Raw genomic sequence first — 72,089 nt, forward strand, 5'->3', positions numbered from 1 at the left:
AAATAAGTCGCCACTTATTATAGAAACTACAATATATTTAAAGTGAATTTAAAACTTTAGGTCTAAAATTTATACTATATAAAAACTATCAAGTAGCTATTATATATATAACATGTAAAAACTACTCAATATCTGTTACAAACGTATTTATGAAGACTTTAGATTAAGATTTAGGGTCACAAAAGCTACATAATAGCTTTTACAATTATTTAAAGTGATTTTAACGAAGTTTAAATAATCTTGGCCAAGTTGATAAATAATATTATTTATATAATAATATTCAGAGATCCTAAACCCTAAATCTAAAATCCTAAACTCATACTAAAAATATTATAGCAATTATTGAGTAACTACTATATATCTACTGAATAATTTTTACATGGTATAAATGTTAGATTTGAAATCCTAAACTCATTCTAAATATGCTGTAATAACTACTCGGTAGCTTCTGTAATAGTTGTAGATAGATTATTTGAGATAAGATCATGGGAAGATCACCCATTTGATTTTTTTTTTTTAAAAAAAAAATCGTACGTTTGATGATTGGCAAAATTTGAGACGGTCTTTTAATTTTTGCCAATTTATAATTACAATGGGGATTAAGAATAAGAAAAGAATAAATAAATAAATAACTATCATGTCAAAAATAAATAATTCATAATTAAATCATTCTAATGGGTGTTAACTGTTGGAAATTTTAGATTATACCCGACTCGATGCACTGTAACCTTCTCCATGTAACGCAGTTTGGCCTATTCGTAAAAACAACACTATTCGTAAATCCCTATCTCCAATCTCCACCCTACTACTAAAGGAACCGATGACAGCAGCAACAAGAAAATGACGGAGGATGCAATTCTAGGTTTCCTCCAGTCCAACGACGAGATTGTCGACTCTCATGAATTTATCTAAGGATTGAGCTATAATTTTAATAAATTAACAAATAAATTCTCTTTAATGAATATTTGATTTAAGAATAATGAACTAATAAACCGCCCAATATAAGTGCTTTCAGATTTACTCTACTAGTGGGAAAATTATGTGGGATCAGATAGATCACCCCAAGATTAATCGATATAAAATAGATATTTAGTGCCAACTAAAAAAAGTACGCCAATAAATTAAGAGAAACATCATATCATATGCACATTTCTTATTTCTAAAAATTAAATGGGCTCTCCTCAGATCCAAAAATTCTCTTGAATCTATCAATATTATAGAAACTACAATATATTTAAAGTGAATTTAAAATGTTAGGTCTAAAATTTATACTATATAAAAACTACCAAGTAGCTATTATAACATGTAAAAACTACTCAATATTTGTTACAAACGTATTTATGATGACTTTAGATTAAGATTTAGGGTCACAAAAGCTACATAATAGCTTTTACAATTGTTTAAAGTGATTTTAATGAAGTTTAAATAATCTTTGCCAAGTTGATAAATAGCATTTTTTATATAATAATATTAAGAGATCCTAAACCCAAAATCTCAAATCCTAAACTCATACTAAAAATATTATAGCAACTACTGAGTAACTACTACATATCTACTGAATAATTTTTACATGGTATAAATATTAAATTTTAAATCCTACACTCACTCTAAATATGTTGTAATAACTACTCGGTAGCTTCTGTAATAGTGCCAGATAGATATTTTAAGATAAGATCATCAGAAGATCACCCATTTGATTTTTTTTTTAAAACAAAATTACACGTTTGATGATTTGTAAAATTTGAGATGGTCTTTTAATTTTTGCTAATTTATAATTACAATGGGGATTAAGAATAAGAAAAAGAATAAATAGATAAATAACTATCATGTCAAAAGTAAACAATTCATAATTAAATCATTCTAATGGGTGTTAACTGTTGCAAATTTTAGATTATGCCTGACATGCACTGTAGCCTTCTCCATGTAACACAGTTTGGCATATTCGTAAAAACAACCCTATTCGTAAACTACTATCTCCAGTCTCCACCCTACTACTAAAGGAAGCGGCGACAGCAGCGGCAAGAAAATGGCAGAGGATGCGATTCTAGGTTTCCTCCAATCTAACGACGAGATCGTCGACTCTCATGAATTTATCTAAGGATTGAGCTATAATTTTGATAAATTAACAAATAAATTTTCTTTAATGGATATTTGATATAAAAATACTGAACTAATGAACTGCCTAATACAAGTACTTTCAGATTTACTCTACTAGTGGGAAACTTATGTGGGATCAGACCGATCACCCCAAGATTAATCAGTATAAAATAAATATTTAGTGCCAACTAAGAAAAGAATGCCAACAAATTAAGAGAAACATCCTATCATATGAACATTTCTTATTTCAAACAATTAAATGGGCTCTCCTCACATCTAAAAATTCTCTTGGATTTAGCAATATCATAGAAACTACAATATATTTAAGGTGAATTTAAAATTTTAGGTCTAAAATTATACGTTATAAAAACTACCAAGTAACTGTTATAACATGTAAAAACTATTCAATAATTGTTATAAACGTATTTATGATGACTTTAAATTAAGATTTAGGGTCATAGAAGCTACATAATAGCTTTTATAATTTTTAAAGTGATTTTAACAAAGTTTAAATAATCTTGGCCAAGTTGATAAATAGTATTTTTTATATAATAATATTCAGATATCTTAAACCCTAAATCTGAAATCCTGAACTCATACTAAAAATATTATAGCTACTGAGTAGCTACTACATATCTACTGAATAAATTTTACATGATATAAATGTTAAATTTTAAATCCTAAACTCACTCTAAATATGTTATAATAATTACTTGGTAGCTTCTGTAATAATGTCAGATAGATATTTTGAGATAATTGTTGGTTGCTACTCGGAAAACCTAATGGTTCAACTGTACAAAAATTTTGTACAAAGGTCTAAACCTTTTCCTAGCTACCATGTGTTCTTTTAAATTAAACTTGGATCGCCTGCGGAACTTAACACGTTTGATCCAAAATTTAATCTATTTGTTCTTTTAGGTTTAGACTCGGATCTCCTGCGAAACTTAACACGTTCGATCCAAATCACCTAGGTTATTAATTTCATTAAATATTAGTTTCCAAAATTGGCTCCCAATACTGACGTGGCGAGGCACCTGACCTTCTTGGATATGGGAACAACCACCACCGACTAGACAAAGCCTTTTAAGGAAAGTTAATATTTAATTTCCTTAAATAACTTTAGGTCAACCGAAAAGAACAATCAAATCACAAGGAAAAGAAAAAACAAAAGAACACAACATCGAAAACAAATTCGAAATACTAGAATCGTATGCCTATTGTATTTGGTATTATTTCCAAAAATAACTAGTATGATGCGGAAAGGAAAAATACTAGTTATACCTTTTAGAAAGACCTCTTGATCTTCTACCGTATTCCTCTTCTAACCTCGGATGTTGTGTGGGCAACGATCTTCCAAGATGAGGACCACCTAACACCTTCTTCTTCTTCCTTCAAGTTTCGGCCAAGCACCAAAATCCAAGGATGAAGAACTTTTTCCACCAACTAAGCTCCAAGGGATGCAACCTTTCTCTCCTTCTTCTTCTTCTTCTCCAAGTAGTATCCGGCCACCACAAGAGCTCCAAGCAAAATAAGGTTTCGGCCACCACAAAGAGGAAGAGAGGGAGAGAGGATGACCGACCACAACACCAAGGAAAAGAGGGAGAGAATAATAGAGGTTGTGTCTCATGAAAGCACCCCCAACCCCCTCTTTTATATTCCTTAGCTTTGGTAAATAAGAAAATTTAATTACAATAAAATTTCCTTAACTTTCCTTGATAACAATTAATTAAGAAAAATTAAATAAAATTTCCTAATCAATTGTATATGGCCAGCCACCTCATGGAGAGCAAATAAGATAATTTTCAATCAACAATTAAAAATTCCTTATTTGTCTTCAAAAATTTTAAAAAATAAAATTTCTCTTTACAATCCCTTCATGGTAAATAAAAAGAAATTTCTATAATTTTAATTTTTCTACATGTGAATAATTTATAAAGAAGAAAAAATAAAATATCTTTCCAATCTACAAATAAGGAAAGAGATCTAATATCTTTCTTTAATCTTTTGTAGATCCTTTTAAAAGAGATATTTTAATTTTAAATCTCTCCAATAAATTATATCTTTCACATAAGAAAAATTTTAAATTAAAATTCTTTTTAATTTAATGGGGGTCGGCCACCTAAGCTTGGGTTCAAGCTAGGGCCGGCCACCCATGAAACAAGGCTTGGTCGGCCCTAGCTTGAACCACAAGCTAGCTTGGCCGGCCCCTACATCATGGGTACGAAGGTGGGTATAGGTGGGTATAGTACTCTATAAATAAGAGGCTACGATAGGGACCGAGAGGAGGAATTGGTTTTGGTCTCCCGATAAAATTAAGCATCCCGTGTTCGCCCCGAACACACAACTTAATTTTATTAATAATAATTCATTCCACTAGAGAACTATTATTGAACTACCGCACTAATCCCAAATTACATTTTTGGGCTCCTTCTTATTATGAGTGTGTTAGTCTCCCTGTGTTTAAGATGTCGAATGCTCACTAATTAAGTGAGTTACTGACAACTCATTTAATTAATATCTTAATCCAAGAATAGTACCACTCAACCTTATCGTCATGTCGGACTATGTCCACCTGCAGGGTTTAACATGACAATCTTTATGAGCTCATCTTGGGGACATTATCAACCTAGATTACTAGGACACAGTTTCCTTCTATAATCAACAACACACACTATAAGTGATATCATTTCCCAACTTATCGGACTTATTGATTCATCAAACTAAATCTCACCCATTGATAAATTAAAGAAATAAATATCAAATATATGTGCTTGTTATTATATTAGGATTAAGAGCACACACTTCCATAATAACTGAGGTCTTTGTTCCTTCATAAAGTTAGTATAAAAGGAACGACCTCAAATGGTCCTACTCAATACACTCTAAGTGTACTAGTGTAATTATATAGTTAAGATAAACTAATACCTAATTACACTACGACCTTCCAATGATTTGTTCCTTTCCATCTTGGTCGTGAGCTACTGTTTATAATTTATAAGGAACCGATAACATGATCTTCTGTGTGTGTCACCACACACCATGTTATCTACAATATAAATTAATTGAGCAACTACATTTATCGTAAATGTAGACATTTAACCAATGTGATTCTTATTTTTAGATAAATGTTTATACCAAAAGCTAGACTTTTAGTATACATCCTAACAATAATATCATGGGAAGATCATCCATTTGATTTTTTTTTTAAAAAAAAAATCCGTATGGTCTTTTAATTTTTGCCAATTTATAATTACAATGGGGATTAAGAATAAGAAAAGAATAAATAAATAACTATCATGTCAAAAGTAAATAATTCATAATTAAATCATTCTAATGAGGTTAAGTGCAAATTTTAGATTTTGCTTGACTCGATGCGTCGTAACCTTCTCCATGTAATGTAGTTTGGCCTATTCGTGAAAATAATCCTATTCGTAAACCTCTATCTCCAGTCTTTACCCTACTACTAAAGGAGGCGGCAACAACAACGGTAAGAAAATGGCGGAGGATGCGATTCTAGGTTTCCTCCAGTCTAACGACGAGATCACCGACTCTCATGAATTTATCTAAGGATTGAGCTATAATTTTGATAAATTAACAGATAAATTTTCTTTAATGGATATTTGATCTAAGAATACCGAACTAATGAACCACCCAATACAAGTGCTTTCAAATTTACTCTACTAGTGGGAAACCTTATGTGGGATTAGACCGATCACCAAAAGATTAATCGGTATAAAATAAATATTTAGTGCCAACTAAGAAAAAAAGGCCAACAAATTGAGAGAAACATCCTATCATATGAACATTTGTTATTTCAAAAAATTAAATGAGCTCTCCTCACATCCAAAAATTCTCTTGAATCTAGCAATATTATAGAAACTAAATATATTTAAAGTGAGTTTAAAATTTTAGGTCTAAAATTTATACTATATAAAAATTACCAAGTAACTGTTATAACATGTAAAAACTACTCAATATTTGTTACAAACGTATTTATGATGATTTTAAATTAAGATTTAGATCATAGAAGCTACATAATAACTTTTGCAATTATTTAAAATGATTTTAACGAAGTTTAAATAATTTTGACTAAGTTGATAAATAGTATATTTTATATAATAATATTAAGAGATATTAAATCCTAAATCCCAAGTCCTACTCATACTAAAAATATTATAGCAATTATTGAATAGCTACTATATATCTACTGAATAAATATTACATGATATAAATGTTAAATTTTAAATCCTAAACTCATTTTAAATATATTGTAATAATAACTCTATAGTGCCAGATAGATATTTTGAGATAGGATCGAAGATTACTCATTTGATTTTTTTTTTAAAAAAAACTCTTACGTTTATGATTTGTAAAATTTGTGATGGTCTTTTAATTTTTATCAATTTATAATTACAATGAGGATTAAGAATAAAAAAATAAATAATTTTCATGTTAAAAATAAATAATTCATAATTAAATAATTCTAATGGGTGTTAACTGTTGGAAATTTTAGATTTTGCCAAGATTTTATCCGACTCGATACACGTAACTTTCTCCATATAATGCAGTTTGGCCTATTCGTGAACCTAAGGAGGGGCGACACCCTAAGAGGCGGCGACACCCTAAGGAGGCGGCACTCTAAGGAGGCGGCGACAGCAGTAGCAGTAAAATGGTGGCGGAGGATGCGATTCTAGGTTTTCTCCAGTCGCAAGACGAGATCGCCGACTCTCATGAATTTGCAGCCGGCTTAGGGATCGACCATACTGAGCTTGAGAACGTCATCAAGCGGCTCAATGGCTTCGAGATCATCGATGCACAGGTATTCTAACGTCTGATCCCTTCTGTTAATGTCACCCACCAAATTAGCCCTTTGTAAGTTTTTGTGGGAGCGATTTCTTACTGTGCTCTCCTGTAGGATTTTAAGAAGGACAATTATCTCCTTACCGAAGAGGGCAAGCTGTATGCCGTGGAAGGGTCGCCAGAAGTTAACTTCTTCCTAGCAGTGCCTCCAGAGGGTATCTCCCTTGCAAATCTCAAGGTGAGTGTTGCTTATTTGTTGAAAATTTAGTTGTCGAGACCGAACTATATGTAGTGATTGTGGAAGTTGCAATCTTTGAAGTTGTATTGCTTGCATTGGTCATCGTCATTTCCTATTTAATTTATTTGGCTGTTGGTTCAGATAACGTTGGACCCAAAAGTATTCAGTATAGGGTCATCCTGGTCTAAAAAGAACAACTGGATTGAAATTGCCAAGGGATCTGTAACAAGGAAGGTATGGTAGATTTTGCCCTCTTATCCTTTAGTTCCCTTTCTGTTTGTTATTTTCAAGATATTTCCAAATGGTGGTCAGGACTTTCTCTGCATTATATGCCTGTGGCATCCTAGTTAGCTAGTTTAGTCCCACACAATGAATTGTGGATTAATAAAAAATCTTTATAAAGATGGATAAGCTACTACCAACTTAGGCGTAAGCATTTCGGGGCAATGATAAGTTAATTAGTCTCTTATCTAGTGCGTCATGACAATTGGTATCAAAGTGGACCTAATCCTAGGCACAATGAGATTTTAGAGAGGGTTGCCTCATGCCTGCATGATATGCTTGTGACATCCTAGTTATTCCAAGTAATGAGATGTGGGCTAAGAAAGAAGTTCTTTAAGGCTATGTGATCTACTATTAAGTATTAACTCGCTTAAGCATTTTGGATTAGTGACTGAGCTAACAAGTTAATGAGTCAATATCTCTTTTCATCTAAGTTGATAATGACAATTGATTCAAGAGCAGAATTAATTTTAGGTATAGTAAGTTATTGAAAAGTGTTGCATGATGGTGTCCACCATCGGACATCACATGCCGACTACTAGAAAAAATTTAGGCTGTAAGTTGGACTTTGGGCCTTGATATGTACGTCAAGATATAATCGATGCCATCTTAATTATGACACTCTAGTTTACTTCGGGTTATAAAGAAGCTTTAAAAGAACGAATGATCTATTATTAGCTTGGGTTAAGCATTTTGAGTAAGTGATTTTTTTTAAAAAAAAGTTAATGAGCTAGTTGTTTCATTTAAGTGAGGTGTGATAGTGCTAGTCTTTTCATGTTTGCTTTTTCTAAGTATTGGTTTCTTCATCTATGCTAATATTTAGAGCAATTAGTGTAGCTCCAACTGATAATAAAGCGAGAGAAATAGGATATAAGATGGTATTAAGATATTCAAAGAAAACCTGTTGATTCTACAGTGAAGAAATAAATTTATTAGATCCAAGGGTGTGAGTGGCAGAGGGAGATAAAAAGAAAAAATAGTAAATGTAATAAAAAAAATACTTGATTTGAATATTACTAGTGATATTTCTTTACATAGAACTCAGTGGAAGGAATATAATTTATGTATAGACACCCCAAATAGTTGGAATAATCATGGCTTGATGATGACGATGATTAATCTTTCTTTCTATGACACTTCTAGGCATTTAAAATGAAACATGTTATAGTTGTAAACAAGTTCTTTTGGTAAACTGAATGGATGTTATGGTATTATACTACTTAAATGGTTATCCAAACTGGTCAAAATTTTGAGTAAATTGGATGCTAGTAACTAGGCACCAAACCCTTCATTTGCTTTTTATTATCTTTTTTGGCATTAGTTAAATTTTTGACAACCAGCATAGATCATTGAAAAGTAGCACATGTTTTAGCATGTACCTGCTACTTTTAGCTGTATTTTTGGTTCAATTATTTGCAGGACCATGTACATGCAATTTGCAATTGCTTGTTTTAGCTGGACATTCTTATCAGGGACCTTATTGTCTGTCACACAGAATTATTTTCAAACTAAACCATAATCAAAATGTTTTATCTTGCTTTGAAAACCCTTTTATAGTACACCTTGTTATAGTTTATTCTGTTGTTTAATGCCTTTTATAGGTTGATGCAGTTGAGGACAAAGTTAAGGATTTGCTAAAAGGAATTGAAGATGGAAAGGTTCGTATAACATACTTATGTGTTTTATTTTAACTGTCTTTAGTTAATTTAATAATTTTTATTCAAAAAACAGCAGAATTCCCTTCATTCTGTCGCAGTTATGCCTCAATGATGCATTTTTCTCCTTGAATTTTCATATCTAATATTTGTGTAAGGATGCTCCATTTATCTTAGTAATTTTTTCTACTGGGGTTCTTTGCTTTTGTCAGAAAATAATTTTCAGATTGCTTATAATGGTGAATAGTTTTGCATACGAGTAATGCTGATAATTTACTTGCTTCGTAGAATTTTATTTGGATCCATTATTTTAAATGTCAGACAAAAGCAGTGCTTGATGTCAAGATGTATACAATTAGTGACAGTGTTATATAAATATGTTATAAAAGTGTACTAGGAATTAAATGCAAACTTCTACTTTTATTGCATGTTCTGGTTATTTTGTTCAAAAAGTGTTTTGATCCAAGACAACTCGATGCATATTAACTGAAACATTAACTTCCTCAAAAATAGTTAGAAGCCTCTACGACAAGGGTATATGTTTTTAATTATGAAGAATTACTTAATAGATACATGATGTGATTTTTTAAGAGCCCAATTAGAAGAGGGATATTTGGAAAGAGAGGGGATGATGTGCTCCCTGGAGTTCCTTTTACATTATATTTTTGGTTCTCAATCTAGATGTACTAGATATTTGGCACACCCTTCTCAATCTGTTATGCAAACAATTCTTTATTCAGCTTTATTTATGCTTATACTCCTATGTTTGGATGAATTTTGTGTCTTGTTTTTGCTAATTAGTGAGGACTGAGTCATGACTATCATATTTTATTGCATTGTCAAGTTTACTCTCCCCCAAAACGAATTTGGCAATTAAAATTGGGATTGTTTGATTAGGTGATAAACTGGCAATGCAAGTTGCATATCAATCAATAGCTAGAGTATTAAAGTCTTTTATGGTTTATGTGTATATTTTGTAGTGTTAGTGATACTCGTACTATTTTGATATATCATTAAGCACTTTTGGGTCTCTAGTGCATATTGTTATATGGTTGGTAATGTTCACTACATACAATTATGACCTTTCAATTTACATTTGTTATATATATGGAAATAAAATTTGGCATAGCTCTGATTGTTGTAAAGGTTATATTCAAACCTTTTAATTTTGTTCTTTGTTCATTAAGGAAAAGAAAATAATTTGGGATGTTAATGCATTTCTATGACCAGTTGCACATTCTTTTGTATTGTCGAATCATCAGATCAAATTTTATTAATATTAGACTAGTGTTCGAATCTCATGTCCTAATTGGAGCTAAAACTGTGCTTACAGTTCGTTGATGGGAATGATGTCGCAGAACTGTTGAAAAGAAAGCTTATCGTCAAACAGTAAGAAATATTTCCTTGTCGATTGCTTTTACTTTCTATTCCTCTAGAAAAGGTTGAGGCTTCAAGTGTGAGGAGAAAATTATTTACCTAGGTCCTTGTTAGTTGGTGAGTTCAATACCAGTATCCTCTAATTTTTGTAGTTTCATTTTTTGTGATTTTGGTACTTCTTTTAAAAGGTACTTAATTGAGACTACTTTATAATGAAGCCCCCTATACTTCTATACTGGTTCTATACTTCTATTTTCCTCATGCTAACCTTTTCTAATGCTCCTTGGAAAGAAGAGCTAGGAAGCAATGCCTATTATATCTTGTTAAAGATTTTACTTTGAGTGTCTTCTTAGCACTGAATATGACTTTGGTAGATTGGGCATATCAGGAAGTACACTGAAATAATCTCAATTTGATATTTTATTGTCTTTCAGAATCCTATTAAGCAGATGGAGAATCCTATGCATGTCAACTATGTACTTGTTTGTATACTCTATGTGGTCGCCTTTATCTTTGTGCTTCCACATAGTTATATTTTTAGTAGATCTAATTCTGCCATTATGTGTAATTGTATAGTTTTCCACTTGATTTTTGTTCTTCTTACAGGACTTGGAAGGGTTACAAATTAAGAAAAGGTCCCAAGTATGTTTCAAAAAGGAAAAAAGCAGCGACTGATTTGACTCGAGAACATCTACAAAAGTACCTTCCTCGTGCTCTTGATTTTAAATTTTCTTTTTTTCTCAGCTTTGATTATATTTTAGTTCAGAAGCAATTTTGAAGTTTATATTTCATTGCATGTGATAAATCCTTCTCAGTGTTTTGATGCTTGTTAAAATGTTAGTATGTTTCCAATATGAAATGCTTGAACACATTTTATTCTATCCATGACTGTATTATTCATATTAGAGTTGAACTTTTTGTTATTTGTTCAATAATTTTTGAGGTATCTCCCTTGTTATTTTGTGGTAAATATTCCACATTTGGTAGTTCAGAACCAGATCTATGGTATTTCGTCTATAGGCATTACTAGTTAGTTTCTGTCGTATTATTTCCATTTTATTCGGACATGATAGTCCTTTACACTCCAGTTTGTTTTCTTTGCTCGACTACAGGCAAGTTTTCTCTATTACTCTTTGTTTAAACTATTCCGTGGCGGTTTTTGATGATTGCATTCTCCTCTTCATCTAGTTAGGGCTTTGGCTTCAACTGCTCAATCTTGATTTTGCTAGGTTTTCTTCTGTCTTAAAACTTTCTAAGGCTCCACACCAATTTTGTTTAGATCTCTTTTACATCTTTGATCTTTTTGAGTGCAAGAAATATTTCATATTTTGTTGTTTCTTATTTTTCTTCTCTTCTGTTGAAGGGGTGACTGGAAAGATCTAGAGTTTAAAGAGTACAATCTTAATGCTCAAGGGCAACCAATTCAAATTGGCTACTTGCAACCTTTGTTAGAGGCATGGTTCAAATCATCACTACATACTTTATTAAGATAGCTAATATTTGATTGTTATGAGGGTAAAATGAAAACCTATTCTATCTTTCAAATATTTGTTTATTTATTTATGCATATGTTATGTACTTCCATAAAGGCAAGAGGCCATGGTTAATTTTGTGAATCTTTCATAATGGTGATCCTTGTAAAATGGTTGTGCAAGATTTAAGATAGTTTTTAGTTAACAGCAAAATTATCAAATGCACAAGTCCGTATGTGCAAGATTTACTGTATTGAATAAAAAATTTCAATTTTTCCTAAACTTTTTGAATTTCTCATGCACAGGTCCGTGAGGAAATTCAAAATATCTTCTTACAAATGGGGTAAACAAAATTTTGGATTTCACCTTCTCTTCATATGCTATTCTTATGGATTCATAATTTGAAGTATTCTTCATGCAGTTTTGAGGAGATGCCAACAAATAACTTCGTTGAGAGTAGGTAACTACATGTTTAACTTATCAACACTACTTAATCCTTTTCTCTGGTGGCATCATTGGAAACAGAATTAGTTATTTCTTATTAAAGTTTGAGAAGATAAATCTGCAAAAATAGTAGTTGAATTTGATGCCTGGATTAGGCTGAGTTACTTGTTTAACAAAACATACTTGATAATTAAGAAATTGCATGAATAATAATGTATTGTTTGACTCTTGTAGTGGTATTTCACTAGATAATGCACTACATATGAAAATGAACACCAAAAAATATGTTTGAATTCATGTATTCAGTATTGAAATCAATCAATTTCGATGAAGCATGCGCTTATATTGGGTTGTGCCTAGTGAGAAAGTTAATTATGTCTATGAAGCATTTATTCTTTGAACAAATCCAACTCTTTTACATAGTGTTTTTAAGAGTTCTAAATATTTTTTACTTAAAACTTTTTGGTCATTTTCATTTTTATTGTGTGTAAAAAGTTCAAATTCCTTACAGATAAATGTTTATAATACTCTAGAATCAATCATTTCTTAATGGAATTTGTGTCCCTCTTTTTTTTTCACTTTTTTCTTGCAGCTTTTGGAATTTTGATGCTTTATTCCAGCCACAACAGCATCCTGCTCGTGATTCACATGATACTTTCTTTCTTAAAGGTTGAATGTTGATGTGAAATCCATCTCTTATTGTCATCTATCCCCTTCAAATTTGCTGATAGATACATGATTAATTATTTTCTACAGCTCCTGCCACCACAAGGGATTTACCTGAGGATTATGTTGAGAGGGTGAAACGAGTTCATGAAGTTGGTGGTTATGGATCCAAAGGGTATTCTATTTTTTTCTTCTATGCATATCCTCTTAATTGCTTACAAGGTCTTTCCTTTTCCAGCTATGGATATGATTGGAAAAGAGATGAAGCGGACAAGAATTTGCTTCGGACACACACAACTGCAGTTTCCACAAGAATGCTATACATGCTTGCTCAGAAGGTGTTTTTTTCTTCCTGTTTTTAATTCTTTTAAACTCATTACTTGTGTTGCTGAAATTCCTATTTGAGATTCCTTATTCATTCTCTGCATTACAAACCAAGTTTAATTTGCATCGCAAAGTATTCGGTAACTTTTCCTAGAACTCAAGGCATTCTATACTCCAATTAATGTTATCGTATATATTAAGCTAAATTTGTAGCAATTGTGTAGTATCCCATGTTCAAATTATATCATATGATGTTTATGAATCATTCATTCTTGTTGCTATTGTCTTTGTAATATCATAGTCGATTTATGTAGCATAATGAAGATATATTTGTAAGAATTCTGAGAGAAATACTTAGTGCGACAAAGGAAAAATATTCTAGATGCATTTTATGAAGTTAGAGTTGGAGAAAGTATTGTTTTATGTGAATATGTATTGGATGATGATGATATTTCACTTGTAGTGCCTGATTATGACTTGATGAAATAGTTACACTTCAGCTGATCCTAGGTTAAAAGTCTTGCACATGCAAATATAATGGTATACTTAGTAAGAATATGTAGTGGTTACCTTGTTTGGCAAACTCCTCTTTTGTTGCCAAAAAAAAACTGATACTCTGGTAATGCACAAAAGTTGTCATCTATTGCTTTGATAGTGGAACTAGAGTTGAGATATTAAATTGGTTAGTTGTCAATTTAAAGGTATGTTTCTAATCAACTGCATAAGTTCTAGTTACTTTTCAGATTATACGTGTGTTACAACAACTATAAGTTGTTTCTTGATCAATCCTCACATCCCTAGTTTTCTAAATAATGATGATGTAATCATATTTCTAGTTGCCATTGACAATTACTTCTAACTATGAAATTCATGCTAAACTTACAACTCACTCCCAGGATGAACATATAGTGTTGTACCTGCTGAATTTGTTCAAATTCTTGAAGTTGAACTACATAATTCATATTCATTTTTATTTTTTGCCTGTGTTGAGATTTCTTTTTGTATGCAGTTAGATACTCAGTTTGATGTCTCTTTATTATCTGAGTTTATGTGAGTTTGAGATGATTGCTATCCCATATTAGTTTATGTGAGTTTGAGATGGTTGCTATCCCATATTGCTTGATTATTTATTATTTGCTTCAAAATATTTATATGTAGTTAACAGTTATTTTTTTGTGGATTTTTAAGTTCTTGTTTATTAATTTGATTCATTTTGTGATCCATAGTAACTAGTCTCTTCCTTATTCAGAAACCTTTCACGCCAAAGAGATACTACTCTATTGATCGTGTATTTCGCAATGAAGCAGTTGATAGAACTCATCTTGCAGAGTTCCATCAGATAGAAGGTATTGATTTGCAGTTCTGAGACCATCATATCTTGGCTGGACAATTGTAATTTCATACAAAGTGCATTTTTAATCATCATTGTTTGTAAGTCATTAAACATTTCAATTTTTTTTGGTTATTAGGACTCATCTGTGACCATGGACTCACACTTGGTGATCTCATTGGGGTATTGGAGGACTTCTTTGCACGCCTTGGTAAGAAAACAATGCAAGGAACTCTTTCATTAGTATTAGTGCCTTAGTGGTCTTTTTGCTATTGTCTTGTGTTTCTATCTTTGCATGTGTAACTAATTAAACTAATTGTTTGATGGAAGTAGGGTTGACTTGTTGATAATATCATACTGGCAACACATCATTTCTTTATCCATAAATCCAATGTTTTTGAGCATATGAATAGTTGCTCCTGGAGTGGCGTGGATAAATAGGGGGCTGGTCATAAACCATGATTCAAGAGGATCCAGATTTTTTTTAGCATTTCCAGATTCTAGTTTCTTCAGCATTCATATGCTATTCATTCATTTGCTAGCTATAATATTTTTTTCAAACACCTTTTTTAACTGTAAAGCATCTTTGCACGAGTTTAACTGAAACATAAATTATTGGGCATTGTTTATCTTTCTTTGAAAGTGGAGTTATTATCGTTATTCTTTTTTAGGCATGACAAAGCTCCGTTTCAAACCAGCGTACAATCCGTACACTGAACCAAGCATGGAAATCTTTAGGTACCAAATTCTGTTCACGATTTGTTACTCAGAAAGTCCCAATCTTGTCTGATCTGGTTCTCTCTCTCACACACAGCTATCATGATGGTTTGAATAAGTGGGTTGAGATTGGGAACTCTGGCATGTTCAGACCAGAAATGCTACTTCCGATGGGGCTTCCTGAGGATGTCAATGTTATCGCATGGGGACTCTCCCTTGAAAGGTATGTTTTTTTTGCTCTTTATTCATTATAATGCACATGTCCAATTGGGTTAGAAAGCAATTCATTTAGCTTATTTAGGCTATTTCAGAATCATGTTTCCTACATTTGTAGTCAACAATCTGTTTTATTTGCCTCTCTGTAGAGGCGGATTCTGTTGTTGACTTTATGCTGACCTTTTCACTTCTCTAGCCTGTTCCTTTGCCCTATAAAGAAATCTATGCTCTACACACAGCTAATAAGCAAATGCAATTTCTTGCTGGTCCCATCACTTGGATCTATGGCACAACCTTTTTTTTTCTCTTCTGGAATAAATGTACTTTTTACTTATACTTACCATTATTCTGTGTAACCCAGGCCGACGATGATCTTGTATGGAATCGACAACATCAGAGATCTCTTTGGACCGAAGGTATAGAAACACCGTAAAAGCATGATTGGATTATAATACATCAGTAGCTAGAGAATTGTGGTTTAAGACATAATTATCGTTGGTTTCAGGTTGATTTCAATGTTATAAAGAACGGGCCTATATGCAGATTGGGGCTGCAGTAAATCACCACAGCATCCAATACAATCCTTTTTCCATTTAGTATCAGTGGACTGGTGTTTTGTTTCCTTTTCATTTTTGTTTGGTCTGATACAAAAGATGCTTTTCAAAGACATTGTTATGCTACATGTTTGCTAATAAAGACTACATAGTGCAATATAGGGTGAAAGAGATGATATTTGGGTTCATAAATTAGTTACAATGGCCCAAAGATTGAAATCATTGCACTTTTTTGCATTCAATTTAATTCGTATTCCTTGGGTTGTGGATTAATTTTGAATTGATGGTGTTTCTTATAATATACAATTTATTTAATTTAGTATAATTGTGTCTCCAAATACGTGAAATGGTCTTCCATGTAGGTCATGCTTGTCCAGCCCCATGCAACTTAAATTCATGGATCAATCCAGCTGGCCTAGGAGTTGGTATTTAAGTGGTCGACTAGTATCAATGGGTAAGTGGTTGAGTTGTAGCTGTGACAAATATTTCTTCCATTTAAGGGGTCATTCAGTATTTCATTTATTTCTTTATCTCATCGTGGAACCGGTGACGAGTAGCATTTGGCACGAGCACTATTACATTTTGCATCAATGAATTAATTCAATATAAAAGAGATAAAAGAGATAAATCATAGATGATTATTAATCTTCTTGGGAATAATGATTAATATATAAAAAAAGTATTTATCTTGGTTATGTTTGAAGAGTCAAATTTTAGATTTCATGATAATATTTTATGTACTAATTACTACATCATCCTTTCGGACAATTGACAAATTGTTCATGTGATAAAAAGACGAAATCGCTCGCCCCCAGCGCCCCCGTCACACCCGATCCAAGGTCATCGCGAGAGAGGTAAATCACAGCATCCTGAGTGAACATGTGACAAACTGCCAAATTGTTCATGCTTGATATGATAATGGGTGCCAGCCAACTAATTATGCTCTACTGGCTAAACAAAACAACAAAGGTCGTCCATTTGATATAATTTGCCCGTCAAATCAATTCATTAATGTTATTTTCTTTTATAAAAAACATTTAAATTGAAGTTGTCACTTCCCCGTATTTGCATTCATCATGGAAGGGAACAAAACAAAGAATTCCATGGCTAATTTCCCGTTAGCACTCAACACCAATCATCATTCTACTACTATTTCGCCAACAAATAATTAAGAGCATTGCTAGTGGTTGTCTAGTTCCTTTCGAGTCTCAGTACGTTAGTTGAAGAGAGAGTGTTTGGACAATGTTTGATCGTAGAATATGGAAGGTAATTTAAAATTTTAATTTATATTTGCCATCGCACAGAATATCAGCTTGGTTTTTAAATGCATCTGATCCATTTAATTGAGCATGCATGCGTACGGTATAGTATGGATATTAAATTTTCTAATGAGAACGTGCAATATTTTTAGGTTTCTTTGCGAACGCGATCTAATGGATAGATACGCGGGTAGGTATTAGGTAGATTTTCTTTTCCTTTTTTAAATACTCCTTAAACATGGTAAAAGGTTATTTGCTCGTTCCCGTAAATTATGGATATCTTAATCACCGTACGCGATCTTTAAAATTAAACTTGCGTGTATATAGAAGAAGATAAATATAGATACATAATTAACACGCGAACTTTAAATACTCAAATGATAGATACGATACGAGTCATGATATTAAAGGCAAAAACAGAGGTTTGATATCGTGCAATGTTAAATGCACATGTTAAAAACAGAGAAACACTACAAATACTGCTCTGCTTCCTCTGAAGCCTCTACTCATGGATTCTCCTTCACTACATCCTTCCATTCTCCACCTACTACTAGCCCAACCGCCACTGCCGACGACATCTTCCTCCGGCCGCCACCAGTCCTTCCCGCCCCCTCGCCTCCCTCGACCACGCGGACGGCGCCATTAACCAAACGCCGAAGCTCCACGACGAAGTAGGAACCAACTCCAAGTGCTCGCTCTCTTCCTTCTTCGGCCTCGCAAACACGCGTAAAAAGGCAACGAAGGCAAATCGAGGGGAGCGGCGATGGATGGCGAGAACGGGAAGGAGAAGAACAGAGGGAGATTGGTCAACATGAGCAGGCTCCTGAAGAAGTACTACGCGAGCGTGATGCAGCCTCTGCTGTTCGTTAAAGGGGAGAAAGAAAAGGAGAAGGCGCTGCAGAGGAGGCCGTGCTCATTCTCCGGCGACCCCGGTTTCAAGGAGCAGGGGAGGAGAGGAAAGCAGAGGAGGAAAACAGAGCAGCTGCGGTCGGCGCCGGAGTCCGCGAGGACGCCCCGCGCCAACAGCGGGGCGCTGGCGTCGTCGGTTTTCTCGTCCTCGAACGGAAGCACGATGGAGGAGCTGCAGAGCGCTATACAGGCGGCGATCGCGCACTGCAAGAACTCACTTGCGAATTCCGAGCAGCAAGGGAATGAGAATCTGGCTGGCTGACGGCGAGAGGCGGCCTGAGATCAGTCGATTGTTGAAGGGCGAGAAAAAGAGGTGAACAATTTGTTTTTTTCGTTGGAAGTTTGAGAAATTAATGTGAATGAATTAATCAGTCTATTAAATTTAATGATTTTTGTCCCGTAACATTTTAAAAATATTTATTATGGAAATTATTTTAAAAGCATATAACAGATTTTATGTTATTTTTATATATATTATATAGACATTCAATTAATAATAATAATAATAATAATGATAATAATAATTAACTTTCATTCGCATTCGATATCTTAAAATGAGAGTTTAAATCTCACTAGCGATTGTGTTGCTTTATTTTGTAGTGTTGCTTTATTTTATTTTTTTTTCACTTTCCATATTGTCCTGTAAATTCAAGTCTTTTTCTCCTCATCATTCAATCTATAATTTTAAATCTATATTTCTTCAGGTCATTCAATCGGAATCAAAATTTATGATTTTTTTTTAAGTGTGCACATAAAAGGATTTTAAAAGAAATTCCAAGAAATGCTTAGAATTTTTAAGATTATTTTTAGATTTAAATTACTAGTCAAAGATAATCAATATCTTCTATGATGAAAATTTTAATTAATAATGATACGACACCCCTTTAAACATCCTTTAACTATTAAAAAAAATTCGCGCATTTTTTGATTTAGTTTAATTATCAATAGAAAATTTTTATGGGATCACCCCGGGTTAGTCAATAAAATTAATTAGATTTATTATTTTTTTAAATTTTTTTTATCATTTTCTTGCAAGATTAGTGAGTGTGGGCATAGAGAAAAAGTTTATTATCTTGCACTTAAAATTCACCAAAATAACTTACAAAGCACTGAAGAGTTTGGATTTGAGTTTTCTCCGATTATATCAATTAAATCACATAATTATATTTTACATTCGTCCAACTTAACACACTGGGAATAGAGACAATTTATTCATTGTATCTGTAGTGGTACTTCATTGACTACAACTCATGAAATTCTAGTGATACATTGACCATGAGTCACAGAAATAGAAAATTAGATTCTCTGTCCTAAGATCTCAATGTCCTCATGTCTTTTCATCCATCGGATAGTCATAACATCCTCATGATGTGCATCGTATCTTTAAGATTTGATCTAGCCCGTCCGATCGACGAGGGGACATGAGAATCTTGAGACAAAGGATTTGACTTGAAACAGTCACGGCCTAGGTTCCTCTCACTTTCAGCCTAGCAATCTTAGCCCGCATCCCAACCAAACCTGATCCGACCGGCAAGGCGGCAACAGAAGGTTTGGTGAATCAAACAACTTAGAACTAAGGAGAATTTAGATCGAATTGAACCCACCAATTATTAATGGATCATTATCAAAGGTAATTTTTGCCCAAGCAAATAGCAACAATAATAATAAAAAGAACCACACTCGATTATTAGTTATTTCTCTTTAGAGAGATTACCACTAGTAAGCAACGATCTTAAGGCCCAAGGAATTCCGAGCGAACTCCACCAGCTTGTCGATCTCATCGTCTTCTATGAATCCATCACCATCAGTGTCAGCGAACCGGATTCCGCGGCCGGCCTTCCAGCCGGTGAACCGGCGGTCGATGCTGCGAATGGCACGCCTAAGCTCCTGGCGGCTGATGCGGCCGTCCTTGTCGGCGTCGAACCTCTTCAACCATTCTTTGAACTCGTCCACCGTCATCTCCCCGCTCACCGCCCGCGCTGCTGCCGTCGGAGCTTGCTTGATGGCCATCCTGCTTCTTGGTGAACTGCATTGTCAGCAGAACAGAGTTCTTTATAAGAACATCGCACATCACTTTATTCTCCAAAATAAATAAATAAAACGAGTAGTGGTGGGAAGCCCATTGTCTGATAATTGATTCCCCTCCTAAACACACACACAAAAGAAATGTATGATTAGAACAATTAACATTGACGAGTTAGGCAATTTGCACTGGAATTTGAAAGTGGACAGATGATTATCCTCCAAAAAATCTGTGATTGAAGCCGAGATGAAGCCTGCTGATTGCGGCAGGTGTGAAACGTCTATAGGAGATAGCAAAGTTCAAATGAAGGAACAAGATGCTTAAGTGCTGCCCACCGTCAATTGTGCTGGCTGTGATGATTTCGATGCATCGAATAACTTTTTAGACACTTTGGCTGAATAATATTTCCCAACTATTTTGCCACTTTGTATAATCGAAGCAAAATTGTAGCTCTTTCTATGTGGAAATTTACAAGTGGCTGATGACGCGCAGCAGCATATGCAAGCTAAATTCTCATCCATCACAACTCCATTCAAAGATCATCCGTAATGCAACTTTGATGAACCTCTCGACCATGGTAGCTTGTGTCAATTGTATCCTAGTTCTCCCGAGATGGTTCAGTGACTAACATATGAGGTGTTATCATTATAAGATTTGGAATTCGAATCTCGACATAATCAAGGTAAATATTTCCCTTATGCGCTAGTTAATATTCTAAAGACTATAAGTTACTTGTAATTTACTTTCTCATTATTGATCTTGAGATAAATTGACAGGGACATAAACATAGTTGTCTTTATCCATCTTGTATCAATTGAATCGTTGCTGATTTTTTTTCTTTTAATCTAGGGATTTATCTCAGATAAATTCGGAACCACAGCGGCTCCTGGTGTGGCAGTCCAGTACTCTAGCAGTTTGCTTGCTCCAAAGAATGGATTAATATCTCTAAACCAAAACAAGTAGATAGATTTTCGAATCTATCAATTTTTAGAAAACTCATGCCATGGCCACTATAAAAATTCTCTGCTATAATCAAACGCTCTTAAAAATGATTTTTGTTCTTTGATCAAGATTTTATCCAGTTCGTTGCCATACATGACTATTCATCGAGGAATAATTCCCTTCAAATACCAACAAATGGAACTTTTAGTTTTACACATTAATCGTGAAAGCAGATGGCAGGCTACCATGATCATCCTGGGATGCCATCAACAAAATTTAAATTCAAAATGTTGCATGTTTCCCAACCAAAAAAAGATTCATAAGGCTACCATGATCATCCTGTAGACGTTTTCTTTTTGCACTCCATATTAAAAAGCTTAAATCCGAAACAGAGTGAACTGCATGACTTAATTTTTTGGGTACAGAATTACTATGTAAATGAATTGCTTGTCTTGCAAGCTTAGCATACATGAAAACATTGTCCAATCTCAACAGCCTCTTTACTATGAAAAGGAACTAAATAATTCTATAGCCAATTGCTGGGAATGTCATCTAGAAACATATTATATCTCAAAAAAGAATAGTGCCTTCTGTAGCCAGTATGTAAGAAATTTGCGTGCAAACATTAGTAAATAACTCGTTGAAGGAAACATAAGTATTGATGCCTGCCAACACCAGAAGGCTAGGTATCAAGGAGGTTTTTCATTATCTAAATCTTCCATCAAATTGATGTCCGTGCGCACTGTTATTTTCTGGACATATCCTGAACAATAAAAAAGAAAGATATTTAGACTAAACAATTGTCTAAAGAGTTTACGGGTGTCATTTCATACTAAGGAAACCATTTTATTGCAGAAAAACAGTTTGGATCATTAAAGTACTAAAGCTGATTTACTTTTCAAGAAGAAATATATTTCAACTTCTAAAATTGCTTTCGGGGATTTGACTACTTATCCCAATCATAGTCGCAATGAGTTTATATCAGCTAGTGGATTTCCTGTAACATTCTGCAACAGTGGCTTGTGAAAGGTAGTCTTCATGCAATGGTAAAGTTACTACCGTGTAACCTTATCACAGATTCAAGTTGCGGAATAGCTTCTTACAATGCAGTATAAGGTTGCGTACAATAGATCCAATATAATCCCACAATATAGTCCCACCCTTTCCTGGGACTCCGTATTGACAGAAGTTTAGTATAGCAATAATGTCTTGTATGAGGAATTTTTCTATTCTTCATTGCCAGATTTGTGTCTAATTGCTCAGCACACAATTTAAGTCGCTTGCATGGGCAAAAGGGAACCTTCATATTCGACTTATGCAAACTCATTTTGCTGGTTTGATCACTCAATTCACTCATATGGTGAGTTAGCTTTACACTTCCTAAGCCTAGCCTAGCAGATCAGTGAGAACCATCAGTATCAAATCTTAACAATGTAAGTGAGAAGCATTATCCTCACGAGTATCTCTTTTCCAGGAAATGTATTTTTGTCACTGGCAAATGGCACTCTTAATAAGCAGAAATTCTGTTTCATCACAGGTGGCCTCTTCAAATCTCTAGTTTTCTTTACTGGAATCAGCAAGCTGAATTCCTAATATGATTCCTAGCACCCTGAGAGAGTCTTCCTTATCAGGTCATAAAAAACAGGTTGGGGGCATATTTAAAAGCTGCTGAGAACATATTTAATTTCCATTTAAAGATTTCAAAAAAATGGACATGAAAGGACCTGGATTCTTCACTGGAACGAAAAAGGCCTTGAAGCAATCAAAACCAAATAGAAAAATGAGAATTTCATTCATTGAAATAGCAAGTCAACTGGAACACAAGAGAAAAGTGGTCCCTAATGATGCTTCACTAAGCATCTAATGATTACCTTTACATTGGTGTTGCTATTGCAGTGTAAATCAAATCCTTCCCACTGTAACAAGTAGGCCATTGTTACCGTGAAATGTAACCCAAGAAAGCATAGAAGACAAATTCTTGTTTCCCTTCAAACTTGCTTCAGAACCATCAAAGATCACAATATTTCTTGTGATCACAAACAATAAACCACGACTATTTGGATAAGGCAACGTGTATCTTTTACAGTTATAAATCATGTCTGAGAAAGTTGGGATGACTACTGTATACTGATGAATTATTATAATATCATATCAACAATACCAAGGTTTATATAGTTATGATTTACTTGTTCTCCCTTAACCACTCATATATTTAACTGTGGTTTGATCTGATTTGTCTACTATCTATGTTACTTGTGTTTAGGCATTTTCTTTTACAATCTTAACCTATTCCCTTGCTCTCATATACAGGGTTGCACTTAACTACTCATGAACACTTAATTTTTTAATATTGTATATCTTCTATTGATACCAAACACTTACTAATACTCTTATTAGTTCAGCAAAACATTTTCTAAATACTATGACACAAACGACATTCTACAAATTGATCATCAGCAATATAATAAATCTTGTTTGAGAATTGACCAACATGGACTATGATAAAGTTTTATCCATTGCCAAAGTAATGTTTCAAGAAGAACACATAAGAAAAATATTCAATCATCAAAGACCAAAAAAAGATAACTAATTGGAAGCTAAAGTAATGATCAAAATGTTCTGAACATTTCACTTTATTAGTCCATAACTTATTTCTTTATCTATAAGTTATACCCACATAGAACAAGAAAACCTTACCTAGAGCAAGTCAATTCTGTTTGGTTATTGACACTTTCTTTCAATATTATAGGTCTTACCAATTGATGAAGATGAAGATCTTTGAAGACCAAAAGACGTCATTTGTGGTGTCAAAGCATGATGAAACTTTTTTATGGACAAAAAGAATTAAAAGGAGGGAGGAGGAGGAGAAATCCCGTCAGCATCTGCATGATTGAGGGAACATCAACTAAGAGCCAAGAATGGTTGCATAAGGTAATAGAATCTAGGCAACTTCTCTTTTGCAATGAAATGATAAATATAACTAAAAGAACTAAAAAAAGACCTATGCAGTTTAAACACTATGAAAAGTTTCTGGACAACTAAAAATTTCTCCTGCTTACATATGACAAATGTTTTTTTATCTCCTATTTGTGCCTAGTTCTTTTCCTGAATGAAAAAGCCGTGCATGCATTCTAGTCCGTGCCCAAGAAAAAACCATGAAAAAAAGATAAATATAAATGGTTCAGTCAATCAATCTTCTCAACAATTGTTTCAATCAACCACATCAAAAAATGCATTCAATTCTAAACGAAAACAAATACAATCTCAAATAATGCAATGAGCTACGAAAACCTATCCCAAGGGCCAACCCGCATTGAAAAATGCATTCGGTTCTAAACGGAAATAAAAGCAATATAAGAGAGTAATGAGCTGTCGAACCTATTCCAAGACAAGGAACGCACTTGCAGATTGTCTCGCGCCCCTTTTTGTTGTAGTAGCTGACGAAGCCCGTCCCTTGACAACTTCTACACTTTCCCGTCCATTCGTACACCACTTCCTTGCAATCCTATCAGAACATAACACCAAACACGCGTAAGGCCCTCGCATTCAACTACAGACCTAAACACACGCACAAACAACAACATTCTAAAACCTCGATGTCGGGGTCACACTGGAGCCGTCGGTCGATCTCCTCCGGGGACACCGGAGAGGAGTTCGGATAGGTCATCGGAAGAGGCAGGGCGTCGGAATCGTCGGCCAAGTAGCTCTCCCGGTCCCGAGACCACCACCACCACCTCTTCTTATTCTTGCCGCTGTTGTTCTGGCCGTTGCTTTCCTCCTTGGCATTGACACGACTCCCAGGGTCACGGGCCGCCATGCGTCCTCCATCCCGGGGGGCGCTGCGAGGGCGGAACCAGTCGGATGAGGCGTCCGCTGCGGCGCGGCAGCGGAGGACGGGGCGGTGCGAGGGAAACCGTGGGAGAGAGGAGAAAAAGTAGGAAGAAAGAGATTTAGGGTTCGTGAGAGACATTGCAAGGGAAGCTCATCGCCTTCCCCCTCCTGGATGTCTCTCGCCCACCGAGGCGAGGGGTAGCTCCGACCTCCTACCTCGAATCAAAGCGTCGATGAGAAACGAATGCGGCTCCCACTGGATAATAGAATATTTCATCGGGAATTACATCGATCGTGACCGCCGATTTGGTCCAAATCGGTCGGTGATTTGGATGAACGTAGATCCAGAACTGTAAATGGACCGAGCGGTCCGGAGCCGTGAAGTGGGCCTTCCGACTTCCGAGTTCCACCATCAAGCCCATGGGCCTCGAGTCCAAGTCCGGCTCAAAGGACAAGGCCAGATCATTCATTGGTAACAAAAAAAATAATAATAATATCTCTAAATATTTATATCAGTAAAATAATATTTTAAAAAAATATTAAAATAATATTGTACTAATAATTTAAAGGTAAAATTTTTAAAAGGTGTCCAAAAATAAATTACTTGAAATACCTTGGACCTAAATTTAAGATTTAGATGATAGAAGATATGAGATGGTAAAAGATGAATATATTTATCTTCAGTATTTCTGTCAATCTGTCTCAAGGCCGATGATAAAAGATACAAGGTGCACCGACTATTTATTAATTTTTATTCAATTGATCATGATCAAGTGAATATTAAAGAGTCTTCTTAGTCTGTTTAGGGATTGAAATATTATTTTCATTAAATTATTACTTTTTTAATAAGTAAAATCAATATAAAAATTAATGACACTATTATAACAACTAACAACTAATTATTACACATTAGCCAAGTAACTAATTCCGTCTAAATCTTAAATCTGATTCAAAAGTATTTAGGATAACAGCTTTTTATTTACTGAACCGCCCATATAAGTTACAAAATATTCATTTCTTCTAGGATAGTTTTAAAATTACCAAATTAGGGACATATTTTTTTATTTTATCCTTATTAGTCGATGATATTTTTAAGCAATCAAATCAATTTGGCTCTATATCGAAATGCCCGATTTTTAATCAAATTAGTCGACTAATTTAATCAAATTTAATTTCAGATAAAATCGGTTGATAGATTAAACGATCTCGGAATGATATTAAACTAGTTCCTATACATTTGTCTATCTCTTCGAATTATATCCATGTCCTCAAACGTCAATTTGACGTTTGGTATATTAGCTGGTTTTGCCTAAAATTTGTTGATTGACCAAATGACCTCGGATTGACATGAAACTAGTTTCTATGTGTTCCTCTACCTCTCCTGATTATATCTATGCCCTCGTCAATTTGACTCAATATATTAAGAACAATATGTTGGACCCCGTGGTAGTTTTGATGTGATCAACCAAGTTGGTTAGGTCCTGCTGTGTTTGATCCCTGTGTCTGAGTGTGCAGGAGCTTAGGAGCGCAGGAAGTCGAGCGAAAGACGCAGCTAGCGAGAAGGATGGCACGGGAAGGGAGCTGGCGGGTTCGGTACGTCCGAAGGACGAGAGAGCTGCGGAAGAGTACTCCGGTGGAGTGAGAAGAACGTGTGCGGCGTTCGAGGGACGAGAAGCCTGACGGAAGCCTGCTCGAGGAGAAAGCCGGGAATTGGGTTCGGGTGAGCCCTATTCCGGATGGCCGGAATCACCCAAAAGAACGGAGCATCGGAAGCCCACGCAAAGGAGCTGGAAAAAGGAGATGTGCTGGAAAATCCAACTTAAGGCGCCTTCAACAGTCTTGAAGGCGCCTTCAACTTAAAGGCGCCTTCAAGGCTTGTTCAAGGCGCCTATAACAGTCAAAGTTGACCGTTTGCACAGCGGATAAAGTTTTATCCACTGACCGAGCTGGAGGCGCCTTGAACCCAGTTGGAGGTGCCTTGGACTCTCGGGATAAGATTTACAGGACCTATATAAAGGCCCCTGGAGCTAGGAAAGAGATAACAACTCAAGCAATCAACTTTGTACTCTTTCCTAGCAATAGTTCTAAGCTTCCAAAGTGTAAAAGGCTTCCCCGCCTTCAGCAAAGGAGATTTTTCTACTGAGCTTTTTCTACTGCCCTGGATTAACAACTTCCTTGGTTGTAACCAGGTTAAATCTGTCTACTACTTAATTTCTATTTCCTTCATTGTCTTAATTTTACTATTGCTTTTCTGAGTTGAAATCCGAGGAGGGGTATAGTTTGTTTGTGATTTCAGCAATTCACCCCCCCTCTTGCCGGCCTCCGCTGCACCTACAATTGGTATCAGAGCCAGACTGCTCAGAAGGACTAACCGTCGACTGACGCACAACGATCAAAACGATGGCCGGAGACAGTGACTACCCACCTGCATTTGAGGGGGAGTTTGCTTCATGGAAGCAAAAGATGGAGGTATACCTTAACTCTGATTTTTCTATTTATTTAATAATGAAATCTGATTATGAAGCACCAAAGAAAGTAAACGGAGAAGAGCTCGAGAAATACCTCTGGAACGAGAAGCAACGTGACGAGTTTATGGCAAATACACGGACTGAATTTCATCTTCTAACCACAATACCAAATGAAGATCTCGACAAAGTCGGAGAGTACAATAGCGCAAAAAAACTTTGAGAAAAGTTCTTAAAACTCCACGAAGAACAAATTGAAGTTGAATCTGACTCCTCGATGGGCACTGATCCGACGTCAGAAGAGTCCGAAACTGAGGTAAGTGTCGAGACAGAACTAGTAACTGAACTCCAACTTGAAGACCTAGAATGCTCATCACAAATGAGCATCGATGAAGGGGGAGAAACATCAGAAGACGAAAACAACTCAACAGGGGGAGAATCAACCGCCGATAATGTAAGTCAGGTATGGTCTCAACCTCTTGGCAAATTAATTGTTTCAATTGAAATATTGCCGAAAGGTTTTCGTGAATTACAAATTATTTCGTCGAAAGAATATTTTAAATTAAAAATTGAAAAACTATTAAAGAATATTGAGTTAAAAGACACAATTTGTCAATTAAAAGATTTTGACAAACTAACAATAGAAAATGTACAATTTTTTGCATGCTCAATATTTTTTGCCATAATTCTAGAAAACTGTGAATTAAGAACTTATGAGAAGTTAAAATGGAAATTTAAAAATCATAATATTTGATCTTAGTTTAAATATTAGACTTAGCGCTTTCAGAGAAGAAAATTAAACAGTAAATTTCTTTATAAAGTTTTGTCAAGGAAGTAGTTGTTGCTCCAATAACCAAGAAGACCTAGTGCCTCGCCATGACCTAGAAGCTGAAATATTGAAATGAAAGGTTTAATTAACTTTCTGAAAAAGCATTTAAAAATTAGAATTAAATAATACTTTGAAAGTTTAATCAAATATTTTTGAAAATTTTGTTTATAAATTCATTTTTAGAAATATTTTTTCTTGAAAAAATTCTAAAGACTTAATTTGAAAATATTCTTGACTTGAAATTTTTTTGGAAAATCCTTAGAATTTTTTTTTTGAAATATTCTTCTGGAAAATTCTAAAAGTTCATTTACTTAGAATTTTTTTAAAAAAGTTCCCTATAATTAGGACCCCATTTTTGCTGTGATCAAAGGGGGAGAGAAAAGTATAAGTTGAGGGGGAGTTAGGAAAATTAAAATTTTTTTCTAACTATGTTGTAATTTTATTTTATTGCAAAACTTATGCTTAATATGTTAGTTTAGTAATTTTTCTTTAAAATTACTTTTTGTGTCTATTTTTACCCTAACTTGAACTTGGGTTGATGCACATCAAAAAGGGGGAGATTATTGGACCCCGTGGTAGTTTTGATGTGATCAACCAAGTTGGTTAGGTCCTGCTGTCTGAGTGTGCAGGAGCTTAGGAGCGCAGGAAGTCGAGCGGAAGACGCAGCTAGCGAGAAGCACGGCACGGGAAGGGAGCCGACGAGCTCGGTGCGTCCGAAAGGACGAGAGAGCTGCGGAAGAGTACTCCGGTGGAGCGAGAAGAACGTGTGCGGCGTTCGAGGGACGAGAAGGCGGACGGAAGCCTGCTCGAGGAGAAGGCCGGGAATTGGGTTCGGGTGAGCCTTATTCCGAATGGTCGGAATCACCCAAAAGAACGGAGTATCGGAAGCCCACGCAAAGGAGCTGGAAAAAAGAGCTGTGCTGGAAGATCCAACTCAAGGCGCCTTCAACAGTCTTGAAGGCGCCTTCAACAGTCAAAGTTGACCGTTTGCGCAGCAGATAAAGTTTTATCCGCTGACTGAGCTGGAGGTGCCTTGAACCCAGTTGGAGGCACCTTGGACTCTCGGGATAAGATTTCCAGGACCTATATAAAGGCCCCTGGAGTTAGGAAAGAGATAACAACTCAAGCAATCAACGATGTACTCTTTCCTAGCAATAGTTCTAAGCTTCCAAAGTGTAAAAGGCTTCTCCGCCTTCAGCAAAGGAGATTTTTCTACTGAGCTTTTTCTACTACCCTGGATTAACAACCTTCTTGGTTGTAACCAGGTTAAATCCTGTCTACTACTTAATTTCTATTTCCTTGCTTGTCTTAATTTTACTATTGCTTTTCTGAGTTGAAATCCGAGGAGGGTATAGTTTGTTTTTGATTTCAGCAATTTACCCCCCCCCCCTCTTGTCGGCCTCCGCTGCACCTACATAATGATTTTTTAACATGAATATATTTGAAAATTTTAATTCATGTTATAAAAATCATTGCTCTCAATATATTAAGTCAAATTAATGTTTGAGTGGATAGATATAATCAGGAGAAATAGCCAAACTCATTGATATAATTTCATGTTAATTTGAGATCGTTTGATCTATCAATCAGATTTTTTAAACGTGAATTTAATTTTTCAAACATATTTGTATTTAAAAAATCATTACTCTTAATATATTGGATCAAATTAATGTTTAGGCAAAACTAGCTGATGAACCAAACGAACTTAGATTAATATGAAACAAGTTTGTATATATTTGTCTACCTTTCCTGATTATATTCATGCTTTCAAACATCAATTTGACTTACTATATTGAGAACAATGATTTTTTAAATACAAATATGTTTGAAAAATTTAATTCGTATTTAAAAAATATAATTGATGGACTAAATGATCTTGAATTGAGATGAAACTGGATTCTATGAGTTTGGCTAGTTCGCCTAATTATATCTATCCCCTCAAACATCAATTTGACCTAATATATTGAGAGCAATGATTTTTTGAACATGAATTAAATTTTTTAAATATATTCATGTTCAAAAAATCATTACTCACAAAATATTAGGTTAAATTGAAGTTTAAGGGTATAGATATAATCATGAGAACTAGTCAAACATATAGGAACTAGTTTTATGTCAATCCGAGATCGTTTGATTCATCAACCGATTTGTCCAAAATCGACTGTATGACGTCATTTGATCCGTCAACTGATTTTGTCCAAAATTGGCTAATAGACTAAATGACCTCGGATTGACATGAAACAAGTTCCTATATGTTCATCTAACTCTCTTGATTATATCCATATCCTCAAACATCAATTTGACCAATATAGTGAGAACAATCATTTGTTGAACATGAATTGAATTTTTTAAATATATTTGTATTCAAAAAATTATTACTCTCAATATATTGGATCAAATTAAAGTTTGAGGGCATTAATATAATAACAAGAGGTAGACAACACATAGGAACTAGTTTCATGTTAATCCGAGGTTGTTTGATCCATTAGCCAGTTTTGCCCAAAATCGACCGATGGACCAAATGACCTCGAATTAATATAAAACTAGTTCCTATGTGTTCGACCATCTCTCCTTATTATATTTATGTCCTTAAACTTCAATTTGACCTAATATATTGAGAGCAATAATTTTTTAACATAAATATATTTGAAAATTTTAATTCATATTAAAAAAATAATTATTCTCAATATATTATGTTAAATTAATGTTTGAAGTAATGAATATAATCAGGAGAGGTAGATGAATATATAGAAACTTGTTTCATATCAATCCGAGGTTATTTGGTCCATTAGCCATTTTTGGACAAAACCGATTAATGGATCAAACGACGTCATTCTGTCCATCAGTCGGGTTTGGACAAAAGTGGCTGATGGATCAAATGACCTCGAATGAACATGAAACCAATTCCTTTATGTTCGATTAGTTCTCCTGATTATATCCATGCCCTTAAACTTCAATTTAACACAATATATTGAGAGCAATGATTTTTTGAACACATATATGTTTGAAAATTTTAATTCATGTTCAAAAAACTATTGCTTCCAATATTAGGTCAAATTGATGTTTAAGGGCATGTATATAATCAGGAAAACTAGCCGAACTCATATGATCTAGTTTCATGTCAATATGAGATTGTTTGGTCCATCAGCCATATTTTTTAAACATGAATTGAATATTTCAAACACATTCGTGTTAAAAAAAAAATGATTGCTCTCAAATACATTGGGTCAAATTGAAATTTAACGACATAGATATAATTAGAAGAATTAACCAAATATATATAAACTAGTTTCATGTTAATTTGAGGTTGTTTACCCAAAATCGACTGATGCACCAAACGAACTCAGATAGACATGAAATAAATTCCTATATGTTTGTCTACCTCTTTTGATTATATCCATATCCTCAAACATCCATTTGACCCAATATTAAGAGCAATATTTTTAAAAATATGAATATGTTTGAAAAAATTAATTCATATTTCAAAAATCTGATTGATGGACCAAACAATCTCGGATTGATATGAAATTAGATCTTATGAGTTTGGCTAGTTCTCTTGATTATATATATCCCCTAAAAAATTAATTTGATATAATATATTGAGAGTAATGATTTTTTTATCATGAATTAAATTTTTTAAATATATTCATGTTAAAAAATTATTGTTCTTAATATATTAAATCAAATTGACATTTGAGGACATCACTATAATCAGAAGATGTAGTGGAACACATAAGACTAGTTTCATGTTAATATGAGATCATTTGGTTAATCAGGTGATTTTAGATAGATCGGTTAATATACCTAATGACAAATTGATGTTTAAGAGCATAAATATAATTAGAAGGGATAGACGAACACATAAAAATTAGTTTCATATCAATTCAAGATCGTTTGATCTATCAACTAATTTTATTTAAAATATATTTTGATTAAAAAAATAAATCCGTCAACAATCAGTCGACTCGACTGATTTAATTATAAATTGAGCGTTGATCCCGTCTGGAATCTGAGTCAGACGGAGGTCGGCTCTGCTGTCACTGGCGTTGACAGAAATTAACGGAGATGTTCCACAAAGACAAGGCTGCACAGGCAAGCTCCACAGGTTGCTGACAGGGGGTGATGACGAGGGTCTAGAAGCGGGAGCTCCCTGCGCACACTCAGACAAGCTCCCTTCACGTTAGGGACCAAGAACCAGGGAAAAATCCCCTGGCGCAAGCCCTTCGACGCTCAAGTCAGGTACTTTTCCCCCTGAAGAACAGTAAAATTGCAGAAAGTAAAAGAGAGATGCGAAAAGTGAGAGAGCGTACCTGCGTAAGGGAGAGGACACCCCTTTTTATATAGCAATGCGAACTTTTGGTCTCTGGCAAATGTCAGGAAATGTCGGGTGTCAGATCTTGTCTAGGGGTAAGTGCCACATGGCATCCTATCTGTTGGTTGCTACTCGGAAAATCTAATGGTTCCACTGTACAAAAATTTTGTACAAAGGTCTGAACCTTTCCTAGCTACCATGTGTTCTTTTAAATTAAACTTGGATCACCTGCGGAACTTAACACGTTTGATCCAAAGTTTAATTTATTTGTTCTTTTAGTTTAGACTTGGATCTCCTGCGGAACTTAACACGTTCGATCCAAATCACCTAGGTTATTAATTCCATTAAATATTAATTTCCAGAATTGGCTTCCAGGACTGCATGGCGAGGCACATGACCTTCTTGGATATGGGAACAACCACCACCGCATAGGCAAAGCCTTTTAAGGAAAGCTAATATTTAATTTCCTTAAATAACTTTAGGTCAACCAAAAAGAACAATCAAATCACAAGGAAAAGAAAAATAAAAGAACACAACATCGAAAACAAATTCGAAATACTAGAATCGCATGCCTCTTGTATTTGGTATTTTTACATGAAGATAAAACTAGTATGATGCGGAAATTAAATACTAGTATACCTTTTCTTTTGTAAGTAAAAACCTCTAGGTCTTCTATCGTATTCCTCTTCTAACCTCGGACGTTGTGTGGGCAACGATCATCCGAGATGAGAAACCACCAAAGCACCTTCTTCTCCTTTCTTCAAGTTTCGGCCAAGCACAATGCTTCCAAAAGATGAAGATCTTTTTGTTGGTCCCTTTGGAGGCCGGCAAGAGGGGAGGGGTGAATTGCCCTACAAAATAAAACTCGAACCTTTCTCGGATTTCAACTATATAATGAACACTTGAAATAAATAAATAAAAGAGACTAAGTAAAGAAAAGCAGACACCAGAGTTTTACTTGGTTTGCAATCAGGGGATTGCTAATCCAAGGAATGTAAGCGAACTATCTGATTCTCCTCTGGGTGGAGTAGCTTCTTTACAACGTTGATAGCACAAATGAATAGAACAGAATTGAAAGCACAGAAGGAATTGATTACAAGTGAGTTCTAATAATCTGTGCAAACCAGTGCTATATTTATAGCACTGGTCGGGGCACCCCGAAGGGGTTCTGGGCGCCCTAGGGGGATAAAACTTTATCCCCCAATGTTCAGATCAAGTTTGACTCGATCTGGTCAAAAACTTCGGTCCGGGCGCCCCGGACCCCAAAAGTCAACTCTGGTTGACTTTTTCCGTCCGGTCGCTCCGCTTCGGTTCAGCTCGTCTCGGTCCGAGTCTTCTGTTCCGGCTCCACTAGCTTGGGTGATCTCGGTCATCCGGAATAGGGCTCACCCGAACCCATGTTCCGGCCTTCTCCTTGAGCAGCCTTCCTTCCCGGTTTCTCGTCCCTCGAACGCCGCGCACCTTCTTCTCGTCCACCGGTGTACTCTTCCGAGGTCACCTCGTCTCTCGGACGCACCGAGCCCGTCGGCTCTCTCCCGTGCCGTCCTTCTCGCTAGCCGCGTCTTCCGCTCGACTTCCTGTGTTCCTAAGCTCCTGCACACTTAGACACAAGGGTTAAACAAACGCAGGACCTAACTTAGCTTGTTTGATCACATCAAAACACCTTGGGGTTCCAACAATCTCCCCCTTTTTGATGTGAGCAACCCAAGTTAAGTTAGGGTAACCATATGCAATAAAAATAATTTATATTCAAATAAGTCCAAGTATTTTTCAAATGAAAAATTATATAACCTCCCCCTAGACTTAACATACTTCTCCCCCTTTGATCACATAAAAATTGGGGTTATAAACAAGTCTAAGGTAAATTAAAAAAAAATTTGAGTGTAAAAAATGTCTAAGTAAAGACACTCTTCAGAATTTTTCTTTCGAGAAAAATTAAGTAAAACACTTTTCAGAAAAAAACAGTCATAATTGTTAATAAAATTTTAAGTTTGAAACTTATTTTAACATTCCCAAAAAAACTTTTCTAACCAAAAAAAAATTCTAAGTTAATATTCATAAGAAAAAAGTCAATTTTAAGAAAAAATTATAAGGCAATATTATCATAAAAAAAATTCTAAGATTTCTAAGTCAATTTTCATAAAAATTTCTAAGATAAAAAAAATTTCAATTTTTTTTTAAAAATATTTTTTAACACAAATTGAATAACTCTTTTAAAGCATTAAGTAATTTAAATTAATGCTTTTTCAGTTAGTCAATTAAACTTTTCATTTCGATACTTGGCTTCCAGGTCGTGGCGAGACACTAGGCCTTCGTGGTTATTGGAGCAACAACCACTTCCTTAGACAAAGCCTCATAAAGAAATTAGTTGTTTAATTTCCTTGCTGAAAATTCTAAGTCTGACTTTAATTTTAAATTAAACAGGTTTTTGGAACCCAGTAGAGGTTCCTACCTACAGGATTAACCAAGTGTTTCCTAGGTATATAGATTTTTGATATATTTCTAATTTGACTTTGATGAAATCTATAATACCAATTTAAACCTCTATAATTCCTAAAAGTAGAAATATTTGAACCATTAGATTTTTTCAATCTTTCTATTTCTTTTTTAGTTTTTCATTTTCAATTTTTAGTTTTTCAAAATCCTCTATAAGACATGATTTTGCCAAAATTCTCTTTATTTCTAAAATTTCATTTTCTAATTTGGCATTTTTATTTTCTAATTTGTACATGGATTTAGTCATAGCTTTGATACCAAAGTAAAGTTCATCAGGGGGTAAGAGACATACCTCACTTACCATATCAGACTTGAAGCCTGAATCTCCGCTACTTCCATCTGAAGTCGCTCCCCCTTCATCGATGCTGGGTTCTGATGTACTTTGTCCTTCGTGGCTTGCCATCAGTGCAATCCCCGCATATTCTTGAGCTTCTGATTCAGATGAAGAAGTGTCATCCCAAGTTACTTTTAGGTTGTGTTTCTTGGGTGTCTTCAATTTAACCTTCTTGAGTTCTGGGCAGTCTTCCCTTAGGTGTCCCTCCTTCTGACACTGGTAGCACCGTACCTTTCTTCTACCTTTTTGATTCTTTTTATTCTGCATTTTAAATTTATTAAATCTAAAAAACTTTTTAAAGTTTCTTACCATGTACGCTTCTTGATCGTCTTCGGAGTCTGACTCGAGTTCATCCTTGTTGGTTGCGTTCAGCGCCATAGTCTGGGTTGTGTCCTTTGATATCTCTGCATATCTAGTTTCGTGTAATTCAAGGGTAGAAAACAATTCTTCTAAAGTACTTACTTCCAGGTCTTTCGAGATGTAGTAAGCATCGACGATTGATGTCCACTCCGGAGTTCTTGGAAACGCGTTGAGCGCGTAGCGTATAGTGTCCCGGTTTGTTACCGTTTCACCAAGGTTTTCGAGACCAGTAACTAGTTCTTTTACCTTTGCATATAGACCGGCTACTTTCTCACCTTTCTCCAGACGGATGTTCATCAGTTTGTTGCGGAGGATGTCCCTTCTAGCGAGCTTTGCTTCGGACGTGCCTTCGTGGAGTTCCAAGAACTTCTCCCAAAGTTCTTTAGCAGATAAATAGTTTCCGATGAGGTTGACCTCTCAGCAGGTGATGTTCCGCACGGCTGTTTGCTACCGACTCATTCTGCTCCTTCTTTGTCCAATCGCTCTCTTCTTTTTCTTTTCCATCTTTATCTATTGGAGCTACAAAATCATATTTCATAATAAATCGAATTTCAAAATATGTTTTTAGGAATACCTCCATACGACGCTTCCAGTCTGCGAAGTTCCCCTCGAATTTTGGTGGAACAATGCTTGGTCCGGCCATCTTTGTTGCTTCGATCGGCGGTTAGTCCTCCTGAAGCGCGCCTAGCTCTGATACCACTTGTTGGTACCTTTGGAGGCCGACAAGAGGGGAGGGGTGAATTGCCCTACAAAATAAAACTCGAACCTTTCTCAGATTTCAACTATATAATGAACACTTGAAATAAATAAATAAAAGAGACTAAGTAAAGAAAAGCAGACACCAGAGTTTTACTTGGTTTGCAATCAGGGGATTGCTAATCCAAGGAATGTAAGCGAACTATCTGATTCTCCTCTTGCCGGAGTAGCCTCTTTACAACGTTGACAACACAAATGAATAGAACAGAATTGAAAGCACAGAAGGAATTGATTACAAGTGAGTTCTAATGATCTGTGCAAACCAGTGCTATATTTATAGCACTGGTCGGGGCGCCCCGAAGGGGTTCCGGGAGCCCTAGGGGGATAAAACTTTATCCCCCAACGTTCAGATCGAGTTTGACTCGATCTGGTCAAAAACTTCGGTCCGGGCGCCCCGGACCCCAAAAGTCAACTCTGGTTGACTTTTTCCGTCCGGTCGCTCCGCTTCGGTTCAGCTCGTTTCGGTCCGGGTCTTCTGTTCCGGCTCCACTAGCTTGGGTGATCTCGGCCATCCGGAATAGGGCTCACCCGAACCCATGTTCCGGCCTTCTCCTCGAGCAGCCTTCTCGGTTTCTCGTCCCTCGAACGCCGCGCACGTTCTTCTCGTCCACCGGTGTACTCTTCCGCGGTCACCTTATCCCTCGGACGCACCGAGCCCGTCGGCTCTCTCCCGTGCCGTCCTTCTCGCTAGCCGCGTCTTCCGCTCGACTTCCTGTGTTCCTAAGCTCCTGCACACTTAGACACAAGGGTTAAACAAACGCAGGACCTAACTTAGCTTGTTTGATCACATCAAAACACCTTGGGGTTCCAACACTTTTTCCACCAACCATGCTCCAAGGGATACAAACTTTCTCTCCTTCTTCTCCAAGCTAGAATCCGGCCACCACTTGATCTCCAAAGAAGATGTGAGGTTCGGCCACAAAGGATGGAGAGAAGAGAAAGGGGATAGCCGGCCACACCAAGGAAGAAAAGAGGGAGAAAATAATAGAGGTTGTTCACCTTGAAGGCTCCCAAAACCCCCCTCTTTTATAATCCTTAGCCTTGGCAAATAAGGAAATTTAATTACAATAAAATTTCCTTAACTTTCCTTGACATGAATTAATTAAGAAAAATAAAATAAAATTTCCCAATTAAACATGTCATGGCCGGCCACCTCATGGAGAGCAAACAAGATAATTTTTAATCAACAATTAAAAATTCCTTATTTGTCTTCGGAAATTTAAAAAAAATAAAATTTCCTTTTAAAATCCATTCATGGTTGATAAAAAGAAATTTCTATAATTTTAATTTTTCAACATGTGAATAATTTACAAAGAAGAAAAATAAAATATCCTTCCAATCTACAAATAAGGAAAGAGATCTCTTTCTTTAATCTTTTGTAGAGACTTATAAAAGAGATATTTTAATTTTAAATCTCTCCAATAAATTATATCTTTCACATAAGAAAATTTTAAAATTAAAATTCTTTTTTAATTTAATAGGGCCGGTCACCTAAGCTTGGGTTCAAGCTAGGGACAGCCACCCATGAACCAATGGTTTGGCCGGCCCTAGCTTGATCCACAAGCTAGCTTGGTCGGCCCCTATATCATGGGTATGAAGGTGGGTATAGGTGGGTATAGTATTCTATAAATAAGAGGCTACGATAGGGACCGAGAGGAGGAATTGGTTTTGGTCTCCCGATAAAATTAAACATCCCGTGTTCGCCCCGAACACACAACTTAATTTTATCAATAATAATTCATTCCACTAGAGAACTATTATTGAACTACCGCACCAATCCCAAATTATATTTTTTTGGGCTCCTTCTTATTATGAGTGTGTTAGTCTCCCTGTGTTTAAGATGTCGAATGTCCACTAATTAAGTGAGTTACTGACAACTCATTCAATTAATATCTTAGTCCAAGAATAGTACCACTTAACCTTATCGTCATGCCGGACTAAGTCCACCTGCAGGGTTTAATATGACAATCCTTATGAGCTCTTCTTGGGGACATTATCAACCTAGATCACTAGGACACAGTTTCCTTCTATAATCAACAACACACACTATAAGTGATATCATTTCCCAACTAATCGGGCTTTGATTTATCAAACTAAATCTCACTCATTGATAAATTAAAGAAATAAATATCAAATATATGTGCTTGTTATTATATTAGGATTAAAAGCACACACTTCCATAATAACTGAGGTCTTTGTTTCTTTATAAAGTCAGTATAAAAGAAAACAACCTCTGATGGTCCTACTCAATACACTCTAAGTGTACTAATGTAATTATATAGTTAAGATAAACTAATACCTAATTACACTACGACCTTCCAATGGTTTGTTCCTTTCCATTTTGGTCGTGAGCTACTGTTTATAATTTATAAGGTACTGATAACATTATCTTCTATATGTGACACCACATACTATGTTATCTACAATATAAACTAATTGAACAACTACAAACAAATGTAGATAATTTGACCAAATGTGATTCTTTATTCAAAATAAATGTTTACGAAAGCTTAGGCTTTCAGTATACACTCTAACACTATCATAGGTTACAAGAAGGTTCTTCTGGTAATGAGTCATGGATCATTGGAATATACCCTTACATACAATGATTATTCTCTGACAAGTGGCTACAATTCTCTGGCTTAGTTGTCATGTAGTGACCTACCGTCTTGTAGGGAGAAGTTCCGGCTGACCGATCTATCCCGACCAACATGTCCTGACCTGTAAGCCCTAGTCTGTGAACTCTGCCCTGCATAGCCTGACTCGGAAGTCTCAGTCTGGAAATCCTGACCTGTAAATCCTGCCTTGCATAGCCTGACCCAGAAGTCTCAGACTGTAAACCTTGACCTGTAAATCCTGCCCTGCATAGCCTGGCCTAGAAGTCTCAGTCTGTAAATCCTGACCTGTAAATCCTACCCTGCATAGCCTAGCCCAGAAGTCTCAATCTGTAAATTTGACCTGTAAATCCTGCCCTGCATAGCTTGGCACGGCAGTTTCAGTCTATAAATCCTGACTTGATTGGTTCCTCCCCCCTCTTCCTTATTCTTAATGTTACTTTCCCGACCTTTTGACTAGAGCACTTCGACTAGTGCGCCCATTTGCCCTCTCGACCTGGATCTCTTACTCGCACAACCCTTTTGATCCCTGATATGGACATCTCGACCGAGCATTCAGAGTCAACTCCTGACCTGGACCTTTTGCCTAAGTAACCTATCCCCTTGACTTCTGGCTGTCACGTCCCCTTGACTTCTGACTACCATGTCCCCTTGAATCCTGACTGTCACGTTCTCTTGATTCTTGATTATCACGTCTCCTTAACTAAGTCCTACCTTTACGTACCGTATCAAGCGTTTTTACACAGAGTTAAATCGATTCAATTATTTTTAATTAGCAATTGACTGATATCGATAAAATTGAAAATAGATGTATAATTTATAAATTTTGAAACTATACGCTACTATGTGGAATGAATATTTTATAAATTTATATAAGCGATTCATTAAAATGCTGTTAAGATGATTTGCTTTAAATGTAAAGTCCATTTAACTTTAATTGGGAAAGAAACGTCCATCACACGTTTGTATGGACCCTCTTTTAAGTTTTTACCCTTAATTTAACACTTTGTCTTCCATTTTAGCCATGTGACAGCGCATCTCTAGCGAGCCGACAATTTATTTCTAGACATAAAAGAGTCGTACATTTAAGCCCCAAGTCTCCCATTTTCAGCTCATCTCATCTGCTTCAAGACTTTGTTCATCCGTCGATATTGACAAAATGCTCTCATGAATTGACCAGAGAGCTGAACTTATCCCACACTAGATTTGTTCAGAATCTTTCGATACCTTATCCTGACAAAATGCTGTAAAGTCTGGAAAGTGTTTGAAGAAACTTTTTCTAACTTGAACTTTGCATATTACAAGAAATAGCCAGAGCCAAGGTTATTGCTGCTTGAACCTTCATATACACTTAATTTCCTTGTAAGAAGTACTCCAACTGGTATTCTTTGAATGTGATGTAAACTACAACGAAACTTAGAAAATTGTCCAGGTAGCTTCATGAAGATTGTTCTGCTCTGCTGCTATCGGACACTCTCCACAGCTTGACCACCAGGCCCTGCTTTGGGACAGGGAAAGGGCAGCACTCCACCTCACCACCTTGCTGCCCCATGATCTCCCACCTGCATCACAGTTCAACCAACATCGAACCGGGTTAGTCGATATTCATGCGGTTCGAACCAGACCGAGATAATGCATAAATATACCTGTAGTTGGTGACCAGATGATGGATCAAAACAAGTATCTCTAGCTTGGCTAGCTCGTTGCCAGGGCAAGCATGGATTCCAGTCCCAAATGGAAAGAAGGTGTTGGGCTTTGGAGCAACCTGTGTGGTTTACACTTCTTGAGAATAAATAAATGAGTTAAATAATGGAACTCTTTGATAAACGATCGATAGTCATACCTCGAATCTAGAAGGGTTGAAGATTTGAGGCTCTCGAAAGAACTCTGAATTGTGGTGAATATTTCTGAACAAAGGCATCACTTTCCATCCCTTTGGTATCAGGTATCCTGCAGAAGTGATCCATTAACACTTCTCTGATCACTTCAAATGCTACAACTGAAGTAAGTTTACAATTGACGATTGAAGAAATTAAATACCTTTGTACTCTACATCATCCACTGCCTCCCTGAAGGTGAAAGAGATGATGCTCGCCATCCTTAAACTCTCTAATATGACCTGCATAAGATTGTTTAAGCTCATAAATATGAAAACTAGTTCTTGTTTGAACTGTGAGAAGGAGAGAGTGGTGCACAGATCTACTTTGTGTGTAAGGATCATGCTTCGTATCTGGGCCCACGTCAGGGGTCGCCGTCCTTGTTCGTTCGTATCCCAGATGGCCATTTGCTCGTCCTGCATCATCAGGAATCGATCGAGAATTCCAAGGTCAGAGATTAATTCTTCGCCGGATCATTAATTCTACGGTATACGTACTTTGACCGCCTGAAGAAGTTTCGGGTCGTCGTGGAGGAACTTTAGGATCCACGTCATGACGCTCGCGGTGGTGTCCTGCGCCGCGAAGAGCACGCCAATAACGTTGTCGGCGATCTGGTCGTCGCTCAGGCGCTCCTCGGAGTTCATGAGACGCGACAGTAGATCGTTGGACTTCGCCGGCGATCCGAGTTTCCTCCTCTCGTTCATGATCTCGGCTAGTATGCCGCCCAATCGTTTTCTTGCCTGGTTTAAACTCAAATTATCAAATTGAGCAACGAACAGTCGGTGGATGAAGCGGAAACGAAGGTGTTCGCTGATATGATACCTGGATCGCCTTGTGGTAGGTGGTTCTGGGAAAGGAATTGGGGAAAGAATTGTAACCCTTTTCCACGATGAAGAAGTTCTTCTTCAACTCCGATCTATGCCGATCTTCCAATTGACCTCCGAAAATCACAAGGACGCCCGCATCGAACGGGAGCTGCATGCGAAATCAGCGGGTACATCTTGTCACACTCTGTTTTCCTGCAGATTCAATCGTGAACCTCGAATATGAAATTCTACGACTCAAATGCTCTCACCTGCTTCATGGTGTGGAAGGTGCTGAATTCGCGGCCGTCCCAGGAGCGGAGGAGGGGGACAACGAGGCGTTCGACGTCTGGGACGATGCCGCGGAGGGCGTCAGGGGAGACGGCGGCCTGGACGATCTTGCGGAGGCGGAGGTGGTAGTCGCCCTGGTGGAAGAAGAGGGCCCAGGGGCCGATCAACCGCTCCTTGCTCCTGGGATACGTCGGCTTGAAGAGGTGCGCCTGCGTCACCAGCACGAACTTGGCGGCCTCGGGGCTCGCCAGCATCACGCAGGGGCAGCCCAACAGGCGCGTCTTGAAGATCTCACCGTACCTGCATGCATGCATGCGTTCATCGTGGTTCACAAATTAAACAAACAATTCAGATCCTAATCAACTTGCAGGAAATCAAATTATTATATCGGAACCTCTTTTGTCTGGTAGCGAAGAAGAGATTGGGGTCTTGGGAGTAGAGTTGCAGGGTCTCCCCGATGTAAGGCCATCCCATGGATCCCGGAGGGAGCTTGAGCTGGCGGCGCCGGCGATGGGGCTCTTTACTGATCTTGTGCTTCGAGATTCTGACGAGGACATAGGTTACCGCCAGACCTATTAGAAGGGTGCAAGCAACGGCACAAGCCATCCCCGATATTGCACTTGCGGCAGAGGGAAATGGAGATGGAAGAATAATGGCGGAAAGAGAGAGAGAGAGAAAGAGACAGAGAGAGGAAGAAGTGTGTTTCTTGATCAATGGTGTCATGGGAAAGCTTCGATGAGTATATATAGAGGGGAAGAAGGAATTGGCATGCGTGTTCTTGAGGTCAGGCCAAAATTGTACGGAACCAAAAATACATTGTTCGCATAAATATATTTGTTATCGTCAAGACTAATTCATTTTAGAGTTATCAATAAATAGCGTAATTTGTATTTAAAGTCTTCGTGCAACACTGCATGTGTCACATGCATCGAGCCAATTTATATGCACCAAAGTTCAGCCTAATCGACTTCGTCACGGTTTTTTCTGTGAAAGACCGTCACGGTATTCAGTTACCAAATTTATAGTCGTGGTCTAGCTGCTACTGGAAATATACCGGAACGTCACCGCACATCGAGCACTTACTGGAAAGCCCGTTGACTTCTCTTCCAAAACACTGAACGCATCGATCGGAGACTGTTACGAGCGAAAAAACTCACGGTGATCGCGTCACATCAGGTGAACCGGCCACGAGTCGGGTCGGTCCAGTTTGGCGGGGCGGATCGAAGTCGAAATCAAGACAGCTGTGTTACGGACACGCGTCGAGTCCGCAGTGGTCGGGGCGGAGATGGTTCTAGCGGCCCGATCTCGCGTTCCGGGCAGGACGATCCGGTCCCCAGCGGATCCCTCAGCTGGGCGGGCGGCGTGTCGGTGGGTCTCACCGAACTCCTTTCAAGCGCTGAAGAAGACGTGAAAAGTTCTCTACAGTGTTTGTTTATTAACTCGATGAGTTTGTCCATGTAAATAGACGAAGATTTTTATTGGATGTGGTATGTACGTGTGGTGGGAAAGGATGTATGTCTGTGAAAATATGAAATATAAAAATAATATTGTGGTATAAATTTATTGAAATGCCCGAGATGTCATGCAACAGTTACATTAATAATGGAGATGTTTCGGCAGAGGACTGGTTTACGGCAGAGATGGCGACGACGTGAGCTGTCGATGCCACTAAGGCTACGTAAGATGAGTTGGGCCATGCCGGGGCAGTCAGTTGTTCTCGACTATGAAGATTATGCTTATTGATCTTCATTATACGTCATAATTTTGTAGTTTTGAATAATTTAGAATGAGAAATCTAAATTGATTTAGTTTTCTAAGCAAACACGTCTGTAAGACTTTCAAGACGTACGATGCATTCGTTACGTCACACTCCATATTTAAGACATAAGATGTGTCTCCCGTCTAATATTTAAGGACTTAAATAAATCAGATTGTCCATGAATTATTCAAATTTGGATTCAATAAAAATTCATTTGAACTTATTTAATGAAATTTATTAAGATAAATAGATTAAACTCAAATTTCATAATATTTGACTCGTTAGCTCATGAACATATTAATTTTTAAATAAAATAATAATAATTTTGATATTAAATTTATAGATTTTATTTTCTACTTATGAAATATATTTTTTATAAGAATATTATAATTTTCTTTAAATATATAATTTAATTTTTAATGAATATTTAAATTTATAATTTATATTTATTAAGTTCATTTTGATTCGATAAAAGTTCGAATAAATTCGCGAGTCATGAATACATTCGTTAAATAAAATTTGAGCTCGACTCAATTATAAACAAACTAAACTCAAACATTTAACTCAACTTTACTCAATTATATCCTTATTAATATTCACCTACTTTCCCAATATCAATAGAGCCTTTGGGGTACATTTGGAGGGCTTGCGAAAAATAAGACACTGGACTTCGCCGATGACTTGAGCTTTCATGGTTATATTCGGGATCTTTTAAATTTATATTAAATAGATTTTAAAAACAGTGATTTATTTAAAAATAACTGCTAATTACGCTGCGTTGGAATTTAGGAAATTATGAAAATCAGTTCTCAAAGGTATGCATAATGTGGAGATTGTGTATGTATATTGTGTGATTGGGGTCTAAATTTATGGACAAATATCAAAAGAGAGTCCAAATTAAAAGAATATCAAATGAGTGTTTTTTTTAAAAAAAGTTAAAATTATTGAGATTACGGTCAAAATCTCACATTAAAAATATAAAAATATCGTAGGATTATAAGATCAAAGATATTTCTATTGGTAGGATCAAGTGAAATCTTTTGGATAGAGTGTAAAATAAATTTATGAGGGCTTAGGTTCGGATAATATTATATTACTATAGAGATATGTAAATTTTATTGATCTAACAAGTAGTATCCACTAAAAAAAATGTCACATTCTGGGATGAATTTGTAAAATATTTTAATCGTAAAAAGTTTTGGGATGAATTTTGTGATGAAATATTTTTTCATTCCAAAATTTTCATCGCCAAATTATGCGACGAAAAAAAAATTCAAACTCATCGTCAAATTTGGCGACAAATTTGGTTTTCGTTGCTAATTATACAAAAAAAAAACAAAATTGGTCACAAAATTCCCTAGGCAACACTACGATTTGTAGTAGATTTAGTAACAAAAATAGATTCATCACCAAATGCGGGATGATCAAATTTGACAACGAATAATAATTTTGTTGATAAATCTACAATGAATACTATTTTATCACCAATTTTAATTTGACTAATCTGCGATGAATCAATTTCTTCCCAGAATATGGGACGAATCTGTGTATTCGTCTCATATTCTGGGATGAAATTTTGGACGAAAAATAATTCGTCATCAAATTATCGATACACGGTAATTTATGATAATTTGGCAATGAATTTTTTTCATCGCAAAATTCATCCCTAAATAAAAAATAGACAGAACTATTCCATTTCTTCAATTTATAGTGTTAATACAATTCAATTCAATATATTTACAAACCTATTTAAAACAAATTCAAATAACACATCTTGTACATCCAACCCATCCTATTGAACATTATCATATCTTATTACACATTCTAATTAGTATTATCACACATCTTATTACACTTATAACACATCCTATTGAACATTATAACATTTTATTACACTAATTAACATATATATACACATATTATGAATATTCGAAATTAAATCTACAATAACAAAAGTCCAAAGTTGTCAAAATATAATCATACAAAAAAGTCTAAAGAAACATATTGTTGGTGTAGTTGACATCAATGGTCAAACATATATTTTAATGAATGACAAATGGTTAAAGTTAGGTTATGTGTTATCTGATATCTTTATCAAGTGTGCAGGAATTGACGGATCTAGAGGACCTGACACTAGACTGAAATTCTGCTAGGTTTGTGGACTTGATAGCTGGTGGGAGTGACTAAAATCCTAATTTTAGGATTTTACTGTAGCGTAACTGTAGCAGTACTGTAGCGTTACTGTACCAGTCGACTGCTAAAACATGCAGTCGACTGGGTGTAAACAGAATGATTCTGTTCGTTCGGTCAGTGGGGATCAATCGACTGCATGTTTTAGCAGTCGACTGATATCGAGCTGTTGGGATGTAACAGTCGAATTTCCATAGAGGGGAGTAGACTGCATGTTTTGGTAGTCGACTGGTAGGCGGGGTTTTCAACCCGCGACCTATATTACCAAAGCTTGGGAGCTTGGTTATAGTTGACGAAATAGAGGTGGTTAATCTCTATTAGTAGTCTACCTGTGCCCTAGCTTGTAAAGAGTCCTTGGTGAGAGTTGTGGTGAGGTTTCTCCATCCACAAGGAGCTACGTGAGCTAGCCAGAGATCTTCCGGGGAGTAATCCACCGACGGATAGAGATCGTCCACCTCAAGGACACGCCGTGGAGTAGGAGCTTTATCTCCGAACCACGTAAATGATCGTGTAGCTTGGTTTGCATTCTTTCTTGTCTTTAGTTTAATTTCCTTTAGCTTGTTTGTTTTGTATATTCTGCTACGCATACTAACAAGTGTAGGAAGATCAATCAATTTGGGGGCGCCGTCTATCCAACCCCTCTTTAAGCCGGCCGACCGATCCCCTACATACACTACTACTCCGTGGCATCCAACTACTGCTGGCAGACCAACACCGACACATGAGCTTGTTCAGACTCTACACCTCTAAGTGTTGGTAAAGCTTTAATATTTTTGTATATCTTTCTTACTTGCAAAAGGAAAGTGTAGACTGTTACTGATCTTGTACGAAAGCCGATGAGATGGATGCGGGGGACGTGACGCTCCTGCTGACCTCCTATGGACTTCGTGGACTCTGCTCTTGCCTGCAACACAAGCAGCGTCAGTGCTGAGCCAGAGAAGGGGTCCCCGACGATGACCCTCCGATGCTCATGTCAGTCTCCGACGAAGCAAGAAGAAACAAGAAGAAGCAATGAGAACTGTGGCGCAACAGTAGAAATCGTGTGTTAAGCATACCTCCGCCGATGCTTGGATCCCCTTTATATAGAGCCTCGAAAGCGTACGTTTACGCTTCCCAAGGTGAGCACGCATCACAAAATTTTTTCTGAAAAGACGTGTCAGTAAAGTATTCCTAAGACAGTACCTTAATGGATCGAGCATATCTCTGAAGTGACAGTAGAAGCTTCCGCCTTACGATCTTCTGTCTGACCATGTCGCCTGTAAGCGGCACTAGCTCCCAAAAGGATATCAAAATATATCCTGATGTGTTTGTTACTTGGCCGAGTGGAATGGCCGCTCGGCCAGAATTATACTATCCTTGAGCTGTCTACTGTTACGCCGAGCGAGATAGCCGCTCGACTTAAAGTTCATTGTTGCGCCAGCGGGGATAGCCGCTCGGCTGAAAGTCCGCTATCCTAGTGTCGTCCGTTACCGGGCCGAGCGGGACAACGGCTCGGTCGGAAGCCCACTGTCCACATGCTCCATCGCTAGGCCGAGCGGGATAGCCGCTTGGCATGCAGTTCACTGTCAGTGTACTCATCTGATGTCGAGTCTGCTGCTAGGCTGAACGGAGGAGCCGCTCGGCTCGGCTTCTGCACGTCCGTTGAGCGTCGGTTTGATTATTCCTTATGTCAAAGATGATGGGTCGGTGCTTGAGCCCCAGTCAGAGTATGCCTCGCCCGACCAGCCAACACCGTCCACTCGTTGACCGTCTTGACTTTGACTTCCTTTGACCTCCACCGTGGCAGCGGGGTGGGGCCCCTCATCATCAACACATCAGTTACATTTTCCCTTTTTTTGTACTTGTATTCGATTCCGTCTTCCAGCAATTCTAGAATAGGTTTATAGTGGATTACCCATCGATACGGTTTGAGAAATCGTGGGTCTTGGAGTAAGAGTTGTCGAAGGCTCCGAACCAAATAATCGCTTCAGTCTTTCTTATCTTTTCTCGTCTTCTATTTTCGTTTATTCCGCTGCGTACTTAATTTCAAAATAAAAGAAAGTTTTTTAAAATCACATGATTCACCCCCGTCTTTCATGATATCCAAAAATATCCAACACTCCAAGAAGTTAAACAAGTTAATTTAAAAGAAAATACACAAATACAAACTCATCTTCTTCTTCTATAAAAACTTTCTTCTCCATCCAATCTTTTTTTTTTTTTGCATCAAAACAAACAAACAAAAAAAATATCATTTATAATATGAAAGAAAATCACTTAAACTAATACAAAACTTAATACTTACTTTTTCCTCTAACATAGATTTCGCCTCACCAACCCTGTTAATATTAATAAAAAATTACAAAAGTGAAAGGTTCACAATCCATGAATTAATATTTGAAAACACTAATTATGAGACAAATAACATTTATACATAATTAAAATCATGAAGAATTATGACCACCATCATCGTCGCCACCATCATCACCAAAATGGGGAGGAATCTGACTTGGAGGGGAGCTTAACTAAAGATGCTGCATTATAAAGTCTTGTTGTCGGCGCAACTCGCCAATTTCTTGACCCCTTTACGCCATTTGATATTTCCTTGGGAACATTTCTTGATCCCTTAGCGCCTATTGTTGTGCCATTTCTTGATCTCTTGGCAATAATATCTCTCTCAAATGACTAACCTCTTCAATCAAGGTATTTATTTGAGCTTTTACTGATGGTGGGGTGGAAGAAGATGTACTAACTATTTTTTGGGTTACGCTCAAGAAACTCATTCCCAATATCTATTCTCTTTTGGGTCCTCCACTGACCTCCAACCATAAACTCATATTATTGCCAACAGAGGACTCATATCCCTTGGTATCAGCATTAGCTTGTGAGCATCTATATGCTAGCTCGAGCTCATCATATTTTTCCTATAATTATGAAATGCATATTATATTGATTAGATATAATAAAACACATATAAATTAAGAGAGAGCAGTTACCTAACTAATAAAATCTAAGTACTAAATTAAGATCAAATAAATATTAATCCCAACCTTTACTACTTTTGCTCTATCCCCACTTCTGTTAGGACCAAAAGTAGCTATAGGGGGGGTGAATAGCTCGTCGCGTTCGCTCGGTGCGCTTCGTTGCTTGGCGTTGCTTGTTTCTTCTTGGATGTGCAGCGGAAAATACAGAAACAAACACAAAACGCTAACACTAGGATTTTACTTGGTATCCACCTCACAAGAGGTGACTAATCCAAGGATCCACACCAACGCACACACCCTCCACTATGAATAACACTCCTTTATGGTAACTACCAAAGGCGGAGAAGCCCTACAACACTCTCAATACAAGAAGAAGAAAGGGAAATACAAGTTAAGCAAAAGCTTACAAGATGTGCAGTAAAAACCCTAACCCTAACTTCTTCCTCTTGCAATAGATCCGCCTCTTGACTTGGAAAGCCTCCAAGAACCTTCAAGAACTGGCGATCACGTGCTTGTAGAGAGCTGTGGAGGAGCTGGAATGAATCTGAGAAGAGCTCGTGAAGAGATGCCGAAGACCACGCTCGCCTGCGGCTTTAAACCCGACGCAACGGTCGGATCCCGATCGATTCAAATGTTCCGAATCGATCGGGGAGGCTTTGGATCGATCCACGGATCGATCCAGAGCGCCTCTGTGCTCTGGAAACGCGCCTGGATCGATCCACGGATCGATCCAGCGCTTATCACGCGAAGCAGCATCGTCCCGATCGATCGGGACCTCTGGATCGATCCACGGATCGATCCAGAAGCTTTCTGTTCGCTGGGAAGAACCTGGATCGATCCACTGATCGATCCACATCCTGGATCGATCCAGCACTTGGTTTTTGCCCAAAACCAAGTCCCAAACCTCCCTAACCAACATCCGGTCAACCTTGACCTGTTGGTACATCATGCCTCGCATCTGGTCACTCCCTTGACCTGCCAGGACTCCCCACCAAGTGTCCGGTCAATCCCTTTGACCCACTTGGACTTTTACTCGTCGTGCCAAGTATCCGGTCACTCCATTGACCTACTTGGACTTCCACCAGATGTCTGGTCAACCTTGACCCATCTGGACTTCCTTCCTTGCCAAGTATCCAGTCAATCCTTTGACCTACTTGGACTTCCCAACACCAGATGTCCGATCATCCTTGATCCATCTGGATTTCCTTCCTTGCCTGGCTTCACTCACCAGGACTTTCACCTAGCTTCACTCACTAGGGTTTTCCATCTGCCTAGCTTCACTCACTAAGACTTTCACCTGGCTTCACTCACCAGGATTTCCTTCTGCCTAGCTTCACTCACTAGGACTTTCACCTGGCTTCACTCACCAGGATTTCCTTTTGCCTAGCTTCACTCACTAGGACTTCCTTCTGCCTAACTTGCCAGTTAGGACTTCCCAGTCAAGTATCCAGTCAACCTTGACCTACTTGACTCTTCTTCAATCAATATCTTATTGTCAAACATCTAAACCCTAACCAAGACTCAGCTTGGTTAACCAGGTCACCCTTGACCTGAGGGATATTGCACCAACAATCTCCCCCTTTTTGATGTTTGACAATACCACAATAACACTTACAATCCCACATGTAAGTTAGGTTAATCCTATAGCCTCCTTCTTCATGCCACTAGGTAATGAACCCATAAATTAAGCTTTCCATTCTCCCCCTAAGAGGGAAAACTCCCTCTAGGTAATGAAAACCTAACTTACTTCCTTTCATTCTCCCCCTATTGGCACACATCAACCCCCTACAAAAAACATCAACCCGTCTTTGGACACACATCAACCTATGCTCCAATTTTGGGCACACTTCAACAACTCCATTTGTTGAAGACTCTCCCCCTGAAGAGTTGCTCATCGTGATCACAATTTCACTCATTGTGATCAACTCAATATTGAAGGTCCCATACCCTTCATTATCCTTAACTTCTCCCTCAATGTTGACAAATACCCAACCTTGAGCATTTTCAATCACTTGAGTTACCACTTGAAATGATGAGGATATCCACTCCCCATTTATCCCCATTTTAAGTTTAAATGCTCAACCTTGAGCAAGTTCACAACAGAAGGTTAACCACCTTCCAAGGTTCATGAAAAATAATTTTCATGTCTTTAAAGAGTCCCTCCCCCTAAAGACATGGTGGTAACTTCTGTCATTGCACCAACAATGACTTGGAATCCCTAAACCTCTAGGAAACCCAGATTTAGAAGTTTTGAGGTTCAAATGTTCAAAATTTGAAACAAACCTCAACCTAAACTTCAATGAAGTCTTCCTTAACCATTCCATCCTTGTTTTCAACACGAAAACACCCTTTTTATGTATACAAATGTATTTTAAGGGTTTGGAATGGTTACCTAGACTAAAATAGGTTCAAAGTGCTGAAATCAGGCTTTCCCAGCCAAAATCAGCAACTTGGATCGATTGAGTTGGGTTCCAATCGATTGAACCTTCAATCGATCCACCGATCGATTCAGACTACCGGATCGATCGGCTGATCGATCCAGTGAGCTTCTGCTCATGGATTTGTTTTCCAATCGATCCATGGATCGATTCAGCACTCCAATCGATCCATGGATCGATCGAGACTCGATAGTTGCTGAAATTCCATTTCAGTCAACTTCAGAAATCCCTAGAAAATTCTACAAAAATCCAAAAATTATGAAATTTCGTGTAGACATTGTTTAGGGCATATATTATCAAGGAAAAATAGTTTTCTATAAAAATACATCATCTTTTCAAAGATTGACACAAACTTGAAAACTTGCAAAAACTTTAGTGTTTTCTTCAAGTTTGTGTCTAACTATTCAATGGTGATTACTATCAAAAGATAGTCTTCACCAAGGTTTTCCAAAAACATTTTAAAAACATTTTCAAAACCAATATCCCATCATGTTCCTTGGGCATAATGCACATGACTTGTACATTAGCTTTCCCAATGATGGGAAAACACATATCTATGTGTTTTGATGAAACTAAAACTCAAAAGAATGTACTAAATCAACATCTTGAGTTTTGTTCATCATCCTAACATCTCACTTGTATCTAATGTGCACTAAAACACATACAAGTCATCTTATAGGTCTTTGTGAGATGTAGAGATTTTGGTTTTTGCCCTAATCTAGGGATCATGCATATCTATCTAGGCATTTTGGAGATATTAGACACCCACCTAGGATGTCACTTGTTAGTAAGTGTTGTTAAATGCCTTTTGTCCTTAATTACAAGGAATTAAACTAATGCATGATAATGTTATGGCATACATCAAAAATAAATAATTTTCAAAGGAAAATATCCTATAATCACATGATGTATGAATGTCATGACATGGTATTTTTGGATTTTTCATAATAAAACATGAACGCAAAAATAGACATGATGTCATGACATATGATGGGCAAACAATCATGGCAAGATTTAGCATAAATAAAATATACCTAGATTAACTATCTAAGTATCCTTAAAACCTTAGCTAAACTTACAACTTAAACCTAGATTGCCCTAAAGTGCTTCAAGAAAATGTCAAAGCCTAAATTGACATTTCTAATTCCCTTGATTAATTTATGCCAGTCGAAATTAAGCATATCCTCAAATGTTGGCATATTTCATTTTTCCACAAGAGAGGCACTTTTAAATTTAAGGCCCGGATTGCCTTAAATTTCCTAAGAACATACCAAAATCCCAACTTGGTAGTTCTCAAGATTTTCCTAATTTGTGCCATTTTAAGATAAAATCAATTTTCCACCATTAGGCACATTTTACTCTTTCAAGGAGTAATTAATAGTTCCATTTCATTTTCAAAGGTTAGCAAAAACCTTGAAAATGCTCCTTGAGTGTCAATTTCCTCAAAGTTGGGTTAACTACCCTTCTAATTGGAGTTGACACTCTCTAACCCATTTATGGGATAGAGAAGATGCTCCTAGGAACCCAACACCTATTTGTGCTCCTTGGATGCTCTAGGTACTCACTAGGGATAGCTTCCCTAGATACCTTCCTAGTGACCTTGTTGGGCTTCTTAGAAGCCTTGGTCACATTTTCTAGGTCAACCCTAGGGATTTCTTCCCTTGTGACCTTCTTTGTGACCTTCTTTGACTTCTTAGAAGTCTTAGTCACATTTGTTGCAAAAATACTCTTAGGGATGACTTCCCTAATATTTTTGACTTGACCACTAGACCTAGGGTTTGTTCCATAACTATATGGAACCCTATGGTAAGAGGGCACATCCTTCTTAGCCTTGGGTTTGTATCCCAAACTTCTATGGCCATTAGATGACCTATGTGCTCCTAGACCTAGGCTATGCTCATTTTGCCCTTTTAGGATATTTTCCATCCTTTTTAGGGTCTTTTCCATGTTATCAAGCCTTGACCTCAAGACTTGATTTTCTATCATTAAATCCTTAGAATTTGGTTTTTCATTAAGTCCATGAGCATTTTGGTTTCTAGGCTTGTATCTAAAATCCTTAGAGTTATTGCCTAGACTTTTACCTACATTCCTAACCCTAGGAGTGATAGTCTTAGCATGTAGGGCCACATGCTTTTCCTTAAAGCCCTCATGCTTTCTATTCTTATGGTAAATTGCATTAAAATGATAAAAGTTAGACCTATCATGCTTTTTACCATAATGTAAAGGAGTAGGCTCAATAAATGTTACCTTCTTCTTTACCTTGGAGGCTCCCCCTTGACTAGTGCCTCCTTGAGCCTTGACCTTCTTCTTCCCCTTGGGGCATTGACTACGATAATGCCCCTTTTGATTGCAAGAGAAGCATATAATATGCTCCTTGCTCTTCTTTGTGTTGGGGATGGTCTCCTTGGGCTTCACCTTGCCCTTTTGTGCCACTTGGCCCTTCTTCTTTACTAATTTAGGGCACTTGCTCTTGTAGTGCCCATGTTCCCTACATTCAAAGCATATAATATGATTTTTATTATTAATTGAAATATTTATACCTTTGCTTGTAGGGGTGGCAACTTTTTCTTTGGATCCGGAGGTAGAAGCTTCCTCTTGATCGGACCTTGATTCTCCTCTATTTGATTTTTCTTGACTTGTGGAGGTAGAAGCTTCTTCCTCCTCTTCTTCTCTTGACCCGGATGTAGAGGCTTCTCCTTCTTCTTGATCCGGTGTCACCAAGGATTGCTCCCCCTCAATCCTAGAGGTGGAGGCTTCATCATCTTGAATATGAAACAAGGAATATGCTCCCTCCTTGTTCCCTTCGTTGCATTCCCTTGAGGATGAAGCTTCTTGGATTTCCTCTTCTTCGGAGGTTGAGCATCTCTCAACCTCGGAATCCTCCTCTTGGTCTTGCTCCAAAGAGTCTCCCTCTCTGGATTCTTCTTGATCTCGTACAGTGGAGGGGATCTCTTCATGAAGCTTGGCCAATTTGCTCCAAAGCTCCTTGGCATCTTCGAATTCTCCAACTTGAGCCAAGATGTGGCTAGGCAATAAGTTGACCAAAAGCTTGGTCACTTTGTCATTTGCCTCGCCCCTTTGAATTTGCTCCGAGCTCCATCTGCTTTTCTTTAGAAGCTTGCCCTTGGAGTTCGTTGGAGCTTTGAAGCCTTCCATTAGAGCAAACCATTGCTCTATCTCCATCATAAGAAAGTTTTCGATTCTTGATCTCCAAGAATCAAATCTCGTAGAAGTGTATGGTGGAGCCACCCTTGTGTCAAATCCAAGTCCATCTTGGAATTGCATCTTGAAGTTGAGCTTGATGAAGTCTTGAACTTGAAGAATTTGCTCCAACTTCTTCACCCTCTAGCTTTTCTTGATATGCTTGACCCTTCCGGCGATGATTCCGGTGAAGAGCGGCCTTGCTCTGATACCACTTGTTAGGACCAAAAGTAGCTAGAGGGGGGAGGGGGTGAATAGCTCGTCGCGTTCGCTCGGTGCGCTTCGTTGCTTGGCGTTGCTTGTTTCTTCTTGGATGTGCAGCGGAAAATACAGAAACAAACACAAAACGCTAACACTAGGATTTTACTTGGTATCCACCTCACAAGAGGTGACTAATCCAAGGATCCACATCAACGCACACACCCTCCACTATAAATAACACTCCTTTATGGTAACTACCAAAGGCGGAGAAGCCCTACAACATTCTCAATACAAGAAGAAGAAAGGGAAATACAAGTTAAGCAAAAGCTTACAAGATGTGCAGTAAAAACCCTAACCCTAACTTCTTCCTCTTGCAATAGATCCGCCTCTTGACTTGGAAAGCCTCCAAGAACCTTCAAGAACTGGCGATCACGTGCTTGTAGAGAGCTGTGGAGGAGCTGGAATGAATCTGAGAAGAGCTCGTGAAGAGATGCCGAAGACCACGCTCGCCTGCGGCTTTAAACCCGACGCAACGGTCGGATCCCGATCGATTCAAATGTTCCGAATCGATCGGGGAGGCTTTGGATCGATCCACGGATCGATCCAGAGCGCCTCTGTGCTCTGGAAACGCGCCTGGATCGATCCACGGATCGATCCAGCGCTTATCACGCGAAGCAGCATCGTCCCGATCGATCGGCTGATCGATCGGGACCTCTGGATCGATCCACGGATCGATCCAGAAGCTTTCTGTTCGCTGGGAAGAATCTGGATCGATCCACTGATCGATCCACATCCTGGATCGATCCAGCACTTGGTTTTTGCCCAAAACCAAGTCCCAAACCTCCCTAACCAACATCCGGTCAACCTTGACCTGTTGGTACATCATGCCTCGCATCTGGTCACTCCCTTGACCTGCCAGGACTCCCCACCAAGTGTCCGGTCAATCCCTTTGACCCACTTGGACTTTTACTCGTCGTGCCAAGTATCCGGTCACTCCATTGACCTACTTGGACTTCCACCAGATGTCTGGTCAACCTTGACCCATCTGGACTTCCTTCCTTGCCAAGTATCCAGTCAATCCCTTTGACCTACTTGGACTTCCCAACACCAGATGTCCGATCATCCTTGATCCATCTGGATTTCCTTCCTTGCCTGGCTTCACTCACCAGGACTTTCACCTAGCTTCACTCACTAGGGTTTTCCATTTGCCTAGCTTCACTCACTAGGACTTTCACCTGGCTTCACTCACCAGGATTTCCTTCTGCATAGCTTCACTCACTAGGACTTTCACCTGGCTTCACTCACCAGGATTTCCTTCTGCCTAGCTTCACTCACTAGGACTTCCTTCTGCCTAACTTGCCAGTTAGGACTTCCCAGTCAAGTATCCAGTCAACCTTGACATACTTGACTCTTCTTCAATCAATATCTTATTGTCAAACATCTAAACCCTAACCAAGACTCAGCTTGGTTAACCAGGTCACCCTTGACCTGAGGGATATTGCACCAACAACTTCAACTCTTGTTTTTTACTTTATAAAAGTACGAGTGAAAGTATCTATGAAAGCATACTCTGGTTGATTACATCAAAACTACTACGGGATCCAACATAGTGTTTGACTCGACACTGATTGGTCGACCGATCCCTCTGAGCGATCTACTGAACTTGCTTAATCCACCTGACTTTCTGTTCAAATGCTGCTACTTCGGGTAAGATCTTCGTTCGATCGACTGATCCCGCCGTTCGATCGACCGGACCCTCGATGATCCCTCGCTTATCTAGTTCGATCAACCCGACCCGATCAAGTCGCTGCTTATCCACTGTTCGGTCGACTGGACCTGAAGTTCGGTCAATCGATCCCTTGGTCGAGGCTGCCCGTGAGCTGATCTGATCACTGTGGTTTGATCGACTGATCCCAACGTTTGGTTGATTGATCAAGGCAAAATCCTAACATACAAAATGTTAGTCTTCTTGTAAAACAGAGTTAGAATAATAGACAAACAATATATAAAAATTAACTTTTGACAGTCTTCAGACTGTCTGATCCTGACTTTGAGTTTCACTAAAACTTTATGTTAAACCGACGCCTACTGTGCCCTCTTCAGGGAACGCGTCCTCACCAACTCCTCTCAGACTCAGAAGAAATTACCTTTTGTCAGATCGGTCCTCCAGACCGTCTAGATTTTTGCTCAGTGTCCGAGACTTCAGAACTTCATGCTGAACATCTGATCCACGACCCGTCCAGACTTCCACCGGGTGTCTATGACCCCTAGAATTTTCACCTAAAGTTCTCGACTCTAGAATTTCACCTAAAGTCCTCAACTCGCTAAGACTTCGCCAGTCCCCCGGACCAAGACTTTGTTGCCTAACAGTAGTTAGGACTTTCCACCTGCTTAACCGTAGCTAGGACTTTCCTTTACCTAAGATCACTTAAGACTTTCCTGCATATTTAGTTTAACTTGTTAGACAACAAGACAGCTTAACTTTGAATCTCTTTACTATTATCACAACACAGGTTCGATCGTCTGGTGCTCCCTGCACCAACAGATGCATGGGTACTTGCAATTGCACTGGCGATGGTACTGATGACTGTGAATGAGAAGGCGCTAGCAAAGGTGCATGAGAAGATCTTGCCTAATCAGGAGGTGATGTAGGTACAATGGCAGGTGATGAATCCGACTAGCACTATAAACTTCATCTACGTCCACCCGTCGAAAGATTTGCTGAAAATTCCTATATAGGATAAAGTAAATTATAAATTTGATGCATAATGAAGAACATTAAAAACTTACTATATTTGCTAACAACTCAGAGAATGCGAGAAAAAAATATACTAGATGCCCCTCTAATGACCTGTAGGAAAAAATACAGTGCATTAACCGATAAAATAAATAAATTTAAAATAGTATATAAAAAACTCATTGAGCTATGTGTTTGGTAAATTTGCATATTAAAATTAAATGTCCTTGTAAAAAAAGTACCTCATATGAAAAAAATATAACAACTTTTTATTAAGCTAACAAAACTTACCCATCATCAAAAATAAAAGTCCTTATTGTTATTGTCATTATCATCCTCATCCTCGTTGTCCTCCTCCTCCTCCTCCTCTAATCCATACTCATCATCATTCTCATGTGTTTCACTTATATCCACGTTTATCACTACTCCGTTGGGATCTCGTAAAGTTGGAATAATATATTCTTCTATTTGAAATGTTTTCATAACTTTCTCTTATTGATATACAATATTTTCCCAACGTGCATGTGGATACACCTTCATCCTTCTGACAGGGTCAAACCAACGATTCATAAATAAGATAACTCGCATTTCTAGCCCTTGGTATTTTACCTCTATAATTTTATCTAGCAATATATAAAAATCATTGCTTGCACCTCCATCATTAGATGACTGAACACACACCTCGCTATTCATGGTATTTTTTTTTCTATTCCATATTCTTGACTATAAAAAGTATATCTATTATGTAATATGCTGGCCGAGTGCATACTAATGTTTTTGGATCCTATGACAGATGGAATAGTTATTCTTGCTCAAGGTGAGCTTGATTATCTTGAACCTAAGGTTAAATACATCAATTGTTAAAAGTCTATAAACATGTAAATCAAATATAAATTTTCTACTTACATATATGATCCAGATGTATAAGAGGGGTCCCACAGGGATTAGGGGAGGAGGCAAGGGCATTGAGGTTTTTTGACATTTGGAGGGTTTTGATTTTAAGAGGGGATATTGTTCACTTTGGAAGAGTGGGGTTGGTTTTTTCCTTCATGTTTTCCGCCGCCATTACCTCTCAAGCATGCGACCACCTCTTCTTCTCCTCTCTCGACGACCATGCCATCTCAAACCTGACAGCCTCCTCTCCTCTCGCTACCTTCGTCACCATCGGCCAGAGAGCCGCTTCCCCCCTCTCCACGCCAACCTCGGCATCGCCTCCATCGACAACCATGCCTCCTTCCTCTCCCCTCTTTCTGCTTCAGCCAGAGGGCCTCTTTGTTATTTAACTTAAATTTCAATTTAATTTAACAACTTGAAATTAATAACTTATTTAATTCAAATCTACTTAATTCTTAACCTTAATAAAAAAAAAATTTAACCTACTTATCTCCTAATTTATTTAATAGATTAATTAATATATTAATACTCTCAATCAAAATCCTTTTAAAAAAAAATCTTTAAAAAAAATCTTTTAAAAATTATTTTACAATCCTTTTAAATATTTTAAAATTTCTTAAAAATTATTTTAAAATCTTTTAAAAGTTATTTTAAAAAAAATCTTTTAAAAATTATTTTAAAATCCTTTTAAATATTATAAAATCTTCAAAAATTATTTTAAAATCTTTAAAAATTATTTTAAAAACTTTAAAAATTATTTTAAAAAATTATTTTATCACTTTTATAGAAGAACTAAAATTTGTTTGTCAACCTATTATGGGTGGTTTATTTTTTTCATATTCGTTGTGTATGCTATGTTTTAAATTTATAAGTTTAATATCGATTAAAAATTTTAGAAAATCATATTAAACTAATTAGAACTGTAATTTCTTATTTATAGTTGTATCCATCTATAATGAAACAATGAGGTAAGTTTTATAAAACTAATGTAATGAGACCTCAAAAATTACCACCTGATCTACCACCATGTTAGAATTCAACATATAAATTATTGCATGATTCATTTCAATATACCAAATTATTATCTTTATTTTTTTAGAAAACTACTAATACTAATATATATTTATTTTCATAATAATGGAATATTTGTATTAATATTTGTAAAATTTTAAAAGTATTTAACGATGTAACCAAACAACTTTCTAGTGTTTATTATCTTATTGCTCATTTAATTTTATAAAAATTTCCTAGTATAGTATTAGTTTTAAATGAATATATTAATAATGAATCTTTATTTTCTTGTATATTAGCTATGAAAACTAAATAGAAAAAATATTTTTATGTTGTTTTTGAAATTTATTTAATTACATTTGCTTTATATACTAGATTTAAATTAGAAATTTTATAAGAAATGTTAACTTTGTATTATGACACTTTAATTTCAATTAAAGATTCTTCTTCTCTTATCTCAATCTTTATAATCAATATTATGTAAAATATGAAGTACAACATAATATTTATGAAATACAATAAACTACTAGTAGTAATTTAAAATTTATAAAAGCATAACATTTATTAAAAGAACGGACAAAATACCCAAGTTCTTTTACAACTTCTTTTAATTTTTTTACAACTTCTTTTAATTTTAGTGAAGCAAATAATGAAAATTTCATATCTTAAAGCGATGGTCACAAAAGGCTTAAAACTTTCTCGTCCTCTTTGTGATCGCCAAAGAAATTTTAGCTTGTCCAGTGTTAACTGTTGCTGTGGAGCAGATGTTCAGTATTGATGACAAAATATTAGATGAATGACGATCGACTTTATCTCGTGACTCATTGAAAGCTCAAGTATTACTCGATGATTAGATCAGAGCCGAGAAAAGAATTCAGGGAATGCAACTTTCTGATAACGAAATTGAAGAATTTAATACCGAAGGACTAATACAATAGGAATGAGCCGGGAAATAAAAGTGAATAACAACGTCACTTCCTAATATAAAAGGGTAAACATGTAAATGATTTACATGAGCTTTGCTTCCCTTATATCCTAAGGGGATATGTAGACTACTTAAATAAATGCAAACCTTTTTTTTTTTAAAAAAAAATATATTTTAAGTTTTAAATTTTAAATTTATTTTTTTAATATAATACTCTTAAACCGTGGCGAACTGTGAATCGAACCGTGAACATGTGATTTCGAACTGTGAATCGTAATCATCTTGGGTGGTTAAGGTTAAGGGTCGACTTTTTAGGAACCGTCGAACTGTCAGTTCTGAATTATCGAATTATTAATTTTGAACCGTCGATACTGAACCGTGGTCAAGTCTATTTAAATCCTAATGGTCTATAAATCTAAGTAGTTTAATCCCTAAGAAAAAAAAATAAATAAAAAATATAAAAGAAAAACTGTCCCATCAATATATAAGCCTGGATGAATTTCAGACGCCCCGAACGAGATCCGCACGAGTCCCTAATATCAGGTCAGCAGCCTACACACACTGCAGCAGAAGAGCAATGACAAGTAAATCGATCACGCTAATGCCATGATGAAACGATTTTGTCCATATCTATTATATTATAATAATTCTAAAACCAAAATAAATGGGAAGTTAATATTTACTAAAAATGAGGCTTATATGTTTTTATTATTAAATATAAAATAGATATTTTTTAAATGCAACTATAAGACCAAAATTCGATTGGAACATAATTAAGGATGATAATTCGGATTGAGTTTAGGTTGGTTGATCGATGGATTGTAATATAAAAATTTAAATTTGATTTGATTAATATTTCAGATTAAATTATTTGATTTAAATCTGATTGTTTATCTGTATTTAATCCTGAATCCGACTTAATCTGAAATCAATCTGAATCCGACTCGATCTGAAATGATCCATTTATAAAATCATGTTTATCTTAATCTGAATTCAACCTGAATTCGACCCAAAAAACTCATTTTATTAAAATATGCTTATTTTAATCCGAACTTAACTAGAATCCTGTTGAAACTTGCGGGCCACAAAAATCACTTTTTACATTGCGGAAACCCCGAAGTTCCATGCCACCAGATCCGTGCGAAGATTAAAATTTTCATGTACATGTTTTCTAATCCTAGATCTACATGGTAAAGAAGTTATACCTTTGATGCGAAGTCCTTCGCTTATCCCGCTCGTCCAAAATTTGTCGGATCTCAAGGGTGTCAAGTGAATGAGCACACAAAACATTCAACACCACATAAAGTGGCCGGCCACTTCAATAGGGGTTTTTAAACTCCATGGAATACCAAGAGTCACAACTCTTGATCTCCCTCATGAGGTGACACATACATGTACTATCCTTGATGATGTGGAACATCATTATTGACCCATTCTATATCAACTCACAAATGAGGTGGCATTGGTCAAGTCAAACTTGACCTTTCATCTTCTCTTCTCAAGTCAAGTCAAACTTGACATCTTCTCTCCCATGGTTGATCAAATCTAACCATTTGATTCAAACCAATTTAATTTAATGAATCTATATCCATTGAATTAATTTGACTCAATGAATCCAAATCTAATTAGACTCATTTAACACACGAACCAAAATTGAGTCCAACTCAATTAGTTTAATTAGGATTACTCTTAATTCAATTTGGTTCATCACATTAACCTAATCCTCTTGGTTCATCATATGAACCTAATCTCCATATAATTGCCCTTTGTGTGTGACCCTATAGGTTCTTGTAACGTTGGCAATGCTCCTAAACCCATTTAGAAGCATAAGTAATGAGCGGTATCTAGCAACACATCATTACTACCCAAGTTACAAGAATGTTGAGATCCAACATCACCTTGTGACTACTAATTGTGACTCTTCACAATATATGACAATGTCCTTCTATCCTTGACATTTAGGTTGATCAATTTGAGGTACAAATGGTGTCATCCTCTGATCAATCTAAATCTTGAACTCTAAGTAGACTGACTATAATCAAATGAGCTCAATATCTCATATTGACTCATTTGGGCATGACCATGCACTTAGTGGTCTCACTCTATCAAGAATAACGATGTCACTCCTGTTATATAGGAGGGATAAATCTCATTTACATCACTCACATCCCTTCGCATAATTTGTTACATACCCAGTAATCGTCTTTATAGTCCACCCAGTTACGGGTGACGTTTGACGAAGCCAAAGTATGCAACTCCTTATGTAGGGAACCATGGTGACTTCAGGTCCAAAGACTAATAGTCATACTAATAGCCACATGAGAAAGTATATGACACTCATATAACGATCCATGATACTTTCTCATGGCGGTCATTCAATATACATTCTCCAATGCATACCCATGTGTCAACTTAATATCTCTATATCCATGACTTGTGAGATCAAGTTATCGAGTTGACCTATATGCTAGTCTCGTCGCATTAATATTGTCCTTGAATGTTAATATTCGACTAGGAATAATTAAGAGTAGTGTTCTCTATATCATCTCACTATCGATTCAACCAATCGATTGATATAGATAAGAACTTTCTACTTAAGGACGCTATTATACTTAGTTATTCGACACCAATACAAGTAAGTATAATAACCAAACCAAATACCTTTATATACATATGAATATGATACAATGAGTCCATACAACAATCATCATATGATTGGCTCTAGGGCTCTAACTAACAATCTCCTACTAGCACTAGTGTCAATCAGTGTAGGCTCTAAGGCCCAATGACCTATTGTGACCATCATGCTTTCTCTGTGCCAAAGCTTTGGTCAAGGGATCAGCGATGTTAGCCTCCGTGGGTACTCTGCAAATCTTCACATCTCCTCTATCGATAATCTCTCGAATGAGATGGAAGTGCCGTAGTATGTGTTTGGTCCGCTGGTGTGAGCGAGGTTCCTTAGCCTGTGCAATTACTCCATTGTTGTCACAATAGAGCTCAATAGGATCTGCAATGCTAGGAACCACCCCAAGCTCAGTAATGAACTTGCGGATCCAAACTGTCTCCTTTGCTGCTTCTGATGCAGCAATATACTCGGCCTTTGTTGTTGAATCAGCAACCGTGTCCTGCTTCGAACTCTTCCAGCTCACAGCACCACCATTCAAGCAAAATACGAACCCAGACTACGATCTATAATCATCCTGATCAGTTTGGAAGCTGACATCACTGTAACCCTTTACAGCTAGCTCATCATTGCCTCCATATATCAAGAAATATTCTTTAGTCCATCTTAAGTACTTAAGAATATTCTTGACTGTTATCCAGTGACTTTCACCTGGATCTGACTGGTATCTGCTAATCATGCTCAAAGTGTAACGCCCCGCCCCTCCTGCTAAGGCGACGGGGGTTACTTACCATACTTAACAACTTAATAACTTATTACAACGGAAGTCTTACTTGTAAATTTTTGAAACATAGAGTCCATATGTCATACTTAACATTATTTCAAGACATATAGAGTAACATGATAAAATGTCATGGAGGTATAACGTAGTAATATAAACTAGGCATAATTTCTATTAAATAAAAGCAGGTCTTTTTCTTCTTTAGCCAGTCACTGCCACACACATCTTGCTAGCCCCTCCTGCTGCTCTCCTAGTTCATCCATCCTTTGCCCTTATCTGTGGTACAAGAAAGTAAGCTGTGAGCACTCATGTCTCAGTAAGTTCCTTTCCTACTCACAAAAACCGTATAGCATGTCGACAATCATAAAGCATACATCATAGCATAAGGTATCATGGCATAACATACATGATCATCATACATGTCATAAGCATCATCATAGATATCATGACATAATCATGGCATAAACACAAGGTAGCATGGCATATCATAAACATGATCATCATAATTATCATGGCATATTCCTAAGGTATATGCAGGGTGAACTCTTAAACATACATCATGAAACATGTGCATCATGTCTTTTTAAAACGTATAGCATAGATACTTAAACATAATCTCAACATAAGAGGGGATCCCGGCTTGTACCACGTACATAAATGCGCGCGTCCTAGTAGGTCCAAGGTAGCAAGTCTTGAACCCTACAAGGCATACATATACTAGGTCCGTTTCTTAGTCCATCGACCTAGGGGCACTTAGGAGCTCATCCCTAACGAGGCCCGTTTCTTAGTCCATCGACCCCGGGGCGCTTATTGAGCCCACCCTTGGTACAAGCCTTAAAAGTAAAATAGCATGTCATATCTACATAGTCCATATCACTCATGTCATATTCATGTCATGAAGAGTGCTCTTGATCCCACTTATAGGGAAGCAACTCTTTTAGGCATAGCTTAAAGCATGTATATTTGAGCACACAGCATATCATGATTTTGAGCACACAGCATATCATGAACACATGCATAATTAAGCATACAACCTATCATGAGTTTAAGCACGTATCATATCATGAATTTGAGCACATAGCATATCATGAGTATAGTATATCATGAATTTGAGCACACAGCATATCATGAAGTTAAGCACATAGCATATCATGAAATTGAGCACACAGCATATCATGAAAATAAGCCCATAGCATATCATGAAATTTAGCACACAGCATATCATGAAAGTAAGCACATAGCATATCATGAAATTTAGCACACAACATATCATGATCTTAAGTACATAGCATATCATGAAATTTAGCACACAGCATATCATGAAAGTAAGCACATAGCATATCATGAAATTTAGCACACAGCATATCAGGATCTTAAGTACATAGCATATCATGAAATTGGACCTAACATACATAAATCAACATCACAGCATGTCATACTCTTAACATATCATAAGGCATTGCATGTGAAGTTCATGGGAGAACCTAATTAAGTCTCTAACCCTAGTAACAAGGGGTGGCCGAAACATGTAGAGATGGCTTGGGTTATCAAGCAACAAAAAAACATGTGAACCCTAAACATTTATCATTTCTTAGAACATAAGGAACATCTTAAGCATGTTAGGTATATGTTCCAAGCTTTCTAGGTTCCTTTTCATAACATGGCTGAAACCCATTAAGCCTTTATTTTAGGTTATAAACATCATACAAGCATGAAAAAAAAACCTAACAATTGTCACATCATATTTCATAAGGAACAACTAGAGCATGTTTGATTTAGGTTCTAAGTTCTCTAAGCCTTTAACCCCAACATGGCCGAAACCCTAGCAACATGTTTCTAGGTTACAAGTAACATAAAAATGTTGAACTTCATACCAATATCCCAATACATATCATGAGAAGCACCATAAGTACTTTTAGTCTAATTTTCAAGCTTCTCAAGCTTTTTAACCTAATGTGGCTGAATCTTGTTAAGCATGGGAATTAGGTTTCTAGTGGCATAATAGCATGAAGACCATAAGAATTTTCCTAGCATTCATTTCAAAGAATAACATGGACCACTTAGTTTAGAATTTGAGCATCCTAGGTCAAAGAAACAAGTGTGGCCGAAAGTTGTAGAATAAGAATTCAAGTTTCAAACAACATAAGAACATTAGTTTACTTCATATCTTTTCATCAAGAAGATCCTAAGTATCTTAGGCTTGATTTAAACTTTCCTAGGGTTCAAGTCTCAACATGGCCGAATCATCATATGCATAAAAAATATAGTTCAACTTAACCTAAGAGCATGACATGTCGTATTAGCTTCATATCTTGTCTTATGAAAATCATAGCATGCTAAATTTTAGGTTTAAAAGCCCTTCTAGGCCCTCAACTCTATCATAGCCGAAAGTTCATGAAGATGGAATCAAGTTTAAATTAACATACAAGTGGGAAAAACATTAACAACACCATCTACCATAAGGTACATATCATAAGGACATGAGAGCATGCTTTGGTTTAGGTCTAGAGTTCTTCTAGTTCTTTTGTTCTTTCTTGGCCGAAAGTCTAAGCCCATAAACTTATGTTCTAACCAAATATTCTAGCATGAAAATATTAGTTTAACCCCCTTACCATCGGATACATATCATAGGAAACATCATGAACATACCTAGTTGGTTTTCAAGTTCTTAAAACCTTTCTTTTTTTTTTCTTTTTTTTTTTGTTTTGGCCGAAACCCTCATGAAATAAGCATAGTTTTTTCTAGCAATATATTTACATGACAATCATATAACTATTGTACCACAGGTGAGGGGAACTTATATCCTTTCGCTTGTGGTTTTTCTTAAGGAGAAGAATATCCTAGGAGCTAAGAAATGAAGGAGCTTCCTCTTCTTGTGTCTCCTTTGGTTTCCTTTGCTTGGAAGGGCTAGAACTTGAAGATTCCTTCTCGAAAATTAGTTTTCTTGGAGAAGAAACTTGACTTAGTGTTCGGATCAAGGAGAGGGAAGACCTCTTAGTCTCGGTGAAGAAGAGAAAAGGAGGAAGGAGGAGGAAGAAGGAGAAAATGAGAGATTTATTTTCTCATTTTTCTATTTATTCACCATGAGGGGAATTTATGCCTTCATTTATTCCCTTTCTTAACTCTCCCATGTCTCTTCCCTTGGTTCTCACGAGAATGAGAAGAGGGAGAAGTGAGGAAGGCAACTTGCCTTCTTCTTGTTCCTTCTCTTAACCAAGAGGAAGGAGAGGTAAGCAAATTTGGTTTTCTCTTGCTTCTTGCTTTATTTTCTTTTTCTCTCCTTTAACTAACATTTTTATCTCTTCCTATCCATATGTTACTCTCTATCCTAGTGGTGATCATGCCATAAATCTTTCTCCATTGTTTGTGGGAGGTTCAAGGTTCAATCCTTGACCTTCTCCTCTTACCATATTATTATATCATTTTTTTTATTTCTAAGTTCTAGTGGAAATAATTTCTCATGTACTCATAAAAATTCGTGGGTGTTACACAAAGCATACGAAACATCAGGACGAGTACATAGCATGACGTACATGATAGATCCTATGGCTGAGGCATAAGGGATCATATCCATGTGGTCTCTTTCCTCTCTAGAAGAGGGACTTTGAGTCTTCGAAAGACTCACACCATGTGACATCAATAGAAATCTCTTCTTGGAGTTCTGCATGACAAACCATAGTAATACCTTGTCAATATATGCACTCTGACTTAGGCCAAGCAATCTGTTAGATCTATCTCTATAGATCTGTATGCCTAGAATACGGGTTTCTTCACCTAAGTCCTTTATTGAGAAACAATTTCCTAGCTAAGTCTTTACAGACTACAGCAAAGGGATGTCGTTCCCAATGAGTAGTATGTCATCCACATACAACACAAGGAAGACAACTGTGTTCCCTACAACCTTCTTGTAGACACAAGGTTCATCCTCATTCTTGATGAAATCAAACTATTTGATTGCATCATTGAATCGAAGATTCCATCTCCGAGAAGCTTGCTTTAGTCCATAAATGGACTTATACAGCTTGCATACTTTGCCAGTATGCTGTAGATCTACAAAACTCTCAGATTGTGTCATGTATACATCCTCGAGAAAGTTTCTATTCAGAAACGCGGTTTCGGCATCCATCTGCTAGATCTCATAATTGTGGTATGCTGCAATAGCAAGCATGATCCGAATAGACTTAAACATCGCTACTAGAGAAAATGTTTCATCATAGTTAATACCATGAATTTGTTTGAAACCTTTAGCTACCAGACGACCCTTATATATCAGTCCATCCATGTCAGTCTTTCTCTTAAAGACCCATTTACACCTAATGAGTTTGACCCCTTCAACTGGATCAACCAAAGTCCATACTTGGTTGGTGTACATGGATTCCATCTCGGATCTCATGACCTCTAGCCATTTCTCAGAATCGGGTATCATCACAACTTCCTGATAGGAGATAGACTCATTCTCAACAAGCATAACGTCATCATGGTCAGACAAGAGAAATGAGTATCTCTCAGGCTGACGACGTACCCTATCAGACCTGCGAAGAGGTAGGTCTACTTGAACTGGTTGTTGTTCCTCAACTCTTTGTGGAACAATCTCATCATCCACAATACTTTGTGGTTCCAGTTCAACTTCCATCAAGGCTTCAGTGTTATGGTCCATATCCTGAACTTCTTCAAGATTGAACGCACTCCCACTAGTTTTTCTAGAAACAAAATCCCTTTCTAGAAAAACCCCAGTCTTAGCCACAACTACTTTGTGTTGACCAGGAATGTAGAAGTAATATCCCTTCGTTTCCTTGGGATATCCTATAAAATAACACTTATCGAATTTGGGTCCCAGTTTGTCTGAGACTTGACGTCGAACGCAAGCCTCATAACTCCAAATCCTCATAAAAGACAACTGAGCATCTCTCCCAGTCCATATCCTATATGGTGTCTTTATCACAGCCTTGGATGGAACACGATTGGACATTTGCGGGTTCGGGTCGGGTTCGGGTTGGAGGGTATTCGGGTTGAAGATTTTCGGGTTGGGTCGGGTCGGGTTCGGGTTGACCCGGGTTGACCCGGGTTGACCCAAATATAGGGTTTAGTGGGGTTTTTTTAGGGTTAAATCAAATTTTATTTTGAAAATTAAGATGTTTTATGTATATTAATATCAAGTTAGTATGATAATGATGAAATATTGAGATAAAAGTGAAGAATTATAGGGAAAATAACTCCAAAAAGTCATTTTGAATCGAATTTTCGGGTTACACGGGTTGGGTTCGGGTTGGGCGGGTTCGGGTTCGGGTTTAGGAGTTTCGGGTTAGTGAGTTGGGATAGAATCCCACACTCAACTAGATAGTCGTGAAACTCATGGCTAAGGTATTCACCACCTCGATCTGATCGAAGTATCTTAATACTCTTGCCAAGCTGGTTTTGCACTTCATTCTTGAATTTTTTTGAACTTTTCAAAGGATTCTGACTCATGTGTCATCAGATACACATAACCATATCTACTGGAATCATCAGTAAATGTAATGAAGTACCTATAACCACCTCTGGCAGCGACATTGAAAGGCCACATACATCACTATGTATAATTCCTAACAAGTCAGTCGCTCTTTCGCTATGTCCACTAAAGAGAGTCTTGGTCATCTTGCCCAGTAGACATGACTCGCATGTTTCATATGATTCGAAATCAAATGAGTCCAACAAACCATCTTTATGGAGTTGGGATAAGCGTTTGTCATTTATATGACCTAAGCGACAATGCCAGAGATAGGTTTGGTTCATTTCATTTGATTTGAACCTCTTAGTATTTATGTTATAGATGGGGTTCCCTAAGTCTAGAATGTAGAGTTCGTTCATCAGAGGTGCACTACAATAGAACATATCATTTAAATAAACCGAACAACATTTGTTCTTTATTATAAATGAAAGACCTTTCTTGTCCAAACAAGAAACTGAAATTATGTTCTTAGTAAGAGCAGACACATAACAACATTCATCTAGTTCTAGTACAAGTCCAGAGGGCAGAGATAGATAGTAAGTCCCTACAGCAACAACAGCAACCCGTGCTCCATTGCCTACGCGTAGGTCCACCTCGCCCTTCGTCAATGTCCTGCTATTTCTCAACGTCTGCACATTAGTACAAATGTGAGAAGCACATCCGGTATCTAATATCCATGATGAAGAAATAGAGAGATTAACTTCTATAACATATATACCTGAAGTAGAAGTCTCACTTCTCTTCTTTTTAAGACATTCTTGGTACACTTTGCAGTTCCTCTTCCAGTGCCCGGTTTGACCGCAGTGGAAGCAGGTAGCATCCTTGGCAACCCCTCCTTTGGGTTTCAGTGCCTTGCCTTTGCCCTTGGCTTGGGACTTTCTCTTACTTTTAGGCTTGCCCTTGCCCTTATGTTTTTGTACCATCAAAATGGAGTTGGGCTTAACCTTCTTAAGGTTGAACTTAGCAGTTCTCAACATGCTAAGCAGCTCAGGCAGTGGCTTGTCAATTTCGTTCATGTTGTAATTTATGACAAATTGACTGTAGCTCTCTGACAAGGATTGCAAGATCAAGTCAGTGGCCAACTCTTGGCCAAGGGGAAATCCCAACCTCTATAGGTTTTCTATGTACCCAATCATCTTGAGTACATATGGACTTCCTGGAGTCCCGTCTTGCATCTTGCACTGAAACAGTGCCTTAGAGATCTCGAATCTCTCGTGCCTAGCTTGCCCTTGATATAGTTGACGAAGATGTTTAACCATATCATAAGCACCCATCAACTCGTGTTGCTTCTGAAGCTCAGAGTTCATGGTCGCGAGCATGAGACAGGACACATCTAATGTGTCATCTTGATGCTTCTTATAAGTATCACGGTCAGCTCGCGTGGCAGTGGCAGGAGGTGCCTCGGGAATGGGCGTCTCCAGGACGTACAATTTCCTTTCCTGAGTGAGAACAATTCTCAGGTTCCTGTACCAGTCCAGGAAATTAGCTTCATTGAGCTTGTCCTTATCAAGGACAGAACGCAGGGAGAAGGTGTTCGTGTTTGACGACATGGCAATCTACAACAGAAAATGCAGAAAATAAATATCATATTCCATTAAGCATTTAATTAGGCCTTTAACTAAATGATGCTCTCATTGAATTATATAACTTTTGTAGAATCAAGTCATGGATGTGGTCAAACCACACCTACTAGATTCTAACCAACTAGCTATAATTCTTGCGGGACAAGATCCACATCATACTACGCCTTGAGTTAGCTTTAGCTAAATCGCCCAAGACTTAGTATGATCGGTAGGTAACTAATTACCAATTACATCTCTATGCAACTCTTGTTTATAGGATCAAGATCCGCATGTATATTAAAACTTCAGTTAGCTTTGGCTAAATCGCCCAAGAGTTAATATAAATGTGATTTTGACCTATCTACCAACCATTGGAAAATTCATATAGTTAAACCCGATCCAACTGAGTTTAACTAGTTTTACTCAATCTGATTAAGTTTGTACTCACCCAGGCGTTGATAGGCGGGACCAAGATTGTCCCTCCGCACCCTACCAAGATAATATGCGTTGCTCTGCTTTGGCAGATTCAACCACAACATGTGATTGAGGTAGTGATGGGTATCACAACATGGTAGGCATTTTGAGTTGACGCGATTAAGATCTAATCTAATCGTTGATGTTATCATATACGCGATTAAGATCTAATCTAATCGTCAAGGCACTAATTAATTACTCTACTCTAGCATGCATCACATACACACACACAAGCAATTAATTAAACTGTGATTAGGTCATGACCCTACTACGATCTTCTCAAGCCAATGAGAAGATCAGATGGTCAATCTAGGGTCAACAGCTTCTCCAAGCTCTTCCCTTTGACCGCCACATGTTGCTCGTACCCTCCTCGTATCTCATCCTCGAATGGACCTTCCACAACTCCATTTTGTACATTACAAAGATGAAACTCGAGTTACATTCGAGTCTAAACTATTTTACAACAGGAAATAAAATAGAAAGGCACGACGCGCAGGTCGCGTATCACATATACAACACGCACAATCACACAAAAATGGCGCGCAAGCCATATTATAAATTACAACAT

At 37.1% G+C, this 72,089-nt stretch overlaps 5 protein-coding genes across 6 annotated transcripts; 2 read left to right on the forward strand and 3 right to left on the reverse strand.

The window, feature by feature from the left end:
• Positions 1-6,658: 6,658 nt before the first annotated feature.
• On the forward strand, positions 6,659-16,329 carry LOC121989512 (phenylalanine--tRNA ligase alpha subunit, cytoplasmic-like). The gene is made up of 18 exons (XM_042543603.1): positions 6,659-6,916; positions 7,013-7,135; positions 7,277-7,369; positions 9,019-9,075; positions 10,406-10,461; positions 11,056-11,148; positions 11,813-11,903; positions 12,227-12,264; positions 12,343-12,381; positions 12,958-13,034; positions 13,122-13,206; positions 13,270-13,369; positions 14,605-14,701; positions 14,825-14,896; positions 15,357-15,423; positions 15,500-15,625; positions 15,980-16,034; positions 16,124-16,329. The coding sequence occupies exons 1-18, from the start codon at positions 6,767-6,769 to the stop codon at positions 16,175-16,177; spliced, it is 1,473 nt and encodes a 490-aa protein (XP_042399537.1). The 5' UTR covers positions 6,659-6,766; the 3' UTR covers positions 16,178-16,329.
• Positions 16,330-17,815: 1,486 nt separating this feature from the next.
• On the forward strand, positions 17,816-18,726 carry LOC121990670 (probable BRI1 kinase inhibitor 1). The gene has a single exon (XM_042544769.1). The coding sequence runs from the start codon at positions 18,195-18,197 to the stop codon at positions 18,600-18,602; it is 408 nt and encodes a 135-aa protein (XP_042400703.1). The 5' UTR covers positions 17,816-18,194; the 3' UTR covers positions 18,603-18,726.
• Positions 18,727-19,931: 1,205 nt separating this feature from the next.
• Positions 19,932-20,575, reverse strand: LOC121989514 (polcalcin Syr v 3-like). The gene has a single exon (XM_042543606.1). The coding sequence runs from the start codon at positions 20,348-20,350 to the stop codon at positions 20,057-20,059; it is 294 nt and encodes a 97-aa protein (XP_042399540.1). The 5' UTR covers positions 20,351-20,575; the 3' UTR covers positions 19,932-20,056.
• A 1,236-nt stretch (positions 20,576-21,811) lies between these two features.
• On the reverse strand, positions 21,812-25,385 carry LOC121989513 (protein disulfide-isomerase SCO2-like). 2 transcript variants are annotated; one of them, XR_006114264.1, is made up of 4 exons: positions 24,898-25,385; positions 24,684-24,810; positions 24,062-24,187; positions 21,812-22,068 (listed from the first exon to the last, which is right to left on the reverse strand). XR_006114264.1 is itself a non-coding variant. In XM_042543604.1 (3 exons), exons 1-3 carry the CDS (start codon positions 25,273-25,275, stop codon positions 21,995-21,997), a joined length of 579 nt encoding a protein of 192 aa, XP_042399538.1. In that variant the 5' UTR covers positions 25,276-25,385; the 3' UTR covers positions 21,812-21,994. The 2 variants fall into 2 exon arrangements, 1 of the variants encoding a protein (XP_042399538.1); XM_042543604.1 differs by lacking the exon at positions 24,062-24,187.
• Positions 25,386-40,369: 14,984 nt separating this feature from the next.
• On the reverse strand, positions 40,370-42,974 carry LOC121989515 (abscisic acid 8'-hydroxylase 3-like). Its single transcript, XM_042543607.1, has 9 exons — positions 42,669-42,974; positions 42,256-42,574; positions 42,003-42,155; positions 41,678-41,920; positions 41,507-41,596; positions 41,344-41,422; positions 41,147-41,253; positions 40,950-41,068; positions 40,370-40,865 (listed from the first exon to the last, which is right to left on the reverse strand). Exons 1-9 carry the CDS (start codon positions 42,878-42,880, stop codon positions 40,742-40,744), a joined length of 1,446 nt encoding a protein of 481 aa, XP_042399541.1. The 5' UTR covers positions 42,881-42,974; the 3' UTR covers positions 40,370-40,741.
• Between the last annotated feature and the right edge of the window lie 29,115 nt (positions 42,975-72,089).

Source organism: Zingiber officinale, chromosome 6B (genome assembly GCF_018446385.1).
Source record: "Zingiber officinale cultivar Zhangliang chromosome 6B, Zo_v1.1, whole genome shotgun sequence".
Classification (NCBI taxonomy): domain Eukaryota; kingdom Viridiplantae; phylum Streptophyta; class Magnoliopsida; order Zingiberales; family Zingiberaceae; genus Zingiber; species Zingiber officinale.

What these genes read in the sequence shown, in the direction of transcription:
- LOC121989512 (XM_042543603.1), top strand. Translation starts at nt 6,767, where the DNA reads ATGGTGGCGGAGGATGCGATTCTAGGTTTTCTCCAGTCGCAAGACGAG. An exon ending in TCGAGATCATCGATGCACAG is followed by an intron (nt 6,917 to 7,012) that starts GTATTCTAACGT and finishes GCTCTCCTGTAG; the next exon opens with GATTTTAAGAAGGACAATTA. An exon ending in GGACTTCTTTGCACGCCTTG is followed by an intron (nt 14,897 to 15,356) that starts GTAAGAAAACAA and finishes ATTCTTTTTTAG; the next exon opens with GCATGACAAAGCTCCGTTTC.
- LOC121990670 (XM_042544769.1), top strand. Translation starts at nt 18,195, where the DNA reads ATGGATGGCGAGAACGGGAAGGAGAAGAACAGAGGGAGATTGGTCAAC.
- LOC121989514 (XM_042543606.1), bottom strand. Translation starts at nt 20,350, where the DNA reads ATGGCCATCAAGCAAGCTCCGACGGCAGCAGCGCGGGCGGTGAGCGGG.
- LOC121989513 (XM_042543604.1), bottom strand. Translation starts at nt 25,275, where the DNA reads ATGTCTCTCACGAACCCTAAATCTCTTTCTTCCTACTTTTTCTCCTCT. An exon ending in AGTGTGACCCCGACATCGAG is followed by an intron (nt 24,811 to 24,897) that starts GTTTTAGAATGT and finishes ATGTTCTGATAG; the next exon opens with GATTGCAAGGAAGTGGTGTA. An exon ending in CGTTCCTTGTCTTGGAATAG is followed by an intron (nt 22,069 to 24,683) that starts GTTCGACAGCTC and finishes TTTATTGTTCAG; the next exon opens with GATATGTCCAGAAAATAACA.
- LOC121989515 (XM_042543607.1), bottom strand. Translation starts at nt 42,880, where the DNA reads ATGGCTTGTGCCGTTGCTTGCACCCTTCTAATAGGTCTGGCGGTAACC. An exon ending in CCTACCACAAGGCGATCCAG is followed by an intron (nt 41,921 to 42,002) that starts GTATCATATCAG and finishes AGTTTAAACCAG; the next exon opens with GCAAGAAAACGATTGGGCGG. An exon ending in AACTTCTTCAGGCGGTCAAA is followed by an intron (nt 41,597 to 41,677) that starts GTACGTATACCG and finishes CTGATGATGCAG; the next exon opens with GACGAGCAAATGGCCATCTG.